Source organism: Panthera tigris, chromosome B2 (genome assembly GCF_018350195.1).
Source record: "Panthera tigris isolate Pti1 chromosome B2, P.tigris_Pti1_mat1.1, whole genome shotgun sequence".
In the NCBI taxonomy this organism is placed as follows: domain Eukaryota; kingdom Metazoa; phylum Chordata; class Mammalia; order Carnivora; family Felidae; genus Panthera; species Panthera tigris.
Window position 1 is genome coordinate 6,717,906 of NC_056664.1, and position 72,089 is coordinate 6,789,994.

Genomic DNA, 72,089 nt, shown 5'->3' on the forward strand with positions numbered 1-72,089 from the left:
AGGTTCAGACAGACCAGGCAGTGTGCTTTGTGCTCTATGATGAAAGCATATTTCAGATTCATATTTTTGTCACATTTTCTTAAACACATTTATAAAATTGATTGCACTCACCATTTTTGTTTTTCAACAAAGGCAGCATCCTCCAGGGAGGCAAGAACAGAGTGCTAAAGGAACAGACGAATCCTAGGATAGAGTCCCAGTCTTATCATTTATTCATGTGTGTTATCTAACCAGCCAGGTAACCCCTCAAGCCTCAGGTTTCTTCCTTATTAAAAACAAACAAACAAACAAACAAACAAAGGGTTTAACTAGATACCATCACAGTTTCCAGTTCTAAAATCTTTTATAAGATACGAATTTTGCCTTGCCATGGTCAATTTGAAGCGTAGCAGTAAAAGTCCAACAACCAGGAACACCGGCGATCAGGGTAGGTAGCAGAGTGTGGCCATGTATTCTAGAAGGCTAATACACCAGAGTTTTACCCTGCAACAGCATAATCGCTCCTACCAGCATGTTCCATTAAAGCTTGACTTACTGCCAGGGGATTCACCTGCTGACACAGTAAAACTCCTAACTGGAAGCATTAACATTGCAATGTCAGATGGGGGAAAAAATTGTTCATAAATTCCACAAACGTGCGCTGCTTTATTGGGGGTCCTGGTTGCAAGCTCATTATTTATGCTGCGAACGGCAACGCCATCAACATATCCCACTGGGAAATTAGTTTGCAATTTAGAATCGTTTCAAAGTACAAGTGATTCTCAAGTCATTTTCCGAGGTTAAATGAGAACTCTTATTGCTTTCTGTGGGCTCAGAGGGAATTTTTACTCTACGTGTTCCCTCCTCCCCCAGCTTCTGCTGTACTGTCTTGATTTTTCTTTCTTAAGTGTGCTTCGGAGCTAAATCTTTTTTTTTTTTTTTCTTTTCCCAATTTTGAAAGCCAGTAAATGGAATGGTATCTGTTGCCTTTTCTCACATGCTGGGGCTGTGTTAAATACCTCACTTTTGATTACCGCTTTTATTTGTCCAAGACTCCTGAGAGATCTCCCCTTGCTCTCCAGACCGGATTGTTAGCTAACACAGGAGTGATTTGGGAAGACTGGGTGGCATCCAAGCTAGGGTGCAGTGAATCAAAGACATCATCTCACTGTGTTCTGTCCTTTTTCCTCCAGAAGCCAGGTGTGGGGCCCAGACACGGGCAGATGGGCCGAAGGCAGCCGTGCGTCTATTCGCGGGAAGCACAGATTCAACTCCTCTTATGAGCCCAGAAGCAAGAGCAAATAAATGATGGAGGTAAAAAGGGTTTCACTGACCGTTTCCGCTTTCACATGTCCCCTCTGGTTATTCGATTCTTTCCTTTAGAACTTCCGGAAGCATTTTTTAAAACCTGATTTCCCTGGTAAAAGGTGGGCCTGTAACCTTGCCCCCGGTCTTACCCCAACCTAGAAAAACTGGCCTCCAACCTCCTGATCGGTAATTTTGTAATCTGCTCTTATGCTTAGCGAATAAATAGCATTCTTTTAAGTGTCAGCTTACCCCTTTTTCATTCCCAGAAAGGAAACAAAATAATCCGTAGCGTGAAGATCTTGTAGGATATATATATTTTTTTCCTTTCCTCTGTTCTCAGCAAGTATCTGAAATGCCAAGGTCTGATATTATTAGGGATGGTAAACCAAGATGAAGCAGAAAATAAACCAGAGTTGTTAAGCCACATCAAGTGGCCCTCCTCTCCCTCTGGCAAGAAGCACTAGAATTTATCTGAAACCAGGATTTCAACATCTCTCTAATGCATTGAGGGAGTGCTTCCATAGGCGACGACTGCAAAGTATACAAACCAAAGGAGATTAAGTGTTTAGTTTCAAAACACATGAACTCACTAGTTTAAACAGAGAAACTACACACAAAGAGTGCAAAGAAACAATGAAAGCGAGAGATCAACAGAGTAAATATCACCTAGAAATACTAACAGTCTTAAAGGTCAGAAATCCTTAGTCAAACTAGAAGAGCCATTCATTAAAAACAATCAGTTACAGGATAACCTGAGAACATCACACTATGAATTCCCTTTAAAAGCAGAAGTTGTTCAGCTAAAAGCTATTAGCTGTGTGCCCTAGGGGTAACTAAATAGAGCAGGTAACAAACAGAAACTAAAATCCAAAGAAGAAGCCAGAAAATAGGTGCCCTGGAAACTGCTTAACACAGAACTTCAAAAGCACAGGAGAAAGGCTTCTGTTGTGAGGATATCCATCCCGAGGCATCAGTGGGTAATGCATGGAAGAAAAAAACAAATTCAGCATTCCTGAGCGAGTCTTCACGGTCGAAACCGGCTTTCAATGTTTTCCTTGATTACAGATCATTCGTCTTTTTCTATCACTATTTGAATGTGAAAATATTGCAAAAATAATCCCCTTTCAGGGCGCCTGGGTGGCTCAGTCCATTAAGGGTCTGACTCAAGATTTCCGCTCAGGTCACAATCTCAGAGCCCCACATGCGGCTCTGTGATGATATCACAGAGCCTGCTTGGGATTCTCTCTCCCTCTTTCTCTGCCCCTCCCCCCCCCCACTTGGACACATTCTCTCTCTCTCTCTCTCTCTCTCTCTCTCTCTCAAATTAAATAAACATTAAAAAATAATCTCCTTTACCTTCAAGCTTTGGAAGAGGCAGATATTAGATTGGTTTCAGGTGTGGGATTTTTGGTCTTTTTTAATGTCACGTACACTTTATAATTTGTTAGCACCTATATTCAACTCACCTTGGCCTTTGCTTGGTGAAATAATGTTAGATATGATGGAAGCTTAACATCTTTGAACCCTTAGAACACTCAAGTGGATGGTATTTCCAAAGACATTACTCATGTCTCCAACATTTCTTTCTCCTAGACTTTCATATTACAATTTTGACTTTTAGGTAGCACGCTAATTATTTACCACGAAAGCCCCAAATCTTCTCACAGGTATGGAGACAGGCCAAACCCATTAAAACCTTCCAACCCTCAAGACAGTGTCTTATTATATTTTTTTTAGGTTTTATTTACTTATTTTGAGAGAGACGGAGACAGCACGAGTGGGGAAGGGCAGAGAGAGGGAGAGAGAGAGAATCCCAAGCAGACTCCATGCTGCCAGCTCAGAGCCTGATGTGGGGCTCAAACCCACGAAGCCATGGGAACATGATCTGAGCTGAAACCAAGAGCTGGACGCTTACCCAACTGAGCCACCCAGGTGCCCCAACAGTGTCTTATTATTAAGGCAACTTCAGAGATTCCCACATGTTGAATGTTTCATGAAATCGTGAGTAGTTTATTCATTAGTGTCCTACGGTGTGGCCAAAAAAAAATGCAGTAGGACACGCATTTTCCATTTTCATATACGTTATTTGAGCAAGGGAAGGATTAATTCTTCAGAAGATGGATTCAACTTTTAGTGTCTCGAAGTTGTCACCTACTTTGACTCTGTAATGGAGCTTTCCTTGGAAGGTCAATCAGGAATTGCAAAAAATGGGAAGAAATATTTCTTTCTTCCTTTCCTCTCTCCCCAACATGTTGAGCTTTGATCAAGAGCCGTATTCTCAACCATGTGCCAAAGAGATATTTCTCTACCTAAAGTAGAATCCGAATGATTATATAACCAGATCCTTGAAAATAATTCCATGGAGGCAAAATCCACTGCAGGTCAATGTTCTCTAGATCACTAAAACCTAGTGTGATGGTACACTTGCAGGTGAACTTTTATTGAAACCAATAAAAACTCAATGACCATGGGGCAGCAAGAGAATCATTCTCACATCAGTGAGTTGGATGAGGGGCTGAAAATGCTGGTGAAAGTCAGGAATCCTCTTTTTTTTTTTTAACGTTTGTTTATTTTTGAGAGAGACCGAGGGGAGAGGCAGAAAGAGAGGGGGACAGAGGATCCATAGCAGGCTTTGCACTAACAGTGGCAAACCCAATGTGAGGCTCGAGCTCACAAACTGTGAGATCATGACCTGAGCCAAAGTACGACACTCCATTGACTGAGCCAACCAGGACCCCCCTCCCCCTTTTTCTTCCTTTTTCGAGTAAGTTTCATGCCCAACTCAGAGCCCAGCATGGGGCTTGAACTCATGACCCTGAGATCAAGACCTGAGCTGAGATCAAGAGCTGAGGCCTAACTGACTGAGCCACGCAGGGGTTCCATGAATCCTCCTTTTTAAAAGGTAAATTTCTTCCTAATTCTACACCTAAGTGTAAGCTGACCTTTTTTTTTTTTTTTATGTTCATTAGCATTAGTAAACCATCTCTTTAACAACTCAAGCATTTTGTTTCTGGTTATGAATGTGTAATTTCTGGGGATTATTTATTTTCACATTAGACATAATCCTACGTTTTGAAAGTTTGCTTCTTCGTCCTGAAATCTTTCACCAGTGGGAAAGGCAGAAAACATGGCATACACATCCTCTATCTGAAACATGAATTTCCATCGGCCGTGCCTTCATTCTCTGGCCAATCCTGTGGTCAGGCCTCTGGAGCACAGACATTGTACACAAACTGCCTGATTATGAGGTTCTCAACAATCAAAGTGATTTTTTTTTTTTTTAAGGACCACATAATCGGTCTCAAAACCTGCTGTTCCAGCAGACATGCACATGGCCGTGGATCTGGACGGAACAATGAGGTTGTAACATCTTTAGTGCAAATTGTTGAAATAAGGAGTTGAGAAAACACAGAGCTACCCTTTCTTCATCTGGTGTTCACAAGTCTGTCCGTGTCAGCAACTCCGTCTCAAGACGGTCAAAACGGAGCTCTTGAGTTGACCTCATTCCCTCCAAAGCTTGCTGCCCCTGCCACTCGGGGAGCAACATTTTTGTGAATTTTTAAAAGTCTTATTTCTGAGGGCAGAGAGTAGAGGAGAACGTAAATGTACTGCTACGCTGATTAGTTTGGCTTTCTCTCTTCCTTTTTTAAGTTTCTTGGAAATATGGTGGCCCTCCCTGTATAGCTTTTTAAAGACCTCCTGTCTGCACGCCCTTGGAAAATGAAAAAGAAAAAAAAGAAAGAAAGAAAGAAAGAAAGAAAGAAAGAAAGAAAGAAAGAAAGAAGGAAAGAAAGAAAGAAAAGCCAAAGCAAAGTCTCTGTGGCACATGGCCAGATTTGGCTTTAAAAAGTTGCTAATTTTGGACTCACTTCTCTCCATTAGGGCAGGGTAAGAATTATGCACACAAGGCTGAGGCTTGTCTCTGCTTAGAAAACATCTGCATTCAATTAGAAATATGCCTGAGTGTCGTGTTAATTCTGCAGAACCAAACAAAGTCATTTTTGTTTAAACTCTTTCAGGACTGTGAGGATGAGCGGTTACAGGAGAAAAAGGAAGAAATAATAAAAGGCAGTAAAACAAAAGTGCCGTGTGGCCCTGGAAGGAACTGAGGAGGCAAATAAGAAAATCCTTCTCCTTGAGAATATAGACCCTGCAATTTTCTTCCAGAATTCTCTCCCCTGCCATTTCTCTCTCGGGGATTGGAGGTGGGAACAAGCCTACCCTGTCCTCTAAAAATGCCACTTTGAAAGCAACGGAACATTCTCCGGATTCCTCCAAAATGAATTTGACCGAATAGTTGATGTGTTTGGCAAATGAGCAGTAGCGTTTTATTTTTTAGTTTTGTGGAAAGCCAAACAAATCAAAATGGGCTACCGTATTTGACGATTTCTATAGACACGCACATCTTGCGGTGAGAACGCCTCACTTGTTTACGTCGGTAGCACCGATTCGCCTGGAATTTGAGTTTCTCTCTTTCACAGAAGTCTGTGGCTAACCATAGATCTAATTTTCACAGAGGTACATTCGAACTGCATGTTGGTAAAAGCGATGGTCCCAAGAGAAGGGGGCTTCATTCATTTCCTTGAGCTTTTAAAATTAGGTCTTACTTACCGGAGGTCAGGTAGGGAAGGTAGAGGCAGACCCTATTTTTGTTTCATAGTATTGAGGGATAGGACTTAGTCCTCAATCTGCAGCACCACAGAGTTGCCCTCAGGTTCTTTCTGGCAGGTAAAAATGTTTAAGTCTCTGCCATTTAATCCTTATCAAAATGCAGGCTGTCAAGAGATGTTTGTGGATGTAGGCTCGATGGGCATGCTACATATTTATTCTTTCATGTATTTTGACTCTATCTTTGGATCAAACCAAAGAACTGGGCATGGAACCAAAATGTTTGGCACTATCTCTATTGGTTTTCACTAAACTGTCCAGTAACTTCCTGCCAGTTGCCTGTATAGAAAACGCCGTAAGAAACTGTCCAATAAAATGTGCCGTTATACTCACTGTAGGATTATTTCTATTACGTTTTCCCATACTCGTGTATGAGAATCCATGAAAGAGATCTCTCAGATTTTTAGTTTGGGGTATTTTTTTCTTGAAATATGGTTTTCTCTGCTGTTTTTATTTGTAAGTCTTAGGAACACTGTGATTCTTATAACTGAGATGAGTTCCCTTTCTGCTTTAACTGCTAAAAGCTTCGGGGCCAAATCTGTGACTTGCCTTTGGTAACTACAGTGTCCATTACATATATTTATACTTCTATATATCAAGGGGTTTATTCGAGTATAACCCATATATTCCCGCTTACTCTGTCTCTCTCAACCTTTGTTTTTTTTTTAATCTTTTTTTTTTATATTTATTTTTGTAAACTCTGACAATTCCTTTATGAAATACGTCTGGGAGTTTATAAATCAGTAAATGAGTAAAGCTAAATGAAACCCTGAAATTGAAGAGCAGGACTATGTAACCTAATCCTTCCTTGTGGGTGCTTGCTATGTAATCGTTTCCTGAAAATATTTAATTTTTGTCTGATTTTTATGCCGTGCCATTTTTTATTTTGCATCCCAAATGTGTGAGAGAATAAGATGAAAAAGACCGTTTTGAAGGCATAAAGAAACTCAGGTAGAACATCTGAAATGGTTACATAACTGACAAAGATGACATAAAAGAATGGAAAAGAAATTAAGATTACTTGACTTTAAGGGGGGGAATGATCACAATGAAATTAAATAATAATATTCAAGATGTCAGCCATCTTGACAACTGTTTTCTATGTCTTTAGAAAGTAAAACCTATGTAAAAATAAGAAGAATTAAGCTTCCAAGTCTGAAATGAACATTGGGAAGGTGGTGCTGTGTGCTTAAATAATATTTTACTCAAGAATTTTATGCTGGAATTTAGCCATTACCTTCTGTCTTATCTCTATTTGCTCAAGTCATGCTGGTATTATCACCATATTTATAAGCACGAATGAAGTGTAAAACTCAAGCACCAGAAAGTTAAAACAGTCACATTATTCTGCTTGTTTTCAGATATGTGAAGATAGGACCATCTCTTGACTAGCGGTCCAAACTGATTTTTCTTTGTTTTTCAGGAACAAGAAGAAGATGGGGATGTAAGCTTTAGCCTAAATAGAAAAAGAAGAAGAGAAAGAAGAACGAGGAGGAGGACGGGGAGGAGAAGGAGAAGGGGAATTGTAAAGATTAAATGTAAAGCTTGTGTTTTTGTATCTGCTTTATTGTGCATATCCTGTCTTTAGATTTTAGAGTTGCAAAGAGATATCTTTATATTAATACATATGTATTAATTTATTTAAAAATAATAATAAAGGCAGAGATGAAACCAAAGGTCAGGTCCATATTGTCAAACTCCTCTGGGACTCCCCTACACGGGGTATATTTTCATCCAATGGCACGAGACAGAGAGCCCAAGTGGCAGTTGGCCAAGCCTACATAGATGACCAAAAATGCCAGAAGCCAAAGGTTCCCTCCATTTTGTCCAGTCACAAAGGACTGTTCTATTTCCCACCAAAAATTCCGTGTGTCTTCCTACTGTCTCTCAATATTTTATTAAACATTGAAATGAAAAGTAACAATGGAACATCAGCCATTCAACCTGTTCCAGAGTCCACAAGCGCTGGTTCTATGCCACCCTAACTCCATTTCCATATGATATAAAAGGGTTTTTTTGATAAAGAATTAATTGGTGTATACAGAAAGAGCCATCGCACCTCTTAACGCGGAAAGTGGTTTTAGTAGACAGTTATTTAAATTTGGCTCTTTGTGGAGGCTGGGGCAGCCACAATAAGCTCTCACTGAAGTGATTTATCCTACTTCCTCTCCATCAACAATTTGGGAATTACTAGCTAGTAATTGTATATGTCCCTTTATATTTTTCAAGGAATACTTATATTTCATCACGGATCCATAGGAACACAAAAGATTTTACATTTATGGAGAATGGTAAGAAGAGTCGGGGGAAGAAAGTTGAGAGACAAGAGGATGTCAAATCTTTCATGGTTTCCTATGTGGATTTTTTTTGTCACGAGTTGCCCTAAATTTGTCATTAGATCCCAAGTGAGTACTACCTGGGTAAATTATGGCTTACGTCGCCCTCCACTTGAAATGAAAAGCAGATTGCATTGCAGACTTGAATTATCCTCCAATATTGCGTGATATATGATCCATCTTGATGGGAAACTATTGTATATATTTCATAGTTATGATTTCCAAGGTATCAGACTCCTCATTATCTCCCCGTGCTAGCCAGCTATAAATGCCAAAACACTCTAGCTTCCAGTATGTGCTTTTGAAACTTATAGTTCTGTGCTCTGTGTATGTTTAGCATTTTATGGTGCTGCATAATATAGAAATGTCATAATGCTTTATCAAAACCCCAGCCAGGCTATTGACAGTATAGGTTTCATTTAATTCCTGGATGCAGCAGCCGTTTTCTGGTATTTCCTGTATAATACAATAAACACCAAATGCAGTGCTTAAAATGAATATTTAAAAAAATCAATCAAGCTTGAAATTTAATTTTATATAATTGGCTTGCTATATTCTAACAAAATTGAATGACATAAAAGTTTTACCTACCCTATATAATTTCATATTTTCTTCAATCATAAAAAATAGATTTTTTTCTCTTTTAACTTCCTTTGATATGATCTTTTAATTTACTCAGCTTATTTAACCCTCTCTTATATAGGTTAAAAAAAGCGTGTATCATCAACGCAGGGTAGTAATCACACGTGCGATGTAATTGTACATCAGCCACTCTATTCATGCTTTGTTTCGACTATGAATGTCCAAGGCAACTAAAGCACTTGAAGAAGCCTTTGGTGCAGATGGCAAGAACTGACTATTTTTTGTCCATACATTTCTGGAATTGGCTGAGCTAGAAGATATATACATCATCTCTTCTGCTCCCCTAGAACCTTTTGGAATTAGGCATCCCACATTGGGCTCATCCTCTGATAGAAAGGAGCCACCAGTCTGACCCACACCACAGTGAATATTACCGATGCCTCTGGGAAAGAGCAAATAGGTCTTAATGAAAAAATGCCAAAGCAGCAACAGCAGGTGGCTTATGAGCAGACTACAGTGGGGAAATACATTTTTTAAATGTAGTTGGTATGTCTGGTAGAAAAAATAAGTCTGTGTCAGTAGAAGAATACCCATATAGAAAGCCTAAAGAGTTAGAACCTTATGTGTATTTCTGATTCGCTAACATTTATGATTTAGTATGCTGATATGGCTGTTTCCATACCCAGCTGAGTGTACCACTATATTTTTTTCCTAAAGTGAAAAAGAAAAAAGAAAAGCACATTTACAAAAACAATGTTACCGTTGCTATTTCACCATCATACCACATAGTTACTTTGCTGGTGTTTTCTCTCTCTTCATGTCTCTCGAGCAGTAATATCACCATAAACTTATACCCAGAAATCACAAGGCAATGAAAATTCAAACATGTTGAGTCTGACCGGTGACTCAATCAAACATTGCAGACTAAAGCTAACATATTTGTGGCAGGTAACGAACACATCTACCTGCCAACCCTAAATACAGTAAACTCTTAGAATTCTCCTCTTTAATGCAGAAAGTAAGTTTGAAAGTGTCATTACTCTAGGATCTTTTTGAAATCCTGAGAATCAAAACAGGGCTCAAAGTTCTTCCAACCCATTTTGTATTATGATCTAAGATGGGTCAACCATTCAATTGGCTGGTACAGCGAAATGTGGGTTGCAATGTTTTTCTCAGAATGAAAATTTCTGTGATGATCCAGACAAACTAAATGAGTTTATGGAGCTAAAACAATAGCCTCAAGGTAGGCGGCCTGTCCAAGCCTCTAACGGTATCATGAGACAAAACCCTTTGAGAAGCAAAATCCACATACCTCCCCCCTCACAAAGATTTTGTCCTGACCAGCATCACTAGCAATCCCAAGAGCCCATGTTTCTGATTTATTTAATTAAGGAAAATTCTAATTTAGCTGTAAGGGCTTGAATTGAAAGTGTGCAATTGAAAATTCTAGATAAAATGGAAAGAACTGTGTACAGACCTTTGTATGAAAATCATTTTCTCTCCACTGACTTCACATAGCTGTTTTTGGACTCACTGGGAATGTCTCAGTTTTTCCCATGTATCTGATTCACATTCAGATTAATCCTGCTGTTGTGATTTATGATGCCCTCGGTTTCATATTTACTGCTAGCTCAAACTAATAAGCTCTCTCTGGACCAGTGCCATAACACGAGGTCAATGCCTAGTTAATCACGCCATTGTTTTCCCATATATGTTGCCCTCTGAATTATCTACAATGATAATTGATTAAAAACACATCTTGTATGATGTCATTTTTTTAAAAAGGGAACAAATTCAATTTTTCAAAGAAAACTTGCTTTGGGTTTGTACAAGACTCTTCTTGAACATCTTAAATCACTTTATTAAATACATTCTGTGCTCATCAAAATATATATATATATTTAGAATCAGCATTTGTCACCATTAAAGTTTCTTTTGAGTCTCCACAGTGCTTTGAGTTCCAAATGTCAGTAAGAACTAGATCATATCATACCATAAAGAGAGAGGGAAGTGTATTGACAGTTTTATTTTTGACATAGTATTTCATACTCCATAAATCTATTCTTCATATTCTACATTTTATTGAGAGCAACAGTTTTTCTGTTAATCACCTTAAAATGTTCAGGGTAATAGCGTTACAACATAAGACATTATATGTACCACTGATTTCTTCAGCACCGAGACTAATTTCGATGATATCTCTCCACACATAGCATAAATACTGTTTTCCACCCTTAAGAGAATGCCTTATCTTCTTTTACAGTTTTCTACTATATTCAGCAGATCCTAAAAGGAGAAAGTCAGTTTTGGACGCATCTTTTCCAAGCAATCCTGACCATACCAAATGCTACAGTTATACACAAGAAGTTAAAGATAGCGCCAAAATATTAAGCCAGGAAGCAAAAGGTTTTAGATCTATTTCTGACTTTGTACACCCTGACCGTGGAAGAGTTGCCTTGCTTTGGGATCTTACGTCCCTAAGAGTAAATATAACCTCTGTGTGTTGACAACCCCAAATATATTATGCTGTAAAGACAATTACGAAATTTAGCCACTGACTGCCAGAAATGATCAGATCCATGAATACTGTGTGGTCGGTTTACTACGTTTATATTGTTTACATGGCACATAATTAAAAGAACAATATTCTATTGGCCTAGGGGTCTTCAGAAGTGCCTCGAACGAATGTTTTTTTTTTTTTAACATTTATTTATTTTTTGAGAGACAAAGAAAGACAGAGCAGGAGCAGGGGAGAGGCAGAGAGAGAGGGAGACTCAGAATCCGAAGCAGGCTCCAGGCTCTGAGCCATCAGCACAGAGCCGATGTGGGGCTTGAACTCTCGAACCATGAGATCGCGACCTGAGCCGAAGGCGGACTCTCAACCGACTGAGCCACCCAGGGGCCCCTTGAACAAATGGTTTTTAAATCAAAGTGAGGAAATTCTTTTTGGAAAGGAGGTGCAACATGAGGAGGATGTGGGAAACATTAAAAAGAGCAAATAGAGAAGAAGATCTATGCAGACGGTACTGGGAAGATTCCATTAGGAAGGCAATGTGGGCTCCACTGTTGGCCATTTCTTTCATTTATTTATTTTGCATTACGTCCATATTCCCATTTGCCATTGCTTAGTTTTGTAAAACCTATTAGCGCTGGGTAAGCCAGTAGTCATAGGCAAACACTGATTGCTAGTATCAGTGTCTACTTTCCCTTATTTGACTTTGTTTTATCTGCAAAATGACTTTAAGGGATTGATGGCTAAAATGATTCTATGTCAATGGCTCCATGCGCTCTGCATTGCCATGGCTATAGCAAACCCATTTCATATTACGAAGTCTTTTAACTTGAGGCTCATAATACAAAACCACACATACCACCATGCAATTGCTATCCTCTTTCTACTGAGTTCTCAGTTAAATCCTCATACTCCCAGGGAACTGGGCAAATGTGTCTCCAGGCTTCTACCCTTCTAATTGGCTCTACAGAAATTCTTTAAATCTCAATTTACTATGTCGATCATTCAGTCCAAACCCGAGTTATTTCATCCCTGAGATGAATCACCTGGAAACTTCGGTTTCAGTAAATCTGAGTTCAAAGATGATCTGTTCTACTAATTTCAATGGATTACTTGAGATATGGAGGCCTCGGGGATTTCCTGATTAATAAAGAGAACAGGTTGGGTTGAATGATTGCTAATGTCCAGTCAATTTAACATTGCACTGATAACATTCTTTGCTAAAGTTTTCCTTCCTCCTTTTATCTCTATTTTGTAACATGAGCCTACCAATCATACCCACCTGCATCTATGCTAAAAACATAGCATGGCCTTTTCTGTTGTCTACAACCAATCCATCACTAATTGGGTTACTTTAAACTTCATGGTATAGCTAATACTGGTGCCTAAAATATTATGGTTCACTCTCTGATGGGTTCACATTTAAAGGCATCATCCCTATTTTGTGCCCCTGGCTAGCTCTGAGGAGTACCCTAATCCACATTGACCAACTGACCTGCTCTCCATCCACCAGCACTGCACTCATTGACTGGGTCCACCTTTAAGAGTCAGAGGCATGTCTACAGAACTTCTGACTTTCAAGGCTGTCCCAGCATCTCATATCTAAATGTAATTACTCGATCCGACTTCCAGAGTATAGTTAAAGTGACGGCTTTTTCCTCCTAAACCTTGGTGAATTCAATAGATAGTGAATATTCAAGTTATCCCCTAGGTTTTGTTATGAAATTCAAGAATTTTAAGCAAACGTGGCTCATAGATTACCCTTTCGTGAGTCTTGTCCAACTCTGTAGGAATATCTAACTGCTACCTCACTGGTCAATGGCACATCACTTAAGCAGAACCCATAATCCAATGTAAACGTGAATAGCTTTTTCTTTATTAAAACATAATTTTAAATTCAACAAGTCATCAGCTTTTAAGCTTCCTTAAAAGCATGGGAGAGCCCAGCACAGAACTAGGACAAGGATGGCTATGAATCCACTGATAAGGACTCAGGCCAGATTCTGCAGAATAAGTGAGTCAGCAGAACATCCCAGGCTCTGAGACTTTCTATTCCTTGCCATTAAAAATCTTGCTCAAAACAAATATTATTCACCAGTCATTGGCATGGTTCTTTCTGCCAGTTTCTCAAGTTTCTGTTAGCAATTAGCTTGTATCAGTGGTTCCAAAGCCTGTTTATTTGAAAATCCCACAGCAATTTCCAAGTCCCCAGGGATCCAGTTTCACTTGTGGAACTAGAAACTTCGAATTAATCCAAACTTGGCCACCATCAATCTTCTCCACACTTCCAGAAATGACTTGAACTTCTTAAGAAACAGGGGCTCTTTAGAGGTTGGGTATAATACTCCCAGGCTGCAAATGCAGAAAAGATTCTTTAAAAATTTCTTCTAGCTGGTGAACACATATCCAGACTCACAGAACTGTTCTTTCTCTCGAATATAGAGCCCCAGCAGCACATTCTCCCTTGTACAACAATTTTGACCTCAGTGTAAACTCCACTATATCTTTTTTTGTTTTTTTTCTCACGTGTGTGTGTATTTGTGTGTGTTTTAATGTGTGTGTGTTAGTTTATATGTGTATGCATGTGTGCACATATGGATGCGTGTGTGTGTGTGCTTTTGTTTTGTTTCTGGTGTTTGAGGATTGTCATGCCTCGAGAAGTTTGCCAACCCCACCAACTCCTTTTTCTGTACAGTCTTTTTCCACAAATTGAAAAGTCTGATAAAAAAAGAAACTCTTGACTCAAGCCTAGTGTAATAATTTGAATACGAGGTAAAACTGAGAACTTTTAAGTTTACAACCCAAAGGTTAGACCTCATTATTTACCCAAATATAGCTGGGGTTCATGGTTGCTGAGTGCACTTGCTTTCATAGGAGCACAGCCAGTAAAACAAACATTAAAATTGAATCATCGGATTTTAACATTGAATCTCAAGGACATACTGAAGTCCTAGTACAAGTATGGGCAATGCTAATGCACAGAATAACATCTCTCTCCATCAATGTTTCCCCAAACAGCATTCACCTGAAATTCTAAAAGTCCCTTGCTTACCATTAAATTCCAGTCTAGAGGATTCTTACCTACAACCAGTATAGGCCATTCTTATATCTCCTTTCTCTCTCGTTAAGCTTGTTCTAATGTATATTAACCAGGCCTCGATAACTGATTTTTTTCCTTATTAAGTAGAATATTGCACATATATTTATGTCATCTTAACATCCCCCTAAAGTCTCATTCTATTACAGAATCATTAGCCAGCCCATATTTCATCATCTCAAAAGTCCCAAATTTCATCGTCTAAAACAAGTGTGGGTATAATCTACCCTGAAGCACGATTCCTCTCCACCTATGAACCTGGAAACTTAAGACATAAGTTATCTTTTCCCAAGATACAAAGTTGGAAAATGCATAGGATAACAGTTATATGTATTCTAATTCAAAATGAGAGAAAAAGGGTCCGAAAAAAAAAAAAAAAAAAAAAAACTAAGACTCAACAGTCCCAAGCAATTTCAAAATCTAGTCAGTCAGACTCCATTGGGTTTCAAGTCCAAGGAACAACACCATGTGACATACCTCCACCTTGGGGGCGGGGGGTGGTCATTCTCACTTTTTTATGAAAATCAATGAACACAATACACTTTATCAACAGAATTAAAAACAAAGCATACATGATTATCTTGAATGAAGCACGAAAAATTATCTGACAAAGTCTAACACTGTTTCATGATAAAAATGTTCAAAAAATTAGAAGTAGAACAAAACCTCTTTAATTCACAAGGACTGTCTATGAAAAAACCACAGTTAATGTCACACATACTGATGGAACAACAAACACTGTCTCCCTAAGATCAGCAACAAGCCAACGACGTCCATTCTTGCCGCTTCTATAAGGCCAGAGTAATTGGACAAGAAAAAGAATAAAAGCTTTTCTGACTGGGGAACTATCATGATTTGCAGATGGTGTTCTCTTGTATGTAGAAGTCCTAAGGAATCCGCTGAAAAATTATTAGAACTAATGAATGTATTCAACAAGGTTTCAAGGATACGAGATCAGTGTACAACGATCAATTGCATTTCAATACACCAGCAACAAATAATCAGAAAATAAATTAAGAGAGCAATTGCATTTTAATAACACCAAAACGAATATAATTCTCAGAAATCAATTTTACTAAAGAAGTGCAAGTCTTGTACACTAAAGACTATTAAATATCATTAAAAACAATTAAAGAAGATAGAAACCATTGGAAATACATCCCATGCTCGGGTTGGAAGATATTATTGCTAAAATGGTGATAGTCTAAAATGGTGATAGTCGCCAAGTGGACATACATATTCAGCACCGTCCCTACTAAAATCCCAGCTGGGTTTTGTTTTGTTTTGTTCTGCTTGTTTGCTCAAGAAATTGACAAACTGATCCTAAAATTCACATGAAAAATCAGGAATCCAGAATAGGCAAACTATCTTGGAAAAAAATGGAAGATTCACAATTTATTGTTTTAGAACTTACTGTATAGCTACAGTGTCGTACTGACAATGTAGTACCGGAGGAGATTGAGAATCAGGAAACAAAACCATACACGAATCACTAGTTTATTTTTGACAGGAGTGCCAGAACAATTCAAAGGAGGAAGATCTTCTCAATGAATTGTGCTGGGAACCCTGTAGATCCAAGTGCAAAAGAATGAAGTTGTGACTCTTTTTTTTGTTTTTATTTTTTTTTTTAATTTTTTTAACGTTTATTTATTTTTGAGACAGAGAGAGACAGAGCATGAACGGGGGAGGAGCAGAGAGAGAGGGAGACACAGAATCAGAAGCAGGCTCCAGGCTCTGAGCCATCAGCCCAGAGCCCGACGCGGGGCTCAAACTCATGGACCGCGAGATGGTGACCTGAGCTGAAGTCCGACGCTTAACCGACTGAGCCACCCAGGCGCCCCGAGAAGTTGTGACTCTTAATATGCTACGTAAATAAATTAACTCGAATTAGACCATCACCTCAAAGGAAAGAGATAAAACTATATAATTCTTAGAAGAAAAGGTAAGGATAAATTTTTTTGACTTTGGACTAGGCATCTTTAGATGTTAGGTAGAATATGGAAAACACTGTCGGAGAATACGATCAAAAAGCCGTGACCGCTGACTGACCCGGGAACTGGACCCAGCCACTCCTCAGCCTCTCCCCTGTCCTCCCAATGTACGTTCCATTTGCCTTTCCTGGTCCCAGAGGCTGCTCCAAGGACATAACCTTGAGCTAGTTATGTGGTGTTAAAAACATCTATGTGATATACATGACTGAGTCCAGTTAGGGCCTCTTTATAAACTTTTAAGATGTGGTGGGCAGGTGCAGTGATGCATTTGTCTTGCTGCTCCCCAGACAAGCCTCATATGTAAGTTCCTTTTGTTTTATTAAAAGTGCCCCATTCCATCTTCGAATGACCTGCCTCTGTCTTCAGTTTCTCTCCGCCCTCTTCTCACAGAGGCCAGTTTCAGATTACCTGGGGGGAGTTCCTAGGAGGGTCACAAACCAACAACTATGTGATAAAACAAAAATAGATAACCCAGACTTAATCCAAATGAAATCTTACCATCAAGAAAGTGAATGGAAAGCCCACAGGATGGGAGAAAACATTTGCAAATCATCTATCTTACGATGGACTTGTACCTAGAATATCTGAAGCACTCTTCAAACACACAAATAACACAACAATAAAAAGACAACCCAATTTTTAGGACAAAGGACTTGAATAAAGATGTCTCAAAACCATACCAATGGCCGAGAAATACATTTTAAAAACCACAATTTTAGCAATTAACGCAAATCAAAACCACAGAAGATATATCTTCATACCCATGAAGGATGGCTACTATTGGAAAAAAAGACAGATAATAACAAGTGTTGGCAAGGCTGTGGAGAAAATGGAACCCTTGTGTACTGCCAGCATGAATGTAGAATGGAATAGCTCTTTGGAAAACAGTTTTGTGGTTCCTCAAAATGTTAAACATAGAGACACCACATGACCCAGAAATTTCCACTACAAATATTTACATGAGAGAAGTGAAAACCTATGTTCACACAAAGGCTTGAACGTGAGTGTCCATAGCAGCATTATTCATAATAGTCAAATGTAGAGTGACCAAATGTCCATCAACCGAAGAATGGATACACAACCTGATAAATTCACACAGTGGAATATTATTCAGCCACAATAATGAAGTAATAATATCTTCTGCAACACGGATGTACCTTGTAAGCATCATGCTAAGTTTAAAAGCCAGATACATAAAGAGCACATGTGGTAGGATTTCATGTGTATGAAATGTCTGGAAAAGGAAAATCTCATAAAGAAAGAAAGTGGATCAGCATTTGTCAAGGTCTGAGGGTAGGGGGAAAACAGACATGGGATTTTGTTTGGGGTGATTAAAATGTTCAAAAATTATATAGCAGTGTTGTAAAACTCTAAACTTAAAAACACAAAATTGTACCCCTTAGAAGGAGGCATTTCATGGTATGCGAATTCTATCTCCAGGAGACAGTTTTTTACAAAACTCAAATCTTCAAAAGGACGTTATGCCCAGTTATGATGATTTCTTGTAATTGTCGTGTGCATCGGATATCTTCTTTTTGGTTCTCCATAAGCTCCCCCGTTTCCACTATGCTGTACTCCAGGATGCTGAATTCCATGGGCACATTAACTGACTTCATGCCCCCTGGCTTTCTGTTGAGTGAATCAGTGGAGACTCCTGATAGGGCAGAGCAGAACAAGAAGAGAGTAAGGTCAAGGAGTCATCCTGGTTCATCCTGCTGGGCCCCCTGATTGCTCTGTCTTTCCACCGAATGCCCCAGCCTGCCAAAGGCTCTCTTTCTAGACCCACTTAGTGGGTTCCTGGTCATTGTTTCCTCCCATTACTTGAGGCTTATGGGTGGTAAAGTTTCCTGATGCTGAGTGCTCTGGAATACTGACTTACTTTGGTGATGTCTCTACACCTGCCCATGCATTTTAAACAGCACTTTTGTTAAATGACCCCCTTCTACCTGTCTCCCGCCAATCCCTTGTTGGTATACTGTGTTTGCTTTAACTTGTTTTCATTTTCTTGTATGCTTTAATTCCAGTTTTGTTGCCTTTTCATTTATTTTCTGTTTTGGGAGAGGATCTATTTCAGTGTTGTTTTCAGCGGGGACTTTCCAAGGTAAGCATTCTATTTTTAGCTCTCTTTGAGATTAGCTTAATGCCTTAACACTGTATTTCCAACAATATTAAACTATCAGTTAGAGAACAAAATAATTTTTGATCCCTGTTTCTTCAAGGTAAGGGGTTTGGCCCTTTTCCCACCTCTCTCCCTTTCTCTGTTTTAGTTCATTTACTTTGAGTTTGTGAAGTCTTTCTTCATTTAAAAACATTTCATTTGTTTATTTTATGCTGGGTTTCATGGTTATTTATTATTGTTTCTTTATACTCTTTTTTGTACCTCTAATGATGTAATAGCAATTAAATGTCCAGAGGATCTAGGTCATTCACATCAAGGGTCAAAGAGAAAGAAGGCACGCTTAATTTACCTTGGTTCAAATAATTTTTGATTGTCTTCATAGGCATAGTAATCAAGAAAGAAGAAAGAAGATGACATCACTTGGCCTTTCAGAGATTTCTGAGATGGTTAGATCGGTAGACATTTCGGGTGAAGCCTGGAAATTCAAATAGAAACTTCAGTTATTGTGTCATTTTATGATATTTCCAAGAGCAAAAGTCCATTTATTTTTTCTGACACTGCAATGCTGTGACCTTTTTGTCTTATGATTTACTTTTTCAATTCCATTCCTGAGCACCATTGACCGTGGTCAGTTTGGCCACCCGCCGCCATTACAAGCACAGCATCAGACTGGGAACAGGTACAGAATTCAGCCAAGGCCTGGTACCTCCGAAGCACAAATGTCTGTAACCTGAAACCCAACGCTTTTCTCCATAGCAACATTCTCGGGAAGTTGCCTTTTTAGCCCAACAGTTTATAAGATGACTTTATTATGTCCCTGCTTTGGTTTATTTTTGTCATTTATGATATTTCTTGAGACGTTCATTTTGAATTGCTGCTCAAATTTGGTATCTTATTTATTTTCTGTGCAATTGTCTTATCTCTTCAAATTCATTTAAGCTCTCTGAGACCACAGAACTTTTCATTTATGTTTTATGTACATCGCACACCTAACAGCTCAATGCCGGAGACACAGAGATGTTCGATAAATATTTCTTAATTTGATTTATTCGAGGTCTTATTAGTTCTGTCTGCTTAGTCTGGTGGTGCATTCCCCTCTGTTTGGTATAAAGCAGACTGCACTTGATATACTTTGAAATGCAGTCCAGAATTAATAATCTCTGAGAAACCTGATATGCTTTTAAACTTCCCAGATCTCTTGTTAGAAAACTCAAGAGACTTTAAGCATCGACTTTTCGTAATCTGTTACCTCATTTGGTGTGCATTCATATCTACAGCAACATCATGAGGTGAAAAAGGGCTCCACGAATCTTTGGATTTGTTTAAAATTGGCATTTAATAGGTATATTTTTTCTTTTTAAAAGCATTTGGGGAGAGTTCAGCTGCCAGGTCCCTGGAGCAAAATGGTTTTCTTGACCCTGCTTCTGTGTTGTCTCACGGCCATATATCTGGCCCTGTAACTTGAACACAGGAAAAGGAGGGGGAGGGAGAGAGACCTTCTGTTCGTTCCCTGTGGCAATCCATTGGGATTCTAAAGACTTGAATATTTTCAATTCATTACGAGGCGTGGAGCTATTATGGAAGAAAACAATATAGTGAAATTTTAAAATAGTAAGCCAGCCCTCTATAAATCATAATGATTTTCCCAAGGACCGAGGTTTAAATCACATTCCCCCTTGATCAAGCTTTAATTGTATAAATAGCTCTGCAAAATCATTTCAACTGTTCTTTGTCCCCCAGTCGAAGGGTACATCTACACAGTTCATATAAAATCACTGAAAAGCATTACTTTATCTTGATATGTTTGAATATCCAGATGTTTGGCAGGAAGTAAAACAAACATCCAGATGATTGACTGGAATTTTAAATATTTCTTTCAAGTCCCGACAAAGAAGTCAAGAATGCAATTTACTTACTAGATAGTTCCATGTTTCATAATCCTATATTAAGAAAAGAACCATATTCATGAAGGAAAATAACTTGGAACTTTGTCTCTAATATTATTCCTAAATATACTGAAATGTAGAGACGCTGCTGTCTTCCTGCCCCGGCATGGAGAATGGACTAGGAAGCCAGTCTGACGTGGAGGTGGGTCGAGAGGCATTTCTTCTGTGATTGCTGTGTTGTGTTCATGCTAAAATGGCCTCCTGTCAATGTTGTGTTGATAAATGCTATAAGGATGCACACAAACACCCAGAGAAAAGATGACCGAATGTATAAGAATTCCAAATGGTAGCGTAGGGGAGGAAAAGTTTTTTCTTTACTCTTCTGGATTCTTTTGGCTGGTTTATAAACTAAGAGTTAAGTAATTAATATCCAAGGCAGATTAACAGGAGAAAAGCAAGTTTAATTTCATACGTATGGGAGCCAGAAAGAGATGAGGTTCAAGGGTAAGTCAGGCAGTTGAGGCTTATATGTTGTCCTGAGCTAAGGAGCAGGAGAGGAGTCTGGGCTTCAAAGGGAGGGAAGACAATTCACAGGAAGATGGGCAGGGCAAATGTTTGGTAAACAAATGTTTGCCATGCTAACAGGGAGACAAGAGGACACAGAGAGGATTTTGAACAAACAGGCACTGCTGAGCTCCCCACAGCTTACCATACTTGGTCCAGGCCCTCTATCTAAATTCCTAGGGGACGTTAGGGGGGAGGTTAAAATCTCTCTCCCTGAGTCTTTTGGACCTTGAGTGTCTTCAGCTTGAAATAATCCACATGACAAAGTGGTGCATTCTGGGGTGGCATACTCTACTCCCCTTCAGTAGCAATCTCTGAGGTCATTTTGCTAGAAGTCCTTTTAAATAATTGAATGTTTAAAGGCTATAGTAATCCTAGGAACCACAAAAAGTCCATTTAAAAGACATTTTTGTTTGGAAAGAATTCTTCATTTTTGTGAGCATTACATTTTCTATTACTTTTTATATGTCATATAGCCCACTTTTACAATAATTGAAAGTATTAATTGATGGCATTGGTAGGACTGTCATAAAATCTAATGACAACAGACATTCAAGACTGAATGATATTCATATTGGGAACTTTCTCTGGCTTGTCACCATCCCTTCTCCATCTCAGACTGTAATTTTCCAGCAACCTTTGCCCAGACCAGTCTATTGTTCACAGCTGTCACCAAAAAGGACCTCCTTTAGTTTATTTAGGGAATGATGGCAGGTAACTGCAAAATAACAAAAGAATGAATACCATTGATCACAGTGGATTTTTCCCCCCTACTGTTTTCAGCCACATGATAAAAACAGGAAGCTTCATTCTTGGGGACCAGGGGCTGGCATAACTTATCAAAGCTGCCTTTTCCCCTTCCTCTGACTTTCCCCTTTGTTTCCTTGAGGGATGTAGAAATGACATCAAACTGTTCAAAATAGCTCTGACCTATTATGGATGACCAAAGAGATATTTGCTTTATTTTGGAGAAAAAATAATAACTCTAACCTTTTGTTTTGTACAGAAAACAGACAAACAGGATATATTTTTTTCACTGTCTCCAAGTTTTATCTCATCCTTTCCTGCTCTTTGGAAACAAAAGAAGTCAATTTTAAAAAGCAAAGGAGAATAAATAAATTTGAGAGAGAGCAATGCATTACAATTTCCCCTAGAAAAGTTCCAGTGACATCTTACCCACCATGACTAGAGACCTTCTTATCCTAATAAATGACTGAATCCAAATCATAACTACTTTAGAGACACAGGAAAAGAGAACGGCAACCTCTCACATTTGTAAATCAAGTGGGTTTCTTACAAAAATAAATGTTAATATTTAGCAGTGAGTTCAATTTGCACCATGTCGTGTACTCACTTTGCCCCTTGGAAGATTCTCTTTCGAGTTTTCTTCGGCAGTAAAGTCTAGATCTAGTTGTATCAAGATAATTTCCCAGTAGCTGTAATCTTGTAATTCAGCAGAACCAGTTCTGTAATACACTGTCCAACTTGAAACCTTCCTAAATCGCATCACCAAAATAAGCTGAGCTGTCCCAGAACAGGCACCTAATCATTTATATGGTGCAAACCTTCGCTTCGGCCTTAAAGGCCCATCCAAGCAGCCCCCAAACAAGCTGCCACCTTTGCTGTCAAGGAGAGAATCTGATTTCGTGCATATGGGTTTAATCATGACATCTTTCTTCAGAGCAGTGCTGTTCGACTGAAATGTCTATAATGAGGCAAAAAATAATTTTTAATATTAGCACTGTTCAATAAGGTAGTATCCAGCCAATTATGACAATTATGACTACTGGGTACTTGAAATGTGGCTGGTGCAAGTAAGATTAGAATTGTTCATTTTATGGATGTTTATTAATTTACATTTGTATTGCTACAATGGCTATTAACTATTAAAATGGATAATGCAGCTTCATAATTCCCCAGAATGTACTTCTTGGTGCCGAATTCCTTAATGTATATTTAAATCAGTAACAGTATTTCTGAACCTTCACGTCGTCAACTGCAAAACACAATAAGAAGCGTCTCAAACTGGGATGGTAAGAATGTCTAATAGTTTTTGATAACACTATATGAAAAGCCTAATATGGGCACTTCAAACTGAAGTTCCAAAGGCCATCTGTAGATATACCATATTACATTCCAGTTATTTTAGTTCCACATAATTATAAGCCATATGCAATATTGTAGTAAGATATTGGCAGATACAATAATGTTTCGAAGAGTTACTTCCCTAAGTACTCAGAAACTAGTCAACAAACACACTTATCTCTACATAAACAAGGGTAGTTAGGAAAATTTCCTAGTGTTATTTATGGAAGATGCCTAATTGGATATGTTAAGTGAAGCACATTTTAAAGATGGTGCCAGCTCAAGAGTGGGAAGATTTTTTTTTTTTTAAATAGTGGTAAGAATACACTGGACAATTCTGAAACTTCTCTTGCGCGTGAAAGGTATACATGAGTTTGGAACTAGGGAATGGAGAACATACTTGAGGACAGTTTCTCGAAGAGAGTGGTGTTTCTCTTCCAACCCAAAGGAGGGAAATGAGAAGGCCCCTTACTCGTTACATTAAGTAATGAAGTACATTAAGTACATTAAGAATGAAGCTTTAAAGAAATCACCAAAATGGCCCCTGCATCCTCAGAGGCCATCACTTTCCAAAAGAAAATTACAGCAGACTGGTGACCAAGTCAACCTAGAGGTGTATAGAGTCGGCAAAGGAAGGGAAGAGGTTTGTGAAGTAACCACACGCCCAGACATTCCAAAGTGAAGGACGTATAAAGTGTCCCTTAGATAAATCCATGAATCCAAAAGGGCCATCTGGCACAGGGACTTCATAAGTGTCGCTGGAGCCCTAGCACATTTGCCATAATGGAGGGAACTAGACGGGCAAGCTCCTTAGATAGGTGGAAGTGAGGAGGAGGAGATACACAGGGGTCTCCAAGGAATTCACAAATCTGAGGTCCAAATAAGTTTTAAACTCTGCCAAGCCCCTCGAGCACTGACACTAACTCAGGGGAAAGTTTTTGTTGATTGAAGGACTTTACTGCTATCTTTTCCTCTCAGCTTTCCCTGTGGCCCAACCCCAGGGGATCAGACACAGCAGGAACCAGCTGGAGGAGGGGAAGTGGAGGGAGGAAGGAAGGCTTCACCAGCAGGTCTTTCCCTCCAGCCCATCTCTCCCACCTGCGGAGGCCCGAGGGGTGGAGGAGACACCTTTATACCAAATCAAGTTTGCAACTGGAGTCTTATAACGGGTGGAATGTTTTATTCCAGCAGTGAAGCTTTATTTTGTTCCAACAAGCCCTGGGTGAAGTTTTTGCTATGACAATACTTAAATGGACAGACGCTTCAGTTTTTTGACCCAGGGCTTTGGGGGGAGGTGTTACAGGAAGTAAAAATGGTCTTTTTCCTTGTCCACAGGATTAAAGACAGTTTCAAACTAGATGTAAGACTTTAAACAAGGGGACTGGTCTTGTTAACACTTAGCATGGTTTAGAAATACCTTAAGTAATCAACAAGTGTTGGAAGATTAAAGATTCAAATGAATTATTTCTACATTTATGTATTCCCTTTTCTTATTCATTAATCCAACAGCATATATGAATGCCTGTCATGTTCCGTGTGAAAAGCTTAGTTCTAGAGCAAAGTTTTGATGTCAGGCTAAACATCTGCTCGTAACTTCCCAGAGGAAAACCAGAACAATACCCATGTATATTGGGTCACCTGCCTTAGGCGGGAAGTATATCTGACGAATGGAAATCTGGTCCTGAACCTGGTGTAAAAAAGGCAAATTTCCTTAAATGTAAATCATCTACACAGATATCATGGCTTTATTTAGCAGCCGATTGAAGGATCACCAAGCTTGCTTGAATGGACCTTACAATTGAAGGTTGAATTGAATTGAATTGGATAAGGAAACAGTTTAAATGGCTTAAATTGAATAAGGAAACAGTTTAAAATGGCTTCACTGTGAGAAATAAGTCCACTGACCCAATCAAAGGAGGGAGGCGGAGACTCGGAGCACAGCAAACTGAGGCTTTAATCAATGTTCTTACAAGAGTGGGTGCTGATAGACAGGTATGCTCAGTGCAGTTACAGCAGACAATTTATTTCCTAGCACGTAAGCCTCTGCCCTGATTCCTCATTGGCTGAGTACTACAGAGGTTACAGCCTTACCCGGAAGTTGCCTATGCCCACGAAAGGCAAAATGCAGTCTGATCGGAACAAATGTACATTCCCCGAGGTAACGCAGACTTTCAGTCCCCCTCCCTTTGTTCTTTGGTGCATACGCATTGCAAAGCCCAAGAAAGTAAGCCCCTAGAATGGAAGGGGGGTGGGGAAGAAGAACCAGGAAGTGAAGTGTCTAAGGGTTTGGGACTCCATTATGGGGAGAGGGGAGGTTATACATATTTCCAATAGGTTGTGAACCTACTGTTAATTAGACAACACAGCTTTTATTTGGTATTTCTGAAAGTGAATCATCTCCCTTACTTCTCACATTAAGCAAGCACACAGTACTCAGAGATTGAATAAAGAATTAAACTTGGGCCTTGTAACTTCCTATCCTGGATATTTCCTCAGGAAAAGCTTTGTCATCTATCTCCTTTATCCATTGGACTATTCAGCATAATATCTTTCAAACTTGACTGTGTCTCTCATGAATACATGTGTCAACTGTGCGTCCCCTTTAAATATATATTTAGACAACTGCCCACTGGAATTAAGGAACTCTGCAGCAATAAGCCATTAAAATCATAGAAAAGGGAGAACTGAAAAATTAGATACTCTGATTTTCCCCTGCAATTTCTTGAAAAGCCAGTATTTAAAATATTTTAGTAAATGAACTGATACAATATAGCAAGGTAGAAACTTTGATTTTTAATTTCTTCTTTTTGTTCTTTACACATGAGTTAGGTGAGAGTTGACACCTGTCAGTCAAAGATTAATTTAAATTACTCCCGGTCGTGAAGTATCTACCTACCTAAACCATTAGCTGTCTTGATCAGCCCTTGATGAAACATTTTGACTGGTAACTTCTTTTGCAAGGATCGGATCAGTTTAGGAACCAATGCCTTGATGAAATTGTTCCTTAAGCAGCTTTACTGCCTTAAAGAAAGCCATAATGTGCCTGCTCTTTCTTTCCAAAAATGTTTACCTTATTTCAGCTAACTATAGAAGCAAACTGTGAAAATGTTGAATTTCCAAGAATATGAGCACCTTTCTGATTTCTTTTCTTCTAGCTATGCCCTCTCTTATTTCTTACTATTGAACATTTTCCCTCCTGAGTTTATTTTGGTAAATTTTAGTTTTAAGGTGAATAAAAAAGTCTTTTTCTCTTAATCTTAAATTTCGCTGAGACTGGGTATTTCCTATTGTCACATTCCCTGACTAAACTACCGGATATGGTTCCGGAGAAGGAGCAGAGGACTCCAAAACACCTCATTTCAATGTTATTTCTATACTAAGGAGAGTGTCCTTTTGGCTTTCATGGATGCTACCGTTGCTGATAAACCTTTTCAGAAAAATCTATCAATTATGTAGGCTTGTTCTATAGTGGGCAGATATTTTCTGTCTTCCCAACATCAGATCAACCATATTTTTGGCTCATAGAATATAAAAATGAGGGATAAAAGCGATTTTATATGAGGGCTAGCTTGAAGCCATCCATCGTCTTCAGGGATATCTTTCTGATCATGAATTTGTCTGCATCCAAGAGCCAAAGATCACTGTGACATAATGTTATCATACATCCTTCTCACTTAATCACTGACACTGGTTTCTAAATTTCAAGACACAAATCCAGTAACTATCTCCCAGTTTCAGGAATTTTACTTTCTTTTTTTTTTTAAATTCTTTTTTAATGTTTATTTATTTTTAAGAGAGAGAGAGACAGAGTGTGAGCAAGGGAGGGCCAGAGAGAGGGGGACACAGAATCTGAAGCAGGCTGCAGGCTCTGAGCTGTCAGCCCAGAGCCCGATGGGGGGCTCGAACTCACGGACTGCGAGATCATGACCTGAGCCAAAGTCGGACGCTTAACTGACTGAGCCACCCAGGGGCCCCAGGAATTTTACTTTCTAAAGATATACTGCATTATACTGAAAGGACCATAAAACATAAAACGTCTTATTATTTATTTATTTATTTTAAATATTTTTTTTAACATCTATTTATTTTTGAGAGGCAGAAAGAAACAAAGCACTAGTCGGGGAAGGCAGAGAGAGAGACAGGGAGACACAGAATCGGAAGAAGGCTCCAGGCTCTGAGCTGTCAGCACAGACCCCAACATGGAGCTCAAACTTATGAACCGTGAGATCACTACCTGAGCTCAAGTTGGACGCTTAATCAACTGAGCCACCCTGGTACCCCAAAACATAAAATATTTTTAGTAGATAGGTCATGAGAGTTTTTCTGTGTAAAAAACATAAGTGACAATATATTCCAGGTTTTCTATGATGGTTTCAGCTTCAAATACTTGTTCCTGTTTTGTATACTTATAAATAATTTCACAAACCAGAAAAATAGGACACTTTGTCATACCCAGTGTGTGTGTGTGTGTGTGTGTGTGTGTGTGTGTGTGGTTTTGATTGGGGAAGAGTACCATAATGTACTCAATATATAGGTCCATTCTCTTGTGAAGACTCAATCTTCTCAGTGAAGGGCCAGCCAATCAGCGCCATTTGACATGAGAGCAAGAGGAGAGAATTCTCAGGATGGAAGAACTTCTGCTCTCAATGGTTTCCATTTGCCAAGGGGGGAAAATACTTATATGCACAATGTTCGTTTGATAAAGTTTTTCTGACAGCATATTTTTTTTATAGTTCTGTGCCTAGACACTGAATTTGAGAAAGTTTATTACTTTGGAAATTGATTTTGCTATTATATACTGTATGCCTTGGTCTATTAGAAAGAAGCCCGCAGGGAGTATGGTGGGTATGGGCACAGTGTCTAGATTTTTCCGTGTGTTCTATCTGCTGTAGCTCCACACTGCGTTAGTAGCTCTTGTCTTTCCACCCCCAGGCCCCACCAGAGCCACCAGCTACGGCCATCCCAGTAGTTCAATTTGCAGAGACTGTAACTTGAATTGTCTACAGTGTTGAGTGACATAGTGTCTGGTTGTTGTAACCACACTGCAAGGGGAACCCCATAATGCCACCAACCTATTGAAATCTCGGCCCATTTTGTCACTCCACTTGGATCTGTCCTTATTCTCTGTTGCCCACATTTACAAGAAAATCGTCTCCTTCATTTTTTTCTGTTACCCACACAAAATTCTTTCCTTAACCACTATTATCTCAAGTCTTTAATATGAAGAAAACTTCTAGTTTGCAGCAGACACAAATGAATTAGTGATTGACTCCCCTCTAGGAGCCAAAACGGATCTTTCATTGGTAGAACTTCCAAAGCATGCAAAGTGTTTAAGTTCGGATTATGTGAAGGAAACATCTGGGGACCAGAAGGCCTTTGGAGTCAACCCCTTGCCACTACTCTGCCTTCAGCTTTCTCCTGCTGATAAAGGAATCAAATCACTTCAGGGGAAATCATTGACTTTATGGTGAGAAGGTGACTTAATAGTGTGGATGATAGTATATACTGCCCTGACATGTCATTAGAAGGTCAATGGTAGCCCAGTGCTACATCACATGCCTACGTCATTCACCTCACTGCCTCTCATCACGTGAATATTTTACCATCTCGCATCACTGCGAGAAGAAGGGTGAGTGCAGGTCAATAAAATATTTTGAGAGAGAGACCACTTTCACATCGCTTTTTTACACCTTATCATCCTAATTGTTCTATCTTATTATTAATTCTCATTGTTAATCTCTTGCTGTGACTAATTTATAAATTAAACTTCATCTTAGGTATGTATCTATAGGAAAAAACACACAGAATGTATAATGTTTGATACAATCCATGGTTTCCGGCATCCACTGAGGCTCTTGGAAATGTATGTACTTCATATTTTCCTGGAATTTTCACCCGTGATTCCATGCCTAAAATATCCTATGACTATAAGGACCATGGTTAGTTTAATTTTGTACAATAGACATTGGGTAAGTTTTTAACGTGTGTCACATACTAGGAAGTCAGAATGAAAATAAAATGAAATCCCTGCCGCTGAGGTGCGTAGGACTAACTGGATGGGCAGAAATAATTCAAGAGTCCTGACAGGTGCACCTGGCTGGTTCAGTAGGTAGAGTATGCAACTCTTGATTTCAGGGTTGTAAGTTCAAGCCCCATGTTGGGTGTGGAGATTACTTAAAAAGAAAATCTTAAAAAAAGAAAAAAGAGTCATGATAGAGCTATGCCATGCAATAAAGCACAGAGGCATACAACTATTCTAGCTAGGGAAAGAAATTTGTGAGGTAGAGTTAGGGAAGCACTAATCTTACAGAATGAGGATGGGTTACCACGTGAAAACACAAGTGGAAGTGAATGCTTCATTTACTCAGAATAGTAAGATCAAAGACGAGAAGGTATAAAGTCTCTCCCTGAGTGAAAGAACCCCACATGTTTTGTTTGTTTGCTCACCCAAACATAAAATATGAATTAGGGAGGAGCTTGTGATGGCGGCCAGTCCCATTGTAGTGGCCGCTGGATGCCAAACTGACTTTTAAGCAAGGGGGTTCGAGACCAGCTTTACGTTTCATATTAACCACATGTTGAGAGATGTTGGCATCAGGAAAGGAGAAGACAATGAGGTTAGAGGGACCAACAAGCAGGTCATTTCAGAAGACCAGGCGAGAGACAATGGCATTCTGAATTGGGGGGAGTAGCAACAGGCAGGGAGAGGAGAAGAGAGAATACAAAAATAATAATTGAGTGGAGGATTCAGCAAGAGCTGCTTGGACTTGGATGTTGAGGGAGAGAAGGTCTGCAGGGACCCACAAGTTGGTTAGTGATAATCTGAGCTGGGATAACTGAGCCAAGAGTGATAAGTGTTGCGGGAATGGAAAGAGACAGAGAATAGGAGCTCAATTCCAGAAATTTTGACTTCCTGGCATTTTCATTTCAAAGTCTGAAGCACAAGACTAAAGATAAAGATATAAATATAGATGATATATATATATATATATATATATATATATATATATATATATATATATATATAAACTTGGAAGCATCATTGTATGGGTAGTAATTAAAACAATGAAACTACAATGGGATCCTGGGGATTCATTTATAGAGGAAGAAGGTTGGAGGCAGACTGGAGGTCAATCAGGGTATTTGGAGACATGAAAAAACCAGGATAGAAAGAGTGGTCCTAAGGAGAAGGAAGCGACTTCAGAGAAGATGATGTTATACAAACACATCAGAGATGACCGATGCCACATTCTTGATATGCTTGAGGGCTTTATTCAGATAAAATAATGAGGTATTGAGTCCTGTATAAAAACCTGGTCAAGCCCTGGTTTGAAACACCAGCCCACAGCCACTATTAATTGGAGAGATCATCAATACTATCTCTCTTTCATCTTTGCAACAACTGTGAGTTATACATCACCCAGTTTACAGAAGAGAGAAAAAAAAAAACAAACTAAAGCTCACAGAAGTGAGTGATTTTCTTGGAGTCTCAAAGATAAGAAATTTCTGGAACCACGTTTGGGTCCTTTTTGTCACTCCAGAATCTCAGTTTTTAACCAACAGGGTGCTTTGCTTCCTTTCCTCATTTTTGCCAACATGGCTTCCATTTTATGGAATAATAATCAGCTCGGATATGTGTAATATCACTCAGCTGTTGAGTGATATACTAAATTCCTCTCACTGGAGTTTAGAAAATGCCTCTGCTATCGTAAACAATTCTGTGGCCATGCAGCACGGGATCATAAACCACTTCTTTCCTTTGAATTGACCTTGGCTCCCTGTCTTTCTTTAAATAGAACACAGGCAAGAGAAGCACTGTCACCCTTGAGAAAGTTCTGTGTGACATAGAACAGAAGGTGCTTAGGAAGAGTGGTAATTAAAAGCGACCTGAGCTAAAGCAAGCTCTGAGGAATGAGAACCGTGAATTTCACTTGACCCAAAGTCCCACAGTCTCCAGAAGTCTCAATTTGGAGACATTTTCTGTATGTAAACAGGGGATCTGTTGAACCCGGGAGGCACATGGATGAACTTCAAGGTGAGGGAAAGGGAGAAGAGAGAGCCACGAATCTCTGCAAATGTACATAAATATTTTTTGATGCATGCACGTTACAGACGGACTGTCAATTGCCTTGACTGGCTATTCAAAGTGGTCCAAGACAAAAATTTTTAAGAATGCTAGTATATACTTATTTTTTTTTATTATGAAAGATTTTCAACATACACAGAAATAGAGATGAAAGTAACAAACCCTCGTGTATCTGGAACCCAATTTCAAAAGTATCAGCATTTTGTCAATTCTATTTTGTTAGCTATATCCCTCACCACTTTCGGTCGTGTTTTCGAAGACATCACACACACTACTCGTAGTGCGCAATTCGTCTTTAGCTTGTATCTCTGCTTTCTCTGCCCTCTTACTCATTCCGCACATCAGTGTGGGGTCTTCTGGAAGCTTCATCCTCCCCCTCACGGCAGTGGTCAAACACTCTGAAGACCTAGGGGGTACTGGGCATTCGAGACTTTCCAAACACACCTCCAAATAATCTCTCAATTTTTCTCTCACGGGAATACGTTAGAACTTCTGCTGCCAACAACTTTGTCCATGGAATAGGTCGTGAATGTTTGCATGTTGAGGACTGGGATCATCCATGATCCCTTAGAATTGCTTTATTCCACGCTTCACCTCTCCACATTTAACCACTCCTTAAAGGACAGCTGACATTTTGTTGTGTCTCTGCAGAATATCTTACGTTGGTAAGGGATCAGACTCTATGGTATCCTCAGATTCCCGTGTCTTTTACGTACACGTTTGTCATTCTGACAGTGCAGCTACAAAATTCGTTCTGCATTTTGTATAAACTTTTAAACACGTGCTAATCAGAAGCTGCCGACTTTCATGTCTATTTTCTCTTTTCTGGCCAGCTGTATGCTAACTCTGCTATACAACAGGCAAATCCCATACCATGAGTGTTTTGCCGGTGGATTTGTCAGCCTGAATAACCTGAATAAGTTCTGGAGGTAAACAGGAGTCAGTCTGTTGGCCCTGGGACCCAACTATGAGTAGACAAGAAAAGAAGTAACAGGTGTCCGATACATAAATCATTGCAAAACTTGTTTCTTACCTATTTTCTAAATCCCTGTGACAATGCAATAAGACAGATAATATTACTGTTATCATTAGCATTTCCATCATTACTGGTATTGGAATTTTTTACTTGAAGGGACTGATACACAGAGGGAATAAAACTCTTAGACATAGTTACATGGCTTGTAGACTTTAAAATAAGCTCTATCTGATTAAAATCGTATTGCTTGTTGCATGTAACACAGTGGGTCTTCAAAGGTTCCATGATGACCCTATACATTTCTCCAACACCTAATCCAAACCACCCATGATCCCTTATTCTACCCCAGAGCCACCTGCTTCCCAGGTCAATAATAACGTTTAAGTCAATCGAATGAATAATCAGTATTTTTGATTGTGCATACATTTGGTCATATGACAGCGATCAGTAATCAGTTTTGAAACCTGCTTTGTGGACGACAGAGTCACTGACCGACATCACCACCTATGCCTCAACAGAAGGATTCCCTCTCTCTGTCTCTGTCTCTGTCTGTCTCTGGATCTTAAGTAGATTTCTCAGTGACCTACGGATAATTGCCAGCTTTATGGCAGGGTCTATTCTGAGAACTTCAATCGTCAAATTGAAACAACCAAAATACAGCCTATATCAGTTTAGTTCCAGACCGAAATATGCCCAGGGTAGTATGTCTTGTCTAACACAAACAGAAAAAACAGGTAGGACCTGATACTTCTCTTGGTGTAAACTTGATAACTGGCCCTTTAAGTATTTTTACTCAGCAAACTGTAAATGGGGTTGTGACAGTTTATGTATTAATTTGTAGAGTTTGGTCCAGTTACAAATGAACACTGAAAAGTATTTTTTGACAACTTATTAAAAATTTAAGTATGATTCCAAACCCTCAGGCCACTTGATTTTTCAAGTTAAAGTTTCTTCTGAAATAGCAACACATGACGGCTGTCAAAAACCCAGAGCCATAACAGCTCTAGGCTACTTCCCAAAATAAAATACCCATCCCTATAAGTCAGCAAAGTGCCGGTGCCTTGTTGTACACGGCTTCCTTTAAAGGTTGATAACTCCTGCCATCAAAATGTGCCTGCAGCTTGGCTAGAAAAGACCGGCTGCACATTAACAATATGAAACAAATTATACCTTGTCTATCGAAGCAACAAAACAAGAGTGGACGGCCTGCTTTTGATAAGCAGATGGGTAAGAAAATGACTTACCCTTTTCAAACGAGCAGTAAAGTCATCTTGCAAATATTTCAGCAAGAAACGTTCCCTTGCTTTGTTTCCTCCTCTTGGAAAGAGGGGCATGAGCAGAGAAACTCGGTGTTATTGAACACCTCTTCTGTGTGCTTTCAAATTTTCCTGTTCTGGTAAAGTGGCTGATTCTAAGAAGAAGGGATTTTTTCTAGCTCTGGGAGCTCGTTTGAGATCGGGAAGAGGAAACAAAATTAAAACAGAAAAATATAAGTGCTTTCCTTGAGAACTGTCTTTCTTATTTTAAGAAAATACGCTTTTTGAGTTTTATACCTGTGCCTTTCAACCAGAATGGTATCATCTCCCCGGGGAATGTTTGCACGTGTGTGTGTGTGTGTGTGTGTGTGTGTGTGTGTGTGTTAGGGGGTTCTCTTGGTTTTCCTGCTTATTGGGGGTAAGGGTGCTCCTGACATTTAGAGGGCAGAGCCAATGATGCTGATTTCGCTGCATTGTGCCAGACTGTCCTGCTCCATGGTATGTCAATAGTATCCCCCCCCCACCCCAGTGAGAAATGCTGATCCCCACCATTTGGTGGGTATTTATTTTATGTAAACATGACATGAAATCTTATTTGTAATCTTATTAATGGTGCTTATTTGTAATCTTATTAATGGTGCCTTGACATAAATATGTAAAAAAAAAAAGGAATAGAAAGGATTAATGGTAGTTTCTTCCTCCACGAATCAAACAAACTCAGGGATCTGTTATTACTACTGTTACTGACGTATTGTCAGTGTCTGGGCCAGTCTCAGAAAAGGAAATGTCCCCCCCATGATGAACAAGTTATAGTTCGTCTCAAAGACACATGGTTTGTGATTTAGCTGTCATTTCCCGAAGGAAAGTTCCTTGCCTAGGTGCAGCATAGCTTACAAATGACCATCTTTATTTCATCTGTTATTTTTGCAAAAAGGTACTCAGGACGTATAATGATATTCAGAAACAATTTGTAATAGTTCAGTTATCCATAAAATAATCCATGTCCCACCCCAAGGAAAGTAGAGTTGCCTTGTGCATGAGTGAGCAAGTTCCCTCCCATTCTTGGGGGTCACTGGTAAGTTCACCCTGGCCTTGAAAAGGAAACTCAGAATTAAGCAGTATGAATGTAAGAAAAGGGATCCACGTAAGATCAACCTGAAATAGGTGTTTCTTAGGCTCTCTTTTATTTCACAAACACCCTTTCCTGGTTGCATAAGCCACCCTTTGCATAATTCACCCTCTTCCCACTGCCATGAGACAGTGTGAAATGGAAGGTGTTTTGTTATTTTCCTTTCTTTTCATTCATCTTTTCAGTTTTTACTCACTCAAACCCTGTGTGGTTCAGGACCAGGCTCTCCCAGGCCACAGAACGTCTTCAGCAACCTCATCTGTTTCTCGATGAAGATTTGCTTGCTTGCTTTCCTTTCAACTTCGTGTTCACTGTTGTTCTTTATGACTCCCTCTCAAGGCGCGTCTATAAAGTAAATAACAAATTCATACCTGACTTTATTCCTGCATCTTCTGTGGCTCTCTTGAAAAAATAAAAAGACAAACATACTAGGTACTAAAGAAAATCCCTCTCTAAACACAAATTACCTAGAATATGTCAAAAGTCATTTGACTAGATTCTCCCTACCGTCCGTGAAGGGCTTGGAAAACTGCCTAAAATCAGTGGGACGTGGTAACAAGACCTAAAAATGTGGGCTAATGTGCGGGCTGTGTGAAGAAGGGGGTGATGGATGATATAAATACCTAGGGAATATTAAATCATGAACTGAGGTCGATAATGAATGTGCAGAATAAACCTGGAAGTCATCAAATGACAATGACTTAAGGACTAAGGCTAGAGGAGGGTAACATCGAAGGTGGAGGGGCAGAGAGAGAGAGGGAGGCAGAAGATCCGGAGTGGACTCCGTGCTGACAACAGAGAACCCGATGCGGGGCTCGAACTCACGAACCGTGAGATGACCTGACCCAAAGTCGACTGTTTAACCAACTGAGCCAGCCAGCGGCCCCTAGAAGACACAGTCTCATAAGACGGTGTGTTAACAATCAGCCTAGGAGAAGATTTTGGAACTCTAAGTCCACTAACTTTGGTTCTGACTACTGTGTTTGGTAGAATGTGAGGAAAACAGTCATCAAATAAAAAGCTTGTTGGGTGCAATGAGTGATCAAATGATTAAAAGGTGCAAACTCCTGTTATAAGTTCTGGGGGTGTAATGCACCGTGCGGTGACTATAGTTTAAAAATTAAAGGGACACCTGGGTGGCTCAGTCGGTTAAACTTCCGACTTGAGCTCAGGTCATGATCTCACAGTGCGTGAGTTCGGGCCCCGTGTCAGGCCCTGTGCTGACAGTCCAGAGCCCAGAGCCTGCTTCAGTTTTTGTGTCTTCCTCTCTCTCTGCCCCTCTCCTGCGCTCTCTCTCTCTCTCTCTCTCTCTCAAAAATAAACAGTATAAAATTAAAAATCAAAATAAAATTTGAAGTTTATACCTTCTGATCATTTGACCAGTCATTTCCTGTTCCCCCCCCCCACCGCTGTGCCAATCACAGATCTGTTCTCTGTATCTACGAGCTTTGTTTCCTTTACATTCTGCATACAGGTGAGATTATACAGTATTTGTCTTTTTCCATCTGACTTATTTCACTTATTTCACTTATGCCTTTGAGGTCCGTCCTTTGTTGTTGCAGATGTCAGGATTTCCTTCTTTTCCTTGGCTGAATAATATTCCATTATGTGTGTCACGTTATATATAACTATATATGGTTAGATGTTTCTCATGTTGAAGCTCGAACCTATATCAAAATATTCAGAAAATGTGGGAGCCAGCAGAGGCATGAGTGGCTGTAAACTGGAAAGAGAGTGTGTGCCTTTTTCTCTCATTTACATAAAGCAGGTGAGATACAGATCTATTAGCGATAGAACCACACTTTGGTTCTTCTCTATGAATTGGTAGCTACACGTACCCTCAATGCAGTTGAAGTTCAAAGCCTTATGCAAACCATACCCTGTACTTTTCTCTGTCCACTGTCCCTCACCACCCATCTCATTATTAAGGTAAAGTGGAGGATAGTAAGAGAAAAACAGAGTGGAGTTTAAGCCTCAGTCAACTGGTTTACTTCACTCAAGGGAACTCTTTGAGCCAAAGAAACCAAGTTCAAGACCAATCACATCATTATGCTACAGCACATTATAAAAGAAGGTATATATTGAAAGCCCCCAATCATTCATTTGAGTCATTTTGAATGTCTTTCTCCTCTGAATTTAAGTTGACCTCTTTGTTTCAGTTCCTGTTTTTTTTTTTTCTTGTTTGTTTTTTGTATTTTGTTTTTATTTTAAGGTAATATAGCTGTTTGTATGTCTGTATTTTGTAATATTTTATTTGGGTTTTGGTTCAAATGATGAGATATCTTCTGGAACATTGGTTTGATTCTCATTAGAACAACAGATTAGATTTGAGTCAGATTTAACCAACTCCAGGCATAGAGCACCTGCAACATGCCTGAGCCGACGTCCCTCACGTGAATCCCACCACATCTATGTGATGAGTTTTATTAAGCGCATGAATATTTTCCTTCGAGGAGCTCGTAAACTAAACAACCAGGAATCCACTGTCTTTCTCACTACAGCAAAGCTGACCGCGCAAAGGTTTCCACCGTTGTAAGTCTCCAGCCCATTTGTGTTATGTTGGTTTTAAAATAGAAATGACAGTGGTTGTGAAGAATCACAACGTTTTGGACGTACAGGGAATTCAACAGCGTGTGTGAGGAGATAGACGTGTGCGTGCACTCACACACACTCCCCCTGGCTGTGTGTGGTTCCTGGTGTGGTGGCTAAAGAGGAATGTTGTCAGAAGCAGAGGAATTGTTTTTAAGAGTAATCACTTTGAAACAGGAAGTGTTTTACTTGTTCTTGTTTTTTCTCTTTTTTCTTTCTTTTAAACAAAGGGGGACTTGTTTATAGCAGCTCCGATATATTTTGTAACACATCATTAAAATGATCCAAGCCAGGCCGTTCTCAAGAGCCAATTTTTTAGGTAATGATGGAATTGTAATACACAGGAGCCAGACAGCTTTTTCTGCTGATTCAGTCAGATCTGGGGGGGTGGGGGGGGGGTGGGAGGGGGCTTGTATACACATGGTTTTCTCCGAAGACAAAATTAATAATTTTAAAAGCACCTAAAATATAAAAAGGAATATCCTAGGACTCCAAATTAATAGACCTATCTCAACATGTATTTCTGTCTGCATCAGAGGATCTAAATGATTATCTGTTAAATGGCAGTGATAATTTAATTTAATTTAATTTAATTTTGTTTCAATTTATTCTATTTTATTTTATTTTTAATGTTTATTTATTTTCGAGAGATACGGAGACAGAGCATGAGTGTGGAAGGGGCAGAAAGAGAGGGAGACACAGAATCCAAAGCAGGTTCCAGGTTCCGAGCTGTCAGCACAGAGCCCGACGTGAAGGCTCGAACTCATGAACTATGAGATCCTGGCCTGAACCCAAGTCGGCTGCTTAACCCGCTGAGCCACCCAGGGGCCCCAGTGATAATTTTAAAGTGCACTGGATACCTAGTTTGATTTTTCCGACACGTCGTCCCCAAACTTGACAGTGTAGCTTTTTTCTTTCTTTTTTTAATGGTTTGGGGGAAGAAAAGTCACTATTCAGTGTGTGATCTCTAAGTTCATTCTAAATGCCAGTTTTTCATTATTATGCAAAAATAAAAGCACATGTGCCTAGACATTTAGCATCGTCACTTTAACTCACACATTTCCCGTCTCTGCTGTTTGGAAAAGAAACCCTGCAAATATACAGTACCTTGTGTATATTCTTTTTTTTTGTGCCTGCCAAGGGATGGGTTCTCGCTTCTGTTCCTAGACAACAGAGATGTCATCAGTTGTTATGAGAAAAGACAAGTTCCTAAATTCAGACCTTGAAGGAGAAAATCGTTTTACTTCACCTTTCGTAAGGATTTCATTTGTAAATGTTCCTGTCAATGAAAACATACTGAAGAAGACAATGTCTGAACCTTGCAGCAAAACAATGTGGCAGAAGGAAATTACACAGTGGCAGAGCCTGGAATGCTGGGATTTGCTATCTGTAGAGACAAGAAGGCTTTCAAGATCATAAATCTCTCCTACAATCTCATCATTGAGTAAAGGTCACCTACCTTTTGGTATTCAAACCAACCCACTTTCCATTTAAAAAAAAAAAAAAAAAGGAGCTCAACCACACAATGAATGGGAATGTCTTAGAGTATAACTCAATTAAGTTTCACAAAAGCAAGTGGATAGAAAATCATAAAACCTACTGAGAGAGACAGTGACAGAGAGAGAGAGAGAGAGAGAGAGAGAAATTGAGAGGTCAAAGGCAGCTATACAAAACCAACTTTAGTTTACTCTAGGTTTGGTCCTTAACAGTCCCCCCTTTCTTATTTTCACAGGTACATGAAGAAGAAAGCCCACAGGACATCAAGAGAAGGGCACAGCAGTATCCTCTGAAAACAGGTAAAAGGTGGGATTGAAACTACCTTCTGATGTCAATTTTTTTTTTTTTTAGTGAGAAAGCATATGTGCAAGATAGAGAGAGAGAGAGAGAGAGAGACTCTCAAGCAGGCTCCACTCTCAGCACAATCATAACCTGAGATGAAATCAGCCACTCAATTGATTTTGACCCCCAGGCACCCCTCGACCTTCTGATTTTGAACAAAGAAGAGACTTATCTGGAAATCTTGGGAATACAATAGGCAGTCCCCTATCTGCCATTAGGTTCTGCAATTTCAGTGCCCCACAATCAACCACGGTCTGGAAGCAGGTGAGTGTCCTTCTGACGTAAGGTCACTAGGTCACTAGTAGCCTGACACTAGGTCACAACGCCCGAGTCCCTCACTTCACTTCTCATCATGTGGACATTTCATCATCTCACGTCGTCACAAGAGGAAGGGTGAGTACGGTACAGCATTTTGAAGGGGAGAGAGACCACAGTCACTAATTTGATTACAGTATATGGTTACAATTGTTCTATTTTATTGCAGTTATTGCCGTCAATCTCTTGCTGGGAGTAATTATTTATAAGTTAAACTTTACCATAGGTATGTATGCATAACACAACCGCCTGTGCTAAGATTTAGTATGTTTTTATTAAAATTCACCTTGTTTTGCTGAGCCCAGTTGCTGGCTGATGCAATGAATTTGTTGTTACTTCCAATTCATGGCATATACGTAATGGATGTTCAAAAGAGAGGGGGGAAAGGCAGAGGAGGAAATGAAATATTGCAGATGACACTTGTATTGGGCTTTGAAAGATAAGCAAGATTTCAATAAATGAATATCGCAGAGAACTTTATATATATTTTTTCCTATCCTATTGTATACTTTGCTGCCTATCACCTCCTTCACCAATATCCGCCAAAACATATCTTACACACAGTCGTCCTAGCCGTGAGACAAGAAAAATAAAAACACGAAATGTCGACACCACCACCACAAAACGTTGTCTTTACGATTTTACTCTTTTTAGGCAGCTGTAGAGAATTCAAGAAACACACAACGGAAGGAAGGCAATTAATTTGTGAAGCAAAAATCTCACTTACAAAGACGGTAATAAAAGATCCATAATGATAAAAAAAAAAAATAGGTTCTCACAAGGGTGATATTACGTACCTGTTCGTAGCTCCTGCCCAATGTATTGAAAAATGTGAGAGTTTAGGAGGGGGGTTGCTGTCAAGATAAATGGAAGATGGTGCTTGTCGATGGCAACACAAACTGGTGCCACCACTGTGGAAAACAGCGTGGAGGCTCCTGAAAAAGCCAAAAATAGAACTACCCTATGATTCAGCAATTGTACTACTAGGTATTTATCGAAGAAATACAAAAACACTAATTCAAAGGGATACATGCACCCTGATGTTTATAGCAGCATTTGCCAACAAGAGCCAAATTATAGAAAGAGCCCAAATAGTCATCGAATGAGGAGCGGATCAAGGAGATGTGGTGTGGAGTTATTTCTAGAGAGTGTTGTAAGCCCTGGGAAAGCGAGTGGGGTAACTGCTGACGTGCGAGCGATGTTCTGGTCCCAAGGATGTAGAAAGCGATAGCACTGTGAGAACAGAGCCCCATGATCCCCCAGGAGCCAGTTAGGGAACAAACCCAGTGTAATTGCTCAGCGGCCCTTGGAAACCGCACAGCTGCCCTGCCTGCTTTCACGTAAACACCAGAGGTGCGTTTGGTCTATGTCTTGAGGCTCGTCGTGTTTTCCTTCCGTGCTTTAACGTGCTTTAATGTTTACACCTGGTGAACATGAAATAAAGACTATGTGCGGTTTGTTGCTGCCGTTTCGCCGGCAGAAGCACCCTGCACGTCCGCTCAGTCTAAGTGTCCGAGAGCTTTTTCAGTTCATAGCTATAATGTGGTATGTATGCACGATGGAATATTACCCAGCCATCCAAAAGAATGCAATCTTGCCATTTGCAACAACATGGATGGAGCTAGAGAGTATTATGCTAAGTAAAGTACAGAGAGACAAAAACCATCTGATTTTACTCATCTGTGGAATTTCAGATATAAGACAAATGAGCAAATGGGGGGGAAGAGAGAGAGAGAGAAACAAGCCAAGAAACAGACTCTTGGCTCCAGAGAACAAACTGATGGCTACCAGAGGGGAGGTGGGTAGGGGAATGGGGGAAATAGGTGACGGGGGTTAAGAAGGGCGCTTGTTGCAAGGGGCACCGGGTGATGTATCCAAGTGTGGCGTCACTAAACTCTATACTTGGAACTAATATAACACTAGATGTTAACTAACTGGAATTTAAATAAACGCCTAAAAATTTGGAGGACGCCTGGGCTGCTCAGTCGGTTAAGCATCCAAATCTTGGTTGGGGCTCCATTCATGACCCCATACCCGAAAAGGCTTATCCTGCTCCAAATGTCAGTATCAACCCCATTGTGAAATAATGGTAGCCGTGAAATGGCTTCTTAAAAGATCAGACAAGGTATGGCGGACCCAGGGCTCGAACTCTGCCTCCGTGTTTTGGACCGAACACTCACTTCCTGAAGCTTTACAATTCTTTATATGTGAATAGTGAGGTGTTCTAGAAACACTGTTTGTAAGAAGGGGATTTATTTTCAGTTTTCACTTCTGCTTTTAGTTTCCATGTGGCTTACTTGGCATTTCACCTGTGCCAGCCAGTTGTGTCTTCTTCTACGAGCAGGGATTTAGACAATGTCAGGAAATGAAAGGGCCAGATAGAAACCGTGTGTTCGGGCGTGGAAATTCTCAAGGATGTACACAAATGTCATTTCACCGAGTAAACGAAAGAAGTTCAGGGGCAAGCCTGGGTCTACTGTTTTATGATAACTTTGGTTTAAAAAGCAATATCCTATGAGCTATAGACTCTTCACTGTTTGACTTTGAGAAAATCAGTAGGAAGTGTTTATATGTGTGGGTGGAAAGGGCCTTTTATGAGGAAAGTATATTTATTATTATCCTCCCTAATAAGATTATGTCACCAGACAGGATTTGGGGGGGAAATATTCCAAGAATCAAGCTTTACAAAAAACATAAATGTTGAGGGAATCCTGGAACAACTGAAATCCTGGGATTCTGCATATTTCTGGAAAAAAAATATTGAATATGCACATAGGTCTATAACAATCCCTTGGAAACAAAAAGTGAAAACATATGCACATAAACAAGAAATAGCCTTCTTTGTAAATACATATTTTGGCTTATAAACATGCTTATGAGCATAGTCCACACATTGGAAATGTATGGTTTTTTGGAGTATCTACCAAAGACTTGAAAAAGGGGCTGTCTTTGGCCCTTTTTCCTTCCCCACTGATTAATTTACTAGGGGATACTGGGAAAATCCCTCATTTTTCCTGTGTGTCAGTGTTTTCACTTCCACGAATACATCTTAGAGCCAGAGACAAGGCGATCTCTGCCTGCGGATAGTAACAAAGAGCCTAATAACTTTTAACCAAAGAGGCATTGTACTTTTTTCAGTTTATCAATAGTGTATCTTTGGGTATTCTTAGGATGTTGGCATCTATTTATTTCAGGCCATTTGCTTTTTATTTTTGTCTTCGTTTTATGGGCTCACACACGGTCTAAGTTGAAGTAGCTGAGAAGATTTCTTAGATCAGTTCTGCAGCAATTGTCTTACTTCATGTTCACGGCTCCTTTGTTCCTTTCTCACGCGACCTCAAGATTCCCACAGAGGCACCTGGAAGCCAAGGTCGTACATTTGGGAAGTATGTCACTTTTTCCTCTGCGTTGATCTCTCATTACTTACCTATATCTGTGCTCCATTGTTCAAAATTAATGTACAAGGTGGACCAAACAGAAAATTAAGAAGGGAGCCGAGATGATTAAGCAACAAAACAAATACTATAGAATATAAAGTACTCAGCAGTTCAGCTGACTACAAAGTCTCTCTGTACAACATCAATTATACAGGACCTTTATTTATCATCTTTTCTCTTCTTAGTATTTCCCATTTAAAATTAATCTTAGGGGCACCTGGGTGGCTCAGTCAGTTAAGCGTCCGACTTCAGCTCAGGTCAATGATCTGGCGGTCCATGGGTTCGAGCCCTGCATCTGGCTCTGTGCTGACAGCTCAGAGCCTGGAGCCTGCTTTGGATTCTGTGTCTTCCTCTCTCTCTCTGCTCCTCTCCTACTCACACACTGTCTGTCTGTCTCTCTCTCTCTCTCCCTCTCAAAAATAAATAAGCATTAAAAAAATAACAATAAAAATAATTTCATACGATTGTCTTGGTTCTTTAAAAATAGCCTCCAGCACCCTTATGTTTTTTTTTTTCCTTTCTAAACCACACCAATTATAAAAATAAACTGACAAAATCGCAGACGAAAAAAGAGGAAAGCCCCAAACATATTTAAAGATGCAATTCCACAAGGCCAGAAGGATATTTTGGTCCCTTGGGATAGCGTTGCCTTAACTGCAGGAGGAAATGCCTTGATGGAAAGGATGGTGGTGAACTGGGGGAAAATGTGATGTCTTGAGCATTCAGAGCTCAGTTTGACAGGAGAAAGTAACTTCAGTGGAATGACTCAGACCCGGGTTGTTTCCCGTGAAACTTTGGTGATAGTCCCCACTTGGCTTGTATGCAAAACCATCAGGACTGTTCAGCCATAGCCACCAGGATAAAATCTTCCATTTTCACATGCAAAGCTGGTCTAGGTAGCTAAGACGGCATACTTATTTCTGGCAACTTCCAATCCTATGTGAAGTGTGTAACTGCTAAAGACTTTGTATCTGATATTTGTGCATGGTTGCTGGTGAGGAGTAATCACTCACTATGTGAATAATCTCACTTCAAACAGAGGACAGAGGCTAGAACTCAGTAGGGAAGAATAATGACTAGCCCTTCAAACAGGGCTATCAAGAAAGCACAGTACCAAGCGCTATGGAATAGACAGGAAAACTATTTTATGGGTAAGACACAAAGGGTACGTGTGAGCGAGCATCCAGGTGGGCTCAAGATCTAGGGTAATACATTCCTCCCTAAAGGTGAAAGGTAATAGGGAAGGAAACGCTAAATGCAAACTTTCCCTCCTTTATAATTTTGCCTCCAGGTGGCTCTGAGTAAAAAGATTCTTGGAGATAATTATGGACTTTGGGCCTGCGAAGTCTCAGTACCGTATTTATTAATTCCTGTTTTTAAAAAAATCTTGTGAATTGAACATCTGAAATAGACTTTGAAACAGGATAAATCTATTTTAATGTAGGTATGATGTTGAACAGAAAAATATCTCTAAATTGTACATTTGTTGATTTTTCTTTTTTATACCTGGTTATTCTAAGAGTTTGAATTTTAAAAATTATGTGTACCTCTAGTGGCATAGCTGACTTTTATAAATATTTACTTAGTTCCATATCTACTTACACTTATAAAACAAAATATAGGAAGCTGGAAGGTTCTTCTTAGTGAATGCATAAAAAAGGCTGAGCAACCAGTCACTTTGTATTAACTCACATCTCTGGCCAAATCAGACCTCCTCAGCATGGCCACATAGACACGAAGATAAGGCAGGTTTCTGCCAACATTGAAATTCACAAATAGACAAGGTTCTATGATGGCTACTTCTGAGAATTCCACAATAGAAAGAAATACATAATCTTTGACCATAAGACTTTTAGAAAGTTCAGAGATTTTAGAACCATCCAACTAACCAAAGTGGAAGATTTGGGAGAAAACCAGAATTTATCAATTTCCTTCTCAAATTAAAAATATATGTTCAGGGCTCCTGGGGGGTGTCAATTAGTTAAGGAACCGACTTGATTTTGGCTCAGGTCATGACCTCACAGTTTGTGGTTTTGAGCCCACACTGGCAGTACAAGAGCCTTCTTGGGATTTCCTCTCTTTCTCTCTCTCTCTTTCTCTCTCTCTGCCCATCCCCTGCGTGCGCATGTTCTGTCTCTTTCTAAAAATAAATAAATTAAAAAAAATATATATATATATATGTGTGTGTGTATGTGTGTGTGTGTGTGTGTGTGTGTGTATTCAATGACTACTATTTTGGGCATTTGGTTAACTTTTTACTGAGTATTTTGGCTAAAATTTCCCTTTGAAATTCCGCCGAAACATTCTCCCTTACCACCATCAGTTCCATAGAATCCTAATTCCTTGTAGCCTATATTATTTCAAAATATAATTACTGCCTTGTTTCTGCCTTCTCTTACAGTAGATTATTTTAGAAACCACTTCCAATTGAATGTCTTATTCATTTAAAAATGTTAAAGTATTTTTAATTATTGAAAAAATGGGAGAATACAGAAAAGAATAAAAAAGAACATATTAATCATCCAAAACTTCACACCAGAGCAAACCAGAGTTAATATTTGGTTTATTTCTGTTCAAACATCTCTAATAATAAATCTACATTTACAGGGATATTTCACAAAATTGAGATTGATTTGAATATATTGCAATCTGATTTTGTTTTAACTGTGCAATGTATCAAATGCATTTTCATGCGTTAACTATGACTTGAGACATGTTTTAATGGCTTTGAATTATCTCAGCATATGCAACAAATATTATTGTTTACACATACAGACAGATTCAAAATTTTCCCATTACAAATAACACAACAATAATCGTACATGTACATAAGTTTTTAATTTTTAACAAGCTCGCTGAAGCAGAACTATTGGCTCTAAGTTTATGAATATAATTTTTTTAAGTTTTTATCTAATTGCGACAACACCCACAAAAGTCCCTCGGTGTCACTCGGCTAATCTTTCTCACAGTGGCTGTTGTGCATAGATGGGGTGCAATCTTCCTTCCTAAACTGGATTGTTCCAGAGAGAGAAGACCATGATCTATAACTTTGGTAATATCTCCGACTAATTACGCTCTCAATACACTTATCTCACATAAAGACTCTCCAGTCTCCATCCCTTCTCCTGACTTTTTCTGAATAGGAAGGAATTTATCCCCAAACTTGCTAAAATACATAGGCTTTAAGAAGACATAGTCCAATGTAATTGGTTCAGGCGGAGACATTTTACCCGACGCAGTCGAGAACTGAGAACGCTGGGCTGAGAACGAGGTGAGAAATAGAGGTGGACCGTGTCCGTGGTAGGATGAACAGTAACCTCCCACGCGCTGTATTAAGCAAGGGCATGTGGCTCTTGGGTCGTGGAGCATCTGTGCTGCTTCCTGATGTTACGACGCACTCCTGTTTCCCAGCTTTGCTTTCAAGGTATTTCTCTGCGCTCTGACTCTGTTTGGAAAAGCAGCGGGGGTGCGAGATGATGGTGGAACCAAGATCTGGTTTGAAGACGGTGTGGAGAGGAAACGTCCACTACAGCAACACCTTCGTGCCTCACCTGCACCACCCACCACACTCCTTGGGTCTTTTTCTTTCGAAGGTGAGTAAAAGAAGCCTTCACCGCATTGCATTTTTCATGAAAAGTGTATTCGTGTACTTCCAAGTTGTCACTGATGATGTATATAACTTGCTCAAGTGAAATAGTTTTCTGTCGGCAAAAATGGGATGGAATGAAATATATCGTAATTTCTCCCAATAAAATGATGAAAAAAGTTCTCATTTTAATGCGTTTTGATACAGCAATGAGGTATTCAGAAGCAAATTAGTGTTGTTAGGTGAGGATTGAGGTGTATAATCATGTGGGAAAAAAGCAGATTACAGAACACTTACGGTCATAATTAAGTGTGTGTGTGTGTATATATATATATATATATATATATATACGTATATATATATATATATATATGTATATATATATATACGTATATATACGCATACGTGTGTGTGTGTGTATATATAAATATATATATATATATATATAATCTGAAAGCATATAAAACACAAATTTTCTAGAAGTAACCAATGTTTTATTTTAGGCATATATACCTTGGTTTAAAAAATGCATTTTGGGGCGCCCAGGTGGCCCAGTCTGTTAAGAATCTGACTCTTGATTTCCACTCAGGTCATGATCTCACAATTTCTGAGTTCGAGTCCCGCGTTGAGGCTCCACACTGACAGTACTGAGCTTGCTTGGGATACTGTCTCTGTCTCTGTCTGCCCATCCCCCACTCACTCTCTCTCTCTGTCTGTCTCAAAATAAATAAACATTTTTTTTAAATGAATGTTGCCAGATTTCGCTTAAATTGTTTAGACATGTAGGACTTCAGCTGTACTCCTAAATGTGGAGGTTGCCCAGTTGTGGAAATGTAACATCCGTTGGGTTACCTGCAGGGTACAGAGGGGGACAAGGCCAAATACTCTGGCTACAACCAGAGTTGAAAGAAATTATTTTCTTTCTTCAAGTTTTCTCATGCTAAAATTTTCTAAGTAATGATTCCCAGGTTAGCAAAGAATCGCTTCTCACTGAAAAATCTTACAGGAAAAACATGCTTTTTCTACCCTACTCCCCCCTGAAAGTGTTTAAATTTATCGATTCAATATCCATCTGGAGCTTCCCACATTTGCTTTTGTCCTTGACAATAGGAAGAATATTATCATTACCTCTGCATGCACAGACGTAGTCTGAGGTTAGAACTTTTCTTGAACAAATACAAGGGGATTAAAAGCATCATCTCTCCTGGTAAAAATATCAAAGCTTCTTTTTTGTATAAACAAGTGATGATTAACAGTGAGAACACTTCTGAGTTCACATGCGTGATGTTTAAATCAATTGAAATTTCCTAAGTCTAATGAAATAATGAAACATGTCATTCTAGTTAGACCATTTTATTTTTTTTTATTTTTATTTTTATTTTTTTTATTTATTTTTGAGACAGAGAGAGACAGAGCATGAACGGGGGAGGGGCAGAGAGAGAGGGAGACACAGAATCGGAAGCAGGCTCCAGGCTCTGAGCCATCAGCCCAGAGCCCGACGCGGGGCTCGAACTCACGGACCGTGAGATCGTGACCTGAGCCGTAGCCGGACGCCCAACCGACTGAGCCACCCAGGCGCCCCTAGTTAGACCATTTTAAAATAAAAATATGGGCATGTTTAGTTGGTCATTTTGTTCGCTCCAATGCACATTTTAAATAACTTACTTAATTTTGAAAAAATTCAAAGAAATCACTTAACTTTTAAATTTGGCTTTACCACTTCTAGTTCTTAGAATCCACAAAGGGTTAGATCTTTGTAGCCTGTCCTTTACTCATGAATACTGGCATATTGATTGCCAAAAATAAACTAGGTACAATATATAAGAGTAAGCTTAATCTTAGATCTGTAGGTTTTTTTAATGTTAAAGTTGCAAACACTTTTAAGGTAGGTGACTACTTTTTAAGGTCTGTGTTGAGTATAAATGGGAAATAATTTGATATTTCAGTCATGGTTTTCACTGAGTCTAAAGGTGACCTAATTCTTTGGGAAGTAAGGGGTAGATCAACTAAGACTGGTTACTACTAATTTTAACAAAGAACAATACATTAGATGGTGTATATATATCATCCCATAGATTCCTTACAGTAATTTAATAATGAAGTTATTAGACCATGTATTAGTCTCCTGTTGCTGCCACAACAAATTACAACAAATTTAGTGGATTAAAATAAGACACACGTATGAACTTACAGTTCTGGAGGTCAGAAGTCCAAAATGGGTCTCACGAGGCCAAAATTCAGGTAGTGGCAGGGTTGCATTCCTTCTGAAGGCTCTAGGTTGGGAGGTTCCCTGTTTCGCCTTTCACAGTCCCTAGAGACTGCCCTCATTCTTTCACTTTGTCTCAAAAGCCAACATTTGCATCACTCCTAACTTCTGTTGTCACACCTCCTCCTCTGGCTCTGACTTTTCTGCAACCTTTTTTCACTCATAAAATCTTTGCATGGCCATCAGATGATCCTGGATAATCTCCCCAAATCGAGATTCTTAATAACAATCTGCAAGGTCTCTTTGACCTATCAGATAATACATTCATAGATTCTAGGATTTAGGGCATGGACGTCTTTCGGAAGATCATTATTTTTATATGTCAAATACTATTTTTCTCATTATGAACCAACAATATGCATCTGTTGTTTGAGTTTCTGTCAAAAATGGGATTTTTTTTTCTCCCAAATACTCTGAATATTTTCTGACTGATTGCAAATTTCACCCTGAGTTGAGAACTGGAAAGAACCTTCGGAGATACCAGTGTTACATAGATGGATCATTTGAACATAAAATCATCACAGTGGATGTGGATCAAAATACTTTATCAATAATTCTGATAAGTGACCTTTGACATATCACTTTATTCTGGAAATTTTGACTTTTGAGTCCCTTTTTCACTCAAGGAAAGAGGAAGAAAGGAAGGTTTGCACACTTTCCTATTGTGAATCGAAAGTGTCTATGGAACAATAGCCAGTTAAGACAGCTGAGCGTTGGTGATGGCCTCTCCTATTGGCCTTGAATGATCACCATGGGGTGTTTTTCTCTAACTGTCTTAAAGGGTAAGTCAGAGTTTATCAGTCTCATTAATCCAGGCTTCCACTGGGCCCTGGGCAAAAAGGTTTAGAATGTGATCAGTATGCAGCTTTTATGACCTTTCTTTTGAGCCAGGATCTTAGCAAGGGAGGGAGACCTCTTGTAAGACTCAGCCTCCACGGGAGGTGGTTTTCTCATTGCTACATGGGGCTGAAAGGAACCGTATCGAAGTCAATTCAACAGAGATAGCAAAAAGGTCACTGTATTCTCATGTCAGGTATTCTCAATACAGACTGAGTGGGTCCAGCTCTAATTTTCTGTTCCCAATCTATTTATTTAGTGTCACTGAGTTTTTATTAACAAGTATGGTGAGATCTTTGTCACTTTTTCTATGAAACAGTCTTGGTCAATAGTCAAAGAGGAAAGACTGGCACTAGGTGATTATTTAGTCTTAAAATCACTGAAGGTGACTTTGTTTTTATATTTGGTGTTTTTATTGGGCCACACAGTAAAAGAGGAGTGGGAAAATCCAAGCCCTTTTGGGGTGTGTTTGGGGGTCAGGTGCAGAGAAGGCAATCAAGGAGATTTCTGTATTTTTGATTCCATATGTCCCAGATACTACAATAATTTAAAAGAACAAACTCTTGATTCTGCTGGAGAAGACTCCAAGCATATGGAATGAAATACAAACACAAGTGTCTCTTTTTTGAGGGGGGGATGCTGGGAGGATGGGAACCAATTGCTTTTATCTGTGCTTTCAATTCTTCGTGAAAACATAAAGTAAGAATGGCCAGTGGTTGTATCACATGAATCCTTGGAACTTCTGTGACTCTTCACAGCGTTTAGCATCAGCTGATGCAAATAAAAGATGCCAAGAAACTGCATTGCCTGCAGTTAGGCTCTACTCCTCAGTAAATAGACAGGAATGATTTCTGTGGTCAAGTTGAGCTTCTAATGATTGCATTCATACCCATAGGAGACCTACAAGCAAGGGTTCATTACTTGGATGTTACTCTAACTTTAGCAAGAAGTGTGGTTAGGTGAGCTCACACTGCTTGGGGCAAAGCAACAAGCCTTGTTTTGTGGACATGAAAAAGCTATAATCATTGAATGCTATTATGTTTTCTTAGTTGAACACACACACGTACACACACCCTAATTTTGGAGCATTTGGGGAAACGTCTAAGTGATTATAAGATTGAGTGCTCTATTTATAATTGATAGCCAAATTACACGAAATAATGATCATAAAATATAGAAGGTATCATTCTAAGAGTTTCAGGAGGGGAAAAGCTTATATATTCCTATATTCTCTTACATACACTGAATGTTTATTTTTCTTTAGAGAAGTTATGAGGAATGAAATTAAGTTTAATAAGGAATTCTATTTTAGAGTAACAAAGTATTACCAGTAACATCCACACAATCTTCTAGTGTCCTGAAATCTTTTTTGACCTTAGCTGCTTGGCCTGTCCCATTTTGTCTTCAGGATTGAAACAGGTCTCATATTTTCCAAGAGTCTTGCCTTGTGATCTTTGCATGCTCATTATTCATAATTTTTTTCTTCTAACGATCTCAATTCAATTCTAACAATGAAGCCACTTCTATCCCCCTCTGTCTTTGCCATTCTAATAAGGCCAACCAATACTCTAGCTCTATGGAGGTCTGGGGCTGGACGACCTGGTTGATCTACTCCATGACTACAGTAATAGATCCATGAATGGTTGCCTGGCCGTCTCATGTCAATAGGATTTTTTTCCTGAAGTTACTGAGTAAGAGGCAGTTAATTACTCTTACTGAGTTAGAGGCAGTAAAGTGCTGGTAAGCCAGATGTACAATGGTGGGGCTGGTGGGTAGTGAAGAGACAGGAAGCTCTGATTTGTAGTGTTGGTGGATTTCCCATGGAGAAAACACTCCCACTTGAGATGATTTTAAACTACCGAGGTTGACGCCACCACTAAATGCAAATTTTTCTTTATGGTCCTTCAAAAGTGATGGGCAGCGCCATGCCCTGAGGAATAAGATTTGATACCCTCTTAGGGAATCCTTTAACCTGGTATTCATAACACCTTCTGAGTGTGCATAACCTTCTAAGTAAATGCCCCTGCCCACTGCCCCTGAGGAAGAGGCAGCCCTGTGTAAAACAACGAACTATCCTCTCTTCTCTCTATAAATGATTGAGCAGGAGTTGGTATTAACCAAAGGTAATCAACCTACCAGCTATACAGAACCTCTGATATAGGAGGCTAGTCCATCAAAATTCTTTTTCTCTGGGGTTTTAATTGAAAAGCACAGAGAAAATTAAGCAACTGGTAGTCATTGCTAAAGGTCAAAAGAGGCATAAAGAAAGAAGCCATGAGGCAGTGTAGAAAATATGACAAACCAAAGCTATAAACTCAGAAGAAAGCCAAAGATATCAAAATACAGAGTCTCATTTACCCTGAGAGATACAGATAAAACAGCTGGCCCCTAGAGCTGTTTCAGTTCTGGTCAACAGTCTTGTTTCAGATCTGGACCACACATATCCTTAAGAGAAGCTCTTTTTATGTTGAGGCTACTTTAATGGGTTTGTTTACTTGTAACAAAAAAAAAAGGCTTTAAAACATAAATTTGCACCCCAAATCAGGTATAAGCAAGTGGAAATGATGGGGCAATTGGAATTGTTTAGTGCATTACTGGAGCTATGATGTAGCTAATAAAGTCCTCACTTGTGATTTCTGGAGAATAGGAGTATCCAGACTCTTCACTCTAAAAGAAGGTAGGTAGCAAGCTAGTATCCTTGGAGTCACTCGTCCTATTAAAAAATATCTTACCATCCAAAAATAAATGACCTTGTGATACCAACCATAGAAACCACATGTTTCAAGGTTAATGAACTCCCCTAGAAAATGAAATATATGGCCAGGACCAGAGACAGGTGAATAGTACAGAGCTCTAGGTACTAAGAAATGAACGTTTCTTCTCATTTCTCTCTTCCAGAAAAGGTAGCTGTTATGACAGTCGTAGGTTTTTACTACCATTTTATGTCACTTGTTTAGTGAGGCTTGTGTAAGTTACAAGTGCAGATATGAGGCAAAATCAAACTGAATGCGTGCCAATGGTCCTATTTAAAATAGTAGGTAACATTCTAGGGGCACCTGGGTGGCTCAGTCAGTTGAGCATCTCACTTCAGCTCAGGTCATGATCTCACAGCTGGTGGGCCCCAGTCCGCGTCGGGCTCTGTGCTGACAGCTCAGGAGCCTGGAGCCTGCTTCAGGTTCTGTGTCTCCTTCTTTCTTTGCCCCTAACCTACTTGCATTCTGTCTCTGTCTCTCTCAAAAATAAATAAACACTAGAAAAGTTTTTAAATAGTAGGTAACATTTAATATTCCCGTAGTCTTTGTGGTACTTGAGATATATTGATTCAGTTTATCCTCCCCCAAGTCTTATTGGGTGGGTAAGAAGCATATTCATCTTATAGATTAAGAGACTGAAGAATAAAGAGATTATGTATCAGAGCATCTTTAATAACTTAGCCTTAGATCAATGGTCTTAACCATTACCTGGTAGAGTCTAAGATCACCAAACAATGTTTGCTATGGCCTTTGACATTGTCTCTAGAGGCTGTAGATGACGTTGACACAAGATTAACAGCATCCTGTTTGCAAGACGTGGCTGTATTTACAATGCGTGCGATAGATGGAATGTGTTAAGTTGGGGCAAACTTTGAAATTGTGTGGGTGGGATGTAGGCAGTTTGCTCCATTGGTTAGAAAGAGCTAAATTCTATTATACATGCCAAGTACTGTGTTCACCGTCGACACATTTCCTACCAGGATAAGTTGCCTCACAGACCTCTTACTGCACAGTTTTTTACCTCTTTAACCAACCCAAGCTGGACCAAGAGGTAGGACACCAGACTCAGGGCTGTGAATCCAAAAGCTGATGAGGGAGCTGTGATGTGGCCTGGCTCACCAAAAATGAGCTCAGTAAGTGAGATTCTCTGAAAGCTGGAAATTCTAGCAGAATGAGTCATTTAGCAGCAGGACCCAAAGTTAAATACTGTAGAAATCAGCCTGGAAAGACCATGATGGACTTTGCCAAAGTTATGAGGTAACAGAAACTATGAGTAAGTGGGGGAATTAGGTAGAGAAAAAATATATAAAGTGAAGGCTAAGGAAACTTTTTTCTTCCTCCAGTAGGATATTAAAAGTGGGCATGTGGAGAGTATTTATGCCATAATGCGGACACAGCAGGGTGTATAATAAAGGCTCCTAAATTGTTGCTGTTGAGGACTCTAGATGTATTGTGCATCCCAAAATACCTTTGTTTAAAGACTCCATTGGAAGGTGGCCATCGTGAGTACTTCCTCTCCCTTTTTATTTGAGTTTGTTTGTTTCTCGTAAACGGAAGCTACCACCTAAGACAATAAAAACGGGTTCAGAATTGTTGAGAACCTGCCCTTATGGTCTTAGGCAGTAGCTTCTCGTAGTTATTATTGCACGACTCCTCCACATAAGAGTTAGCAGCTCTGGGGCCGCCTGGGTGGGTCAGTCGATGGAGCGTCCAACTTCAGGTCAGGTCATGATCTCATGGTTGGTGGGTTGGAGCCCCACATCAGGCTCTGCACCTACAGAGAGGAATATGTTTCACATTCTCTGTCTCCCCCTCTCTCTGTCCCTCCCCAGCTTGAGACCTCTCTCTCAAAAGCAAGTAAGCGTTACAATAAAAAAAAGTGTTAGCAACTCTGGGATAGAGTTAGCTACAGATTGGTGATTTCTTTGAATGGCACTGGCATGTGACAGATTACAGAAGCACTTTTCGTTATCCGCTACTCGGGATCTGTGTGGACTTCAAAGAACGGAAAGCCAACCAAATTAGAATAATTATTAGCTGCAGAAATAATATATAAATGTGCCTCTCGCATGAACTAGGTCTTAGATTCGGAATTGAAAGAGAAACGATTCTTATAATCATCTCTTTATGGAGAAAGCTGGAAAAATATTTGTACTGATTTTAATCTTTTCCTCAATTCCAACTCCTCCACAGTAAATTAAACAATTAAGCAGTAGCATTCATCTATTTTGTCAAAAATTATTCAACCGATATCTTATTTTTCTAACTTGTTCAGATGAATTTCCTAAATACCGTTACTAAATGCCAATACCAATGTGTTACGTCCTAAATTCTTTGTTCACCCTGACTTTTCTCCCATGCCGTGTTCTCCAGATATTTTTGTTTGTTTGGTTGGTTGGTTGGTTGGGTTTGATTTTTTCCTCATCTGGCATTTAGCTGGTTATCTGAGGCATTCCTTTAGAGTTACTATACAAATTGTATCTAATCATATCACCTAGAACTTGTTTTCATTCTGTTTTTATAGTTTTGTGACTAACAGCAGTCTAGCCTAGACACACCTAAGTCAGGAGTTGCAATATAAATATAAGGTGGCTTAAAATTTATAAAGCATTTTAAAATGAATTGCTTGTTTTCTACTGTAATAGTTAAGTTTTGAGATGACAAAATCATTCATTACTAATTTTTTTCAGGTGTATTGTTACAGTTCTATTGCGATTGTCGCAAATCCAAACACAAACGGGCCAAATAATGAAGCAAATCTTAGATGACTGGAAACATCAAATGGCAGATCTGGCTTTTAGGCAAGTTCAAATGGGGTGCTGCGTCTCTTTGGAATTTTCTGGGTCCATCTTCTATGTGTTGGCTTTCTATGCAGATACATTTTCCACACGGCAGCAAAAATTTCAGGCTACAATGATCTCGCATCTGCTCCCCTGACCATCAGCTGGACCTGACCGAAAGGCGTTCCTTCCCCTAGAATTGCACTGAAGCCCTCAACCACTCTCCTGCTAGACCAATGTAGGTCAAGTGTGGACTCCTAGAAGAGTAGTACAGTGCCATCCTCTGAGTAGGTCTGGATTAGGCGCCTGTCACTAAAGCAGTCATTGTGAATCTGGGGTGGCTTTAGGCTGAGTTGAGGAAACTATTCACTGGTGCACATGGGGAGTGGGAGGGTGGGCTCATGTCCATTGCTCAGCTGGTGTCCCATCAGAGAGGGGCAGCAGTGTGCTGAGTGGCTACGTCCGTGATGTGTACTGGGATCCGAAGTGTGATCTGAGAATGTGGCTGAGGTTTCTACCCTCCATTTTGAAGTGGTAAGACCCTGTGCAAGTTACTTCACATTCTCGAGACTGTTTCTTCACTCATAAAGAAGACTAATACCATGACCTATATCTTGGAAAGGAGGTAATGAATGTCCCCTGTGAAACAAGGAAATACTCCCTGTTTGTTTCTCCTTTACTCTCATGTCCTTACCACACTTGACTCTGACTCCAGATGTGTGGGTTTCTGTGACATCAGCTGGTGAATTATGAATCAACTCAATTGGGACAGTATCTGGAGTCCATGTCGGATCCCATCCATCAAGTGCTCGGTCCCACAAGAGTGCCCCCTCCCTGCCCCTGAGGACACCGATCACAAGACTCAGGGTGTCACCTGTATTTCTGACAGAGTGTATATCGGGGTCCCAAACCCTCCCCCTGGCTTCAAATTTGCTAGAATGCCTCAAAGTACTCAGGGAAACACTTACATTTACTGGTCCATTATTAAGACTATAGCATAGGCTAGAGAGAGACAGCCAAATGGAGGGCTACCTGGAGCAGGTATGTGGGAAGCTTCTATGATTTCTCTGGACACCTTTCTCCCCATAATCCACGCGTTCCTGAACCTGCAAGTTCTTCAAACCCATATACTACTGAGATTTTAGGAGGCCTCCTCAGTAGGCAGGACAGATAATTAACCCAACGTCCAGCCCCTCTCCTCTTCCCCGAGGATGGGGAATTGGCCCGAAAGTTCCAAATTTCTAATCATGGCTTGGTCTTTGTACTAGCCAGCCCCCATCCTGAAGTTGGGACCCGCCAAGGGCTTCCTCACTAGAACAAAAGATAATTTTATCACCCAGGACGTTGCAATTATTTAGAGAACTCTGTGTCGGGAACCAGGGTCAAAGGCCAAATACAGGTGCCTCCTGCATTTGAACTTTTCAAAAGTTCGCTTTTAGGAAAAGACCTGCTTTGGTGTGTTGTAGCTAACCAAAAGAAATCAAGGAGGATTTTTGCTTTTCCACAAAAAGGTGAAAAGCAAAAATACCAATCTGTGTCTGTTCTGCAGCAAACTGATATATCAGCAGCACACTCTGAGTGGTGAGAGGGGCCCCCTGGACCTCCTTCCTCTGGAGCCACACTCATGTCAGCATCACGCTGTCCTAGCTGTGAACTGTGTCTGGGAACATCTGGGCTTTATTTTGGTTTACTTTGTGCATCCGTTAGCAAGATGGGTCCGAAGGTATCAGAAAAGTCCAAAAGTTGCCATTTTGGGGGGCTCTGGGAACACTCAAAAATTTTCTACATGAATGAGTGATAATTGCTCTTCTCTTGAAGTCATTTTGGCTTATGGAAGGTTTCATGGGAACGCTCTACTTTTGGATGGAGGAGGGAAACCTGCATTAGAATAAAGGCTGTTCCTGGGGCTTTTGCAACTTAGGAAATTACAAGGGTTTTAGGAGCTCTGTGCCAGGAACTGGGGGCAGAGGCCAAAATATGTATTTTCTATTTGTTCACATCTGCCAAGTAGTTTTGTAAACCATTGTGTGCTATGAAAAAATGCGTTAGTTTACTATAGTTGAGGTTGTGGCTATCTATATAAATGAAGATTTTTTTTAAATTTTTTAACGTTTATTTATTCTTGAGAAACAGAGAGCGACTGAGTATGAGCAGGGGAGGGGCAGAGAGAGAGGGAGACACGGAATCGAAGCCCACTCCAAGCTCTGAGCTGTCAGCACAGAGCCCGACTCTGGGCTGGAACTGGTGAACCTCGAGATCGTGACCTGAGCCGCGGTCGGACGCTCAACCAATTGAACCACCCAGGCGCCCCAAGATTTTTTAAGCATAAAGGTATAATAAAACTTTTCATATTTAATAAGAACTTTGAAGCTTTAAGAATTTCTTCTAAGAGAATCCAGGGCTTGTGTACACATTCGATTTCACCAGGAGTTTCTAACGTGTTTTGTAACAAAGTGCAAAGATTTGTAATAGCAATTACTGAGATTCAGATGATTCCATAGTCAAAATATTTGGGAAATGTTAAATTAAACAAAAATAAATTGATGTCTTTGCAATAAGACTTTTCAGAATCTTTCATCTGCTAATAATAAATGTGAATCTTTAAGACTTATACTATTGCAGAATTTGTCATGTAAAGCCCATCACAAGATCGTTGAGAAGGGATGAAACGTTAGAAAAGCAGGTATCAATCATGGTCATTCCAACCCCCCACCCCGGCTCAGCGGGCATTTGGCAGCGTCTGGGGACACTTTTGAACGCCACAAATGACTGGGTGCCACTGTCATCTAGTGGGTAGAGTTTGGGGAAGCTGTTAAACATCCCACAATCCACAGGACAGCCCTCCACAACAAATAATTATCCAGCCCCAAATGTCAACAGCTGAGAAAGCGTGCTTTAGACTCACGTTATATGAAATTAACTTTGGGAAACACTGATTTGTATCGCTGATGACAGATTTTCTAACTCCAAAGAATAGTATCCGGTTTTCAAATGGCTCACCATCAACTTGACCTTCACTTAGTATGAGGACATACACCCTAGTAATTCAAGTGTACCAGAAACAGAGCAAAGTTAAATCCTAAATTATGTACAAAATATGCCTAACAGTGCTGCTGCTATACATTATATTTATTAAAATGATTGAAAACTTTGTCATTATGCCGAAACCTTTCTCTGTCATCACACATTTTTGTATGGAATTAGTCCAATCATGCCTGTCAAAAAGACCTACTGTGGTAGTTAGTGGTATAACTACTGACAGCTCATGTTTGAAAACCACTTGATCCTTTCTAAACAACTCTTACATCTCTGTTCCTATTCTTCTCATCATCATCCGTAATATAAATTCCTCTAAAGAAGAAATTTTTTAATAGTTTCCTACAATTTGGCTGAGTCCTGAAAACATGATTGAATGGTTCAACTAGGAAGTTTCCCTTTGCCCTATAAACTCCTGTTTGATAGTCTTGTCGATTGCTCTTGCTTGAGACTTTAGTTTATATTAATTTTTAAAATATTAGTTAATACTATATAATATTAAGAATAAACACCTGATGTCAAAACAAAGTTCGCTGGGATTCAATCTAATAGAGTAAAATAATAAACTTTTGGGATGCTGGGTGGCTCAGTCAGTTCACCGTCGGACTCTTGATCCCAGCTCAGGTCTTGATCTCAGGATTGCGTGTTGGGTCCCACGCTTGGCATGGAGCCTACTTAAAAAAAATTGCTGAAAATAAAATTTTAAGAACAAGAAAGGTGAATGGATTCAGGGGAAATGAGTCAAAACTGAACCTTGCAGAAAACTCTATGTGAGTAGATGTCCCTGCCTGGAAGATGCCCTGATACTATAATACTACAACTAGTTTGTGATTATTGATACAGTCTCTGACCATCGTCTCTTAGAAATTCCTACTGTAACATAGAGAGATATAAACCTAGAGCCTTGAAGACAAACAAGAAAACAACAACAACAACAACAACAACAAAAACACAAAGTTTTTAAAGTCCCATGACATCTCAGATTTTGTCCTCATCCTTCCAAAGTCAAATCACACAGGGAACCCGAGGTAACAGCAACATTTTACACACAAAACAGCTGAAGTCTAAAGTACTTGACCAACTAAAGTGTCACAGTCAGATCTAACATACTCTGCTGGTAATCAGCCACACCTTTTTCAGTAAATGTATTTGTCTTCATTATGGAATTCCTAGAGCAGGAGTCCAGTCTAACTGATGACATTTTTCAAGAAAGCTGTTGATCTCTGCCTCCTCACATTACCAAGTAGAAGGGTAAATACATGTCAAATACAATCATTAACCACTCTGATTTCTTTCTCTCTCTCTCTCTCTCTCTCTCTCTCTCTCTCTCTCTCTCTTTTCCCTAGAAGAATTGTCTGGTTAGCAATAACAATGGGTCATGTGAGGTAACTGGTCTAATAAGGAAGTAGGGTAGCTTATGCATGTCCCCGTGATGTAGTGGAAATTCCCCAACATTGTAATTTAGTAAGGCAAAGGTACCTGGCTCAAACTTACATGATTTGCTGTATCCAGCTTTTGTTTGCTAACCTGAAAGGACAACAGTGATGTAATGTTATTTTCCTTATCTCTTGACTTTCTAAACGCTCTGTAGGTAAGTAGTCTCAGTCCCAGGGAACGAGAAGAGGAAATCCCATAATTTGTTTTACTTAATCTAGTTTCTTTACCTGTTTACAAAGATATATATCTATCATCTATCTCTATCATCTATCTTTCATCTATCTCCATTTTATAAAAAGAAATGTAGGGTAAATGTATTATCAATAAATAATGTCAATTTCATTCCTAATTAATATTTTAATATATTTCTCTTCAATATCTGGACACTTTTTCAGATGGAATCTCTCAAAATTTAAATCGATGGGTCTAATTATTAATCTGAAAAAGGCATAATAAGAATACTGTTTGCCCTGGGTTTTCAGAATTTGGGAACACACTAGAATGTGTGTATACTATGACGACCTTCTTCGCCTGGAAATTAAATCAAACAATTATAGCCTTAAAGATCTGGCAGGAAGTCATTTTTCACTTTTGGCTTTTTAGAAGAAGCTGTTTGGGACGGTAGGAAAAGCTGTTTCTGGAATCAGATGTAAGACTAACACTGGCCAAAATAATAGTCACGAGGCACTGTGCCATGTCATTTACAAGCCCTGTAACAATGAGATGGGCTAGATGACATTGTGATCTCTATTTTCTTGATAAGAAGACTAAATCAGTTAACTCAGGGCTGCACAGGTAGGAAGTGGTGTTCAAACCCAAGTCTGTCTGCTTCCAGTTTTAACTTTTAACCACTAAGCTGACCTGGGTTTACATTCCAGGGCCCCCATTTTAAGGTATCATGTCCACAAATTATACCAACTCTTTCAGCCTCCACGTCTTCATTTGTACAAAAGGATGTAATGTCGACTCTTCTAAATGGTTATTTTCGAGATAAAGCACCAACATAGAGTATGTGTTTCATAATGATTCATAACTCATTCCTCAGAACTTAATCAAAACAGAGAAATTGGTGTAGAAAACAATTAGCCGTAAATAGAGCGGTTCTCACCCCTGGCTGTACCTTAGCATCTTCTGGGGAAGTTCTAAGAAGTACTGATACCTATGAGGAAGGCATGTAAGTGGGACACGGGTGATGTTCTGTTTATCAGAACACGGGTGTGTTCATTTTGTGATAGATAACTCCTTAAGCTGTACATTTGTGAGAGTAGCATTCTTCCGTGAACACATTTTACTTCAACTAAAACGGATATATTTTTTAAAAATATGACTTCCCAGGTCTCACCCTTTAGACATTCTGATGTAACAGCTCTATAGAGGAGCGTAAACATCCTCTATAGGATTTATTTAACACAGTTTACCTAAAAACTCTTGGTGCTGTTAGTCCACAGCCAGCATTGAGAACTACTGTTCAAGAAGAATCCAACCTTAGGACATTTAAGGAAGGCATGTTTTGTGACTAACTAGGTAATTTCTGCCAAATTTAAAAGTCTGAGTTAGTGTACAATAATGAAGTATAGAGAACAGGAATTAGTGCCTTTGTTTCATGTAAGGATCCTTCCCCACAATGGGAATTGCAGTGTGCAGTAAAAAATCTATTGGGGCGCCTGGGTGGCTCAGTTGGTTAAGCATCTGACTCTTGATTTCGGCTCAGGTCATGATCCCAGGGTCATTCGTTCAAACCCCATGTTGGGCTCTGCGCTGGTTGTGGAACATGCTTAAGATTCTCTCTCTCTCTCTCTCTCTCTCTCTCTCTCTCTCTCTGCCCTTCTCCCCAACTTGTGCACGTGCACTCTCTTTCTCAAAAGAAAATTACAAAGAACTATTAATTGCCTCAGAAAAATACTTTAAATTCTTCATCTTTCCTTCTTTGAGCATTTCTATGAGCATCCATTTTATTAAACCATCCTGCTCATTTTGAACCTGTTTATTTGACAAAACTTATATAGTTGGAAAACAAGGAAAATAAATTTGTAAATTAAAGTGTCTACTCCTCCCAGGTGCCCACAAATGCAATTTAATCAAACATGCACAAATGCCCAGTAAAAAGGAATAGATAAGATTATGATGTCTACATTTTTCCTCCCAACAGACATAATCATTGTATTTGGCCCTTGTTACTGGACATTGGTCTTTTAGACCATGTGACCATCATTTGTATCTTCTCCTTAGCTGCACGTGCACACACGTGCACACACACACACACACACACACACATGAGTTTGCTCACATGTGCAATTATAGCACATGGTTTATAAAAATATAAACAGTTAACTTTGAAGCTTCAAATGAACTAGCATTAATTTGAAAATATGCTATATATTGATTCTTTGATGAATCTTTATCAGGGCCTTCATGGTGAGATTTTTAAGCAGTCCATTCGTTGTGCTGGGATATTTCAAAATTGTCTAGTAAAAACAAAATTGTCTAGTAAATGTCAAAATTCATCTAGTATGCGGTGAAACTTTAGGTATTTATTGTGTATACTCAAGGAACCTCTGCCTTGCTTTCACAGGGTAAGGTGTCACTTTCCTCTTAATTGAGTTGATTGTCTTGCTTTTAGTAATAATTCTTTGTTCATCCAGGGCCTAGCTAATTAATAACTGGGGCCTAGCTAATTAATAACCGAGAGCTATGGCACATCCTCCTAGTGAGAAACCATTTGTGTCATTGACTAAGCCAGCAGAGTATGATGAGTTAAACACAAACACAAATGAGTTATCAGAAGGGTAACCTTACTCAGTGCCATATTTTTCAAAAGCATAAGCATCAGGTGTTAAGTACACTTAAAGAATGCATAGGCTTATCGATTACATTCGCCAATGGGAGAAACTAAGAAAAGGAATGAGGAAGGAAATCTTCAGCCTGATGCCCAATTGGGAAAACCACAGTGTGGATATCAACTCCATCACATTTCCATTTGATGGGCTTTGGGCATCCATAGATCTACTATGCTCACAAAGCTTCTGAAAAAAAAAAAAAAAGAAAGAAAGAAAGAAAACTTACAAAGGTAAAAGCGGCTGAAGATATTGAAAAACAGAGATTATTCAGTATTAAACCATCTGCAGTATTAAAGGTTGGAAATACAAATAGATGTCACCGAAGCTAGCATACTAATGTAAGATTTATGCTGTCGATTACCATTTGCAATTAAGTATGATGTGCAAATACCGTGGAATTATTTGTTTCAGTTGTAAGAAAGAGAAAAAAAAAAGAGAGCATTAATTTTTGGCACTTCTTAAATTTAATTATAGTTGGTGTGCTGGAAAGAAAAATGAAAAAATCCGTTCTCTGTATTAGCAGAGAAAGAGCTAATATCTGTCAGTGAATGGCATTGTGATTTTTATACATGTCTCCGCTCTGGCTTCATTCACAGATTGCGCAGATATTACTTAAATAAGACTTCAACAGAGAACATGGGTTTTTGAAAATGAAGATTGGTCTCCAAGCTGTGGTTGCCAGGTAATGGATTAACAAGCTGTCAGTGTGAAATCCATTCATTTCTTCTTATCATTCAGGAAGCAGGTGCCCTGTCGCTGTCCACTGACTTACAGATTTTCATGGAAAGGTAGAGGCATCACAGTGGCAGGGCCAGATTTTGTTTATATGTAATAATATTCTGTCCATGGTGTCTGACCTATGTAGCACCTGTATTATTTTAATCTATGTGTCATTGGCACGTTTGTGTGTTTTTATTTTGTTTTCGTAACAATACGATGGTGTTAAATTTGAACATAGGAAATTTCCATCCTGTAGTTCCAAAATGAACAAGTATTGACCATTTCACTATTTCACATGGTCCAATCTATTGTTAATTTACTTATGGATGAGGGAAGGTGAGAATTTTATAGCTGGTAGTAAAGGAAAGAAGACGTGTGTGTGTGTGTGTGTGTGTGTGTGTGTGTGTGTGTGTGTGTATTTACTGAGAGTCCGCTATGTGCTAGGCTTGGTCCTATGCACCAGACATACATACGACAAGCAACCAGATAAAGCCTCTGATCTAATGTATTCCCATGGGAGACCGACAATAAACAAAGGTCATTCCAGATAAGTGCTATGGAAAACAGACTATTCAGTGAAAGCAACTACAGATAGACCATGGGCATTGGGGGCAGCTATTTTATTTTATTTTTTTTAAATTTTTTTTAACGTTTATTTATTTTTGAGACGGAGAGAGACAGAGCATGAATGGGGGAGGGGCAGAGAGAGAGGGAGACACAGAATCGGAAGCAGGCTCCAGGCTCTGAGCCATCAGCCCAGAGCCCGACGTGGGGCTCGAACTCACGGACCACGAGATCGTGCCCTGAGCTGAAGTCGGACGCTTAACCAACTGAGCCACCTAGGCGGGGGGCAGCTATTTTAGATAGGGATATATTCTGCCTTCGGGATATAAGAACTGAACAGAAACCTGGAAACAGAGACTCAGTCTTGCAAGGAACTGTGCTCCATGTTAATGGGCTAGCAAGTGGGAAGGCTCTGAGGAAGAGCGCCCGGCTGGGCTGAAGGGGAGCAGGGTGGCCAGTGTCCCCAGAGCAGAGTGAGCGGAGGGGACAGTGGTAACAGATGAGGTCAAAAAATTCTAGGCCAGCGAATGAGACCGCCAAGGAACCGCCAGTGAAGCAGAAAGGAAACCAGAGAAGTTTGTCATCTGTGAAGCCAAAATTTAAAAAGGAAAAAGCAATTCAGAAGGGAAGGGCTGATCACCTTTGTCAAATGACCCCAGAGAGGTCAGAAAAGGTGAGGGCTTAGAATTGGCCACTGGATTAATTTTCGAATGATGATCAATTACTGTGGATGGTTATGAAGTAAGTCATTGCCCATTAACATTTTTTTCCATTTTTTTTTTTAAATAAGGTGTAATTTACACAGTAGAATTTGTTCTTTTTAGTATAAGGTTAGCTAAGTTTTGAGAAACTTTTTAGCACCAGCATACTCAATACATAGAAGTTTTCATCAAAACGCCCAGTTCCCAGTGCCTCTTTGTAGTAAACACCATCCCCAGACCCCGTCATGGATCTGTTTTTTGCACCTTTACTTTTACAAGTATGTCATAGATACGGAATTTACACAGTATGAGCTTCTAAAATCTGCTTGCATTTGGCATAAAGCAGGTTGAGATTCATCAGGTTGTCTCACGGATCAGGAGATGCTCCATTCACTGGTGCGTAGTATCCATTGGGTGTGTAAACTACAGTTTGTTACCCATTCCCGTGGAAGGTTGGTTCCAGTTTGGGGAGATTACAAATGAATTCATTATAAGTATTCACACAGAATTTTTGCATGTGTGAACACAGGTTTTCATTTCGTTTGTATAAATGCCAAGGCAGCAGCATGCTGGGTAATATGGTAATTGCGTGTTGAAGTTTATATATATATATAATATATATATTATATATATATACACACTAGTGTGTATATATATATATTATATATATATACACACTAGTGTGTATATATAAAGATAATGTATATTATATATATATACACACTAGTGTATATATAAAGATAATATATATTATATATATATTATATATAAACATAATATATATTATATTTATATATATTATATATATAAACATAATATATATTATATATATAAACTAGTTTATATATATATTATATATATAAATCTAAACTGTTTTCCAAAGTTATTGAAACAATTTTTCGTCCTAAAAGCAAGATAAGAGAGTTCCATTGGTTCCAGTTTTTTTCTTCCTTTCTTTATTTTAATTTTATTCTAAAATGTGGTACATCATTTTGTTTTTAACTTCCATTTCTCTAATGATTATTGATATTGAGCATGTTTTCATGTACTTATCTGCCATACTTACTATCTTTCTTTGGTGAACTCTCTCTTCAAATAGTTTGTCCATCTTGTAATCGGGTTGTCTGTCTCCTCAGTATTGAGTTATGAATGTTCTTTGTGCATTCTGCGTATCAGGTTTTTATCAGATATACGCTTTGCAAAGATTTTCTCCCCAGGCTGTGGCTTGTCATTTCCTTCTCATAATGGTGTTTTTCAAAGCAAAGGGGTTTCTCAGTTTGATGAAATCCAATATATTACCTTTTCTTGCCATACCTAAGAAATCTTTGCCTAATTAACCCAAGTTGACAAAAGTTTCGTCCTATATTTTTTCTAGAAGTTTTATAAGGGTGAATGTTACATTTATGACCATTGGATTTTGTAGGACGGAAGTCACTGGTGACTTGTGCTTCAGTGTTAATTTATGCAAAGACCTAGTCAGGATAATTGGGAAAAAAATGAAATTGAGACCTTCTTTATAGACTTGTACTACAGACAGTAAGTGAAAATTGTGAGGTTTCAGCTGGAGGGAAACCTTGTAGGTGAAGTATGATGGTTGGTTATTGTAGGTAAGCAAAATTCAACGCATTGGCTTGTGTATCTACAAATTAAAATGGTACAAATTGAGACAAATCAGAGAAGGGCAAATCCAGTGAAACCTCACTCAGTAGTGGGTTAAAAGCTCCCAGCACAGAGACTGGTTATTTAAGATGAAAATAGCAGGGTTTCTAGGGCAAGTAAGGATAAACTTCTATGCTTTCTGCATTAGAGCCAGTGAAATGTTTGGCTTGGAAAAACTGAAAAGAGGTGGGAAAAGAATTTCAATTTGACCTTAAACTCAGCAACTTGTCTGGTTGAATCTTTTTCCATGGATTAAGCAAGAGAGAATTAGGGAGTGGGGGCGTCTTATCCCTGGGCAGAACCACAGTGGGTTTCACATTTCCTGGGCTCTCTTAAGATTTCCTTTTAAGCACAGTCTGTTTATACAGTGACCTCAGTGACTTTGGTACATTCCCTACAGCCCTGGCATTCTCTCTGTGCCCAGATCACAGGAGATATAGGTAGTGAGTCAGGGGTGGCGGTGATCACGTGCACAGTGGGCAGATTGGAAGTGGAAGCTGGAAGAAAAGTCCTTTTAGGAAAGGCCACTTTTTAGTTGCGAAATATTCTTTAGGTCTCAAAGTGAAAAGAGAGAACACAGTTACGAAGTCCCAGAATTCCATGGTACTGAGACTCATACAGATAATTTGATTTCTAGAACTAGATTCGATGGTACAAAGCAGTATTTGGGCTTTCTGGAAGCAGAGTCCTGAATCTTGCCTCCATGGTCCATCAGACTGACACGGAGATGCACACACATCCACTGTATGTCCGCAACGCAGTTACTGACCCGTCAAGAGGAAACCTAGGCATTTATTGTTTGTTGACGTATTCAAAGAATTAGGAATAAAGTGTTGAACTTTCATGGCAGTTGTAATTCTTTTTTTGTTTGCTTGTTTATTTTGTCCTAAAATCCATGGTTCCTTTCCAACTAGGAAATGCTTAACCCGGTTAAGCATTACAAAGCATATTATGGGAACTTTCCATGGACTGAGCTGTAAGTGAAAAATACTATAGATAACACAAGTGTCATAACGGTCTTTGTGTGTGTCCATGGGCCGACAAAGAACCAAGAAAGGAATGGCTTTATTCCCCAGAGTAGTGGGAATGGCTTTTCACTGCAATTTGAAAAAAAACACAGATCTTAGTGGTTAACGTTCCTAGTTTTCATTTCGTTTATGTCAGGACCAGTGAAAAAATTAACAATAAGAACTGCACTTTTATGGCTTTTTAGGTCAACAATGTGCAAATTATATTATGCCCGATTTATACATGAAACTAATAAAGACTCAGCAGTCCTGAGTAACTCACTGACACCCCTATTACTGTATATAAACAATAGAGACGAAGCGTTTACCATCCTTCAATACAGAACAGTTCTGAGTTTCTCCTCTTTGCCTCCTTTCTTTTACAGGATCTTCTGGTCTAAAAGCTACAGAACTGGACCCAGCTCAATTTGAGGACCTAGAACCAGCCCACTGCTGCCAGTACAATCATTGTCACATTTTCTCCAAATCCAGTTTAGATCACAATTACAAATTATTTTTTATGATCATTTCCTATATACCAGAAGGTGCTCAATAATTTGAATGAATTTTCATTTCCTTAATCCTCATAAAGTAGATAATACTTTTATCCATGTTTTATACAGGAGAAATAGGTTTGGGGAGGAAAAAATCACCTTCCAAAGCTCTCCTACAAATTATGTGAAGAAGTTGTGTCTTGAACCCAACTACTCTTGAGGACAGGTTCTTAACCACTAAGTCATCGATACCTACTTAATAAGAAAAAGTCCATATTTGAACAAGAAAATCCCCATTACGGTGACAGAAGGAGAAAAGACTTGTAGCCGGAAGTCTATCATTCCAATGACGGTCATTCCCAGTCTATGTTTTCAGAAGACTATTGCCAGATATTATTTGGATGAAGAATGTGTAGAGAATCACGGCCTGAAGCTACATGTGAGTTTAGCTTCAAGCTGAAATCGGCCAAATATCTCAGAAGAGACATAGTCTGGCCACTTGCTAAGATGTACACCATCCACGAGCTCTGGCTTTTCAATTGTACTACGATAAGCATCATTGCTTTTAAAGGAGTACCCAGAGTCTTGAGGACCCCAGATACTGTTTCTGCCACCTTTGAACCGAAGAGTGTGCCAGAACGAAGAGCAGGTGTCCTTATGGGAATGCTCGGGGGACTACCTCAATCCTCATGGCATTTAGCCAAGTCATTCTTATTCGCTCATGAAATCAACATGTTTCGGGGGACAACGTTTTGTTTAGTTTACTTTAGTTTGGTTTTTAACTGAATTAGTGAAAACATGTTTTTAAGTAGACCCCATGCCCAATGTGAGGCTCAAACGCACACCTCTGAAATCAAGAGTCATAAGCTCTACCAACTGAGGCGGTCAAGTGCCCCAGGAGACAAAGTCTTCCTTTGTAAATTTCAAATAATATAATCAAACAGGTATGCAAGTGAAAGAGCATTGGTAAAAGGGGAAATTAAGCTGTGATATGTTGTATGTTTGCTTTGGAGAGGTAACTAGAGCAAAATGATCAGGGCTGCAGGAATTGAGGGAAAGTCTATGTATTTGTATGGCAAGTGTGATTATGTGTCGTCACCTGCTCTTCACCCAATGTGTATTTACCTTCCGTTCATGCTGTCTGCACTAAGTCATTTCAATGTTTGTTATAGCTATTATTTTATTCTTAGATTATTTTATGAAATCATATAGCACAGTGCATATATAGACACATTTTTATTATATATTATATATACCTTGTAGATATTATTGTGTGATAATATAATATATAATATAATAATGTATATTGATGTTTGCTAGCTTGATATGGGATAGAGAATTCAATGTCAGAAAGATTGTGGGGAAGTTACTCCTTGCAATAGACATTCAGATAATTTTCAGCTCTGTGGCTGGCAGGGACCTTTTGTTATCAAACACATCAAAACTTTGGGGCACCTGGATGGGTCAGTCGGTTAAGCGTCTGACTCTTGGTTTCAGCTCAGGTCATGATCTTACAGTTTTGTGGGTTCAAGCCCCATGCCAGGCTCTGAGCTGACAGTGCAGAGCCTGCTTGGGATTCTCTGTCTCCCTGTCTCTTTGCCCCTACCCCAGTAGTGCTGTCTCTGTCTCTCTCAAAATAAATAAACTTAAAAAAAAAAAAAAAAGAAACAACTTACTATAAATACATCAAAGCTTTGCTTCCAGGAAGGATAATCTTCTCCGTGTTCGCTCCCTGAGTCAGACTTTCAATGCTTTCTTCATTGAAAGTGATTACTCTAAATTAATAAAGAGAAAATGTGCCCCTCTCTTCCTCCCTCCCTCCCTTCCACTCTCCTTTTCTGGCCTCCCACCCTCTCACCTTCCTAACTCCTCCCTTCCAATGTTTGTACTTCAGGAAAATAAATCTTTGGCAAAATAGTAAATAAACAATTGTTCTTTGGCATATTGTTTGTGACTCACAGGTCTCCATCTGTAACATTAAATATTTACAGCATTGACACAACAGGACACATTTTCCCATCAGTTTCTTCCCCCCACACCCCCCCCCTCCCCGCCGACTCCGAATTCCAAGAGGAGCCTTGACATGAAATCTCTACTTTGGAAAGAAAACCCACTCCAAGAAATATGCTAACAATCACCCCTTTGTTTGCATTCTACTCAATGGCTTACATAAATATTCACAATCCCCTGAGAGTGCATACAATGGAGTGCTCCACATTCTCCTAGGTGCTCCCTCCTTCCTCATGGGGTCAGACCGCACTCACTCCAGAGGGCAGTATTAGGGATTGATGAGTAAGACAAGAGAAGGTGGGCTGTTTGAAACCCTCAGCACACGGTGGAGAGGGGGCACAAAATAGAAATGTCTCTGCATGTGCAGGGATTAAAGAGCCGTAAGGAAGAACACAGGGATGCTTCTCTCTGAATCAACTCTCCAAAGATATTCTTAAGTAAACTTTCTGGAAAAATAAAGAATAACATTTCACATTTTAAAAAATTCTGCTCTATTTATTGAATCTTACATTTTCGGTAATTTCTTAAGATTATCATACACATTGACACATGTGTTGATTTTCCAACTCTAAAACAATTATTTGTTCTTCAGCAAAAATGATGGGCCTGTGTAGGCAATTGGGTCTCTTCCTAGTAGCACCTGACGATCATTTGTCCTGTTCTTTCTGGTCTTCATCGTTCGATTGCCTCATATGAGCTGCTTCCTCTCACGCCTCCTCATTATCGCACGAAGGGATATAAATTGTCCCTGTGTAACCTAGTATTTCCCAAACCCATTCCAACAAAAGGAACTTTCATTTAATTTGATAGGTGCTTCTCAAAACTAGGATTCCGTTCCAAAAGTGTTTAGGAAAATTCTGGATTAAATAAAATTAAGCAGTCTTCTTTTTCGTTTTTATTTTTAATGGTTATTTATTTATTTTTGAGGGGGGAGAGAGAAAGGGAGAGAGCGAACGGGGAGGGGCAGAAAGAGAATCCCTAGCAGGCTCCACACTGTCAGCACAGATCCCCTCACAGGGCTCGAACCCACAAACCATGAGATCATGATCTGTGCCAAAATCAAGGGTCTGAAGCCCAACTGAGCCACCCAGGCACCCTTGGTTTGTTTTCTTAAAGGAAAAAAATCAACATCATTTTTATTGCAGACTGTAACTATTCAAATCACCTTGACCAATTTGACAAGTCCTTTAATTATAAATTCCCTACACTGGAGATAAAAGTGTTTTCAGGGAATATATATTTAAAATGAGATGGGAAAGCCCTGGTGTCTCCGTTGGTTAAGCATCTGATTCTTGATTTCGGCTCAAGTCATGATCTCACAGTTCATGGGATCAAGCCCTGCGTGGGGCTCTGTGCTCACAGTGTGGAGCCTGCTTGGGATTCTCTCTCTCCTTCTCTCTCTCTGCCCCACCCCCACTCTCAAAAATACATAAACATTAAAAAAATAAAAAGATGAAACAAGATAGTCAATAGTGCTTCAGTATCATTGGCTTATGGTTCATAAATGTATCTTATGTAAATGAAATGATTTCACGAGAAGAAGCAAATGGAGAATTTGCTTCCTCATCATTTATGACAATGAGATGTGGTTACCAAATACTGTCGCCATGATCCTTGGGTGTACACAGGATGTTTCAATTCCAGCCTGGCCCTGGGGGGGACTCAAGGGCTGGCCCCAACAGCTTTGACTGTGTCCTGAGCACCAGTCTTAGAGTTGAAGTTCTTAAAAATGACTCAGCTCAAGGAAATTGTTAGCACTCTCAGGTCATGAAGTATTTTAGTTCTGTGAGAAAACATAAGTAATCACTGTGGGGTTTTTTTTTTTTTAAGAATTTTGTTTATATTCAAAATGGGTTTCACCAAAGTGAGTATTACAAGTATGGACAGGCAAACCATAAGAAGCTCTTAAATACAGAGAGCAAACTGAGGGTTGAATGGGGGGGGGGGGCGGGGAGAGGGGAAAATGGGAGATGGGCATTGAGGAGGGCACTTGTTGGGATGAGCACTGGGTGTTGTGTGTAAGCGATGACTCATGGGAATCTACTCCTGAAGCCAAGAGCACACTGTATTCACTCTATGTTAGCTAATTTGACAATAAGTTACATTAGGAAGGAAGGAAGGAAGGAAGGAAGGAAGGAAGGATGGAAGGAAGGAAGGAAGAAATGCCTGGGTGACTCAGTCGGTTAAGAGTCTGACTTCGGCTCAGGGCGTGAACCTACAGTCCATAAGTTCGAGCCCGTGTCAGGCTCTCTGCTGTCAGCACAGAGCCGGCTTTGGATCCTCTGCCTCCCCCTCTCTCTCTCTGCCCCTTCCCCACTCATGCATGCATGCTCTGTTCTCTCTCTCTCTCAATAATAAACATTTAAAAAAACAAATACATAAATACATAAAAAGTGTTAAAAGGCTTACAACAACAGCTACAAAAAAGTCAGGTCTTTGCATTACCTGCCCATGCCCCGTCCCAGAACCATGATAGATTCTGTTGCTATTTCTTCTGGTGTATTTTGTCGTATATTTATGTAATATGCTTGTTTTGCTAATTCCAAATCCATTCTTTTGTTATTGAAGTATAGTGAACATACAACGTTCTATTCGTTTCGGGGGAACAATACAGTGACGCAACGATCTTACCGGTTTGAATTTGGCAG

The 72,089-nt window shown here is 39.5% G+C and overlaps 2 long non-coding RNA genes across 4 annotated transcripts; one reads left to right on the forward strand and one right to left on the reverse strand.

Annotated features, from left to right (window-relative positions):
* Nucleotides 1-1,144: 1,144 nt before the first annotated feature.
* On the forward strand, nucleotides 1,145-7,513 carry LOC122238541. Of its 2 annotated transcripts, none has more exons than XR_006217465.1 (3): nucleotides 1,145-1,293; nucleotides 5,307-5,698; nucleotides 7,379-7,513. It is a non-coding gene; the product is annotated as an uncharacterized LOC122238541 (long non-coding RNA). The 2 variants fall into 2 exon arrangements; XR_006217466.1 differs by having other exon boundaries at nucleotides 5,307-5,492.
* Nucleotides 7,514-17,849: 10,336 nt separating this feature from the next.
* On the reverse strand, nucleotides 17,850-38,541 carry LOC122238334. Of its 2 annotated transcripts, none has more exons than XR_006217241.1 (5): nucleotides 38,413-38,541; nucleotides 38,271-38,326; nucleotides 34,771-34,919; nucleotides 18,942-19,067; nucleotides 17,850-18,127 (listed from the first exon to the last, which is right to left on the reverse strand). It is a non-coding gene; the product is annotated as an uncharacterized LOC122238334 (long non-coding RNA). The 2 variants fall into 2 exon arrangements; XR_006217242.1 differs by lacking the exons at nucleotides 17,850-18,127; nucleotides 18,942-19,067 and adding exons at nucleotides 22,591-22,747; nucleotides 33,434-33,633.
* Between the last annotated feature and the right edge of the window lie 33,548 nt (nucleotides 38,542-72,089).